Source organism: Hordeum vulgare, chromosome 2H (genome assembly GCF_904849725.1).
Source record: "Hordeum vulgare subsp. vulgare chromosome 2H, MorexV3_pseudomolecules_assembly, whole genome shotgun sequence".
In the NCBI taxonomy this organism is placed as follows: domain Eukaryota; kingdom Viridiplantae; phylum Streptophyta; class Magnoliopsida; order Poales; family Poaceae; genus Hordeum; species Hordeum vulgare.
The window spans coordinates 512,067,711-512,139,799 of record NC_058519.1 but is presented as its reverse complement, the minus strand read 5'-3'; the positions used below and the strand labels follow the sequence as shown (position 1 = coordinate 512,139,799).

Below are 72,089 nucleotides of genomic sequence, written 5' to 3'. Positions count from 1 at the left end.
TTTCCTAGGGATTGGTTGAGAAGGCCTAGATCTACACTTCCACCAAGAGAAAATTGATTCCCCCCACTAATCCCTTGCGGATCTTGTTACTCTTGGGTGTTTGAGCACCCTAGACGGTTGAGGTCACCTCGGAGCCACATTCCATTGTGGTGAAGCTCCGTGGCCTTGTTGGGAGCCTCCAAGCTTTGTGTGGAGTTTTCCCCAACCTTGTTTGTAAAGGTTCGGTCGCCACCTTCAAGAGCACCTATAGTGGAATCACGGCACCTTGCATTGTGTGAGGGCGTGAGGAGAATACGGTGGCCCTAGTGGCTTATTGGGGAGCATTGTGCCTCCACACCGCTCCAACGGAGACGTACTTCCTGTCAAAGGGAAGGAACTTCGGTAACACATCCTCGTCTTCATTGGTTCCACTTGCGGTTATCTCTAATCTTTACATTGTGTATGTTTTTGTTGTAGACTATCTCTTACTTGCCTTAGTGTTTTTAGTTGGTAGCATCATATAGGTTCATCACCTTGTTGTCATTTTAGAGAACCTTTATGTTGCTAATCCTAACTTGTTAAGGTTAATTAAAAAGTGGTCCTTGCCTATTCACCCCCCCCTCTAGTCAACCATATCGATCCTTTCACACATGATATGTGCTATTCTTGGAGTGTATTTTGTTTTATTTGATGTTACTAGATCTAAAAATCTTTATTAAGAGAGAGTCCTCACATACATACTTAATTGTTTGACTACTCATTGATCTTCACTTATATCTTTTCAGAGTAGTTTGATTGAATTGTTCTAGTACTTCACTTATATCTTTCTGAGCACGGTGGTGCTATTATTTTGAAGAAATATGATCTGATGCTTCACTTAGATTATTTTGAGAGTTATTAGAAACTTTGAAGAAATCCTCTCTTGCTTCACTTATATTAATTTGAGAGTTGAAAATTTTAAAGAAACTTGTGCTCTCGTTCTTCACTTATATTTGTTTTGAGCTTGTTATTACTAATGGAAATTTGCACAAGCTATGAAATTGGTCCTAATATGATGAATATACAAGAAGGATATAATACAAACTTTCATATAGATCATTTGATATGATAAGTTTGATTCCTTGCAATAGTTTTGCAATATGGAGATAGTGATATGTGAGTTGTGTTGATGAGTAATTATGCTTTAGTAAGAATATTGGTGTTAAGGTTTGCGATTCACTATGCATGCACATGAAGTCAATAATTATGCTATGAAATTACATCCTACTAGTGTTGCATTATTCGGTGTTAGTTATGTTTAATGTTCCCTTATGATGGTTTTTGTTCCTTGGTTGGGCGCCTCTCAATCTATTTGGTAGCCTTCACTTGTACCAAGCGGGAATGCTGCTTGTGCATCCAAATCCTAAACCCAAAGTTGTACCAAATGAGTCCACCATACCTACCTATATGCACCATTTTAGTTCCGTTCCAAGTAAATTTGTATGTGCCAACTCTAATGTTCAAAATAAACTTCTCTTTTGTGTGCATGTACCGCTCATGAAGCGGCGAGGGGTGGCTGGTATCTTCCATGTTAAATAGGTTATTCTCAAGATGAGTGCTTATTCACTTGTCATTGCGCGAGAGTATGGCGGTAATAGGGATTCCCAATCCCAAAATGCAAAGAAAATTTATTTTATGTTGTCAAATAATAAATTCCTTGGAAAGTGTTGGTATGGACGGTACCCGTGGATGCGGCTAGCCATGGAATGTGAAAGAATGGTGGAAAAAGGAATAAACTTTATTTTCAGTTTGGGAACCGCCTATGATTTGTTTAGCATGGAAGATATTGGAAACTCTTAGTCGTTTTCGTTGAGAGGAAAAGCATGCCACCCAAAATAATTTCATCTCTCAATTTAAGCTTTGATCTCTCGCACCTCTATAAATCTGTGCTTCCCTCTCTGAAGGGCCTATCTATTTACTTTATGCAATTTTTATTTTTATTTGAGTCTCCATTTTCTCTTATAAAGCACCAACTACGGAACACTATTATCATACTTGAGCATCACGTGTAGCTAGTATTTGGGTGTGTTGCATGAAAGGATCAATGATTGAGCATGATGGGCTCATGATAGTGTTCTTTAGCGTTGATATTTAAAAATACTTGGTTGCTTGTTGATATGCTTGAGTATTTAAGTTTTCATGTCAAATTACAAACTATTTCTTTGAATGATCTACAAGTCCATATGTCCATGTTATACATAAAATAATATGATGAACATGTTAGGCAACATTCCACATCAAAAATTCTATTTTTATCATTTACCTACTTGAGGGTAAGCAGGAATTAAGCTTGGGTATGCTCATACATCTCCAACATATCTATATTTTTTATTGTTCCATGATGTTAAATTTTCATTCTTGGATGTTTTACAATCATATTTTATCGCAACTTTATATCATTTTTTGGGACTAACATATTGACATAGTGCCTAGTGCGAGTTGTTGTTTTTTTGCTTTTTTTACTTCATAGAAAATCAATATCAAACGGAGTCCAAATGTCATGAAACTTTTTGGAGATTTTTTTTCTGCCCACAAGACATCCACAGGAGCAAAGAACCACCAGAGAGGAGGCCCACACTGCCAACTATCCACCAGGGCATGCTTGCCCCCCTCGCGCGACCTGGTACCTAGTGGGAACCTCGTGGCCCATCTTGGCGTGATTCCAACGCCAAAAATTCCTATAAATAGAGAAACCTCCAGAAATAAGCCTAGAGAAGTTCCGCCGCTGCAAGCCTCTATAGCCACAAAAAACCAATCGAGAGCCCTTTCCGGCACCCTGTCAGAGGGGAGATCATATCCGGTGGCCATCCTCATCATCCCGGCGGAGGCTATGATGAAGAGGGGGTAGTCCACCCTCGGGGCTGAGGGTTTGTACCAGTAGCTATGTGTTTAATCTATCTCTCTCTCTCATGTTCTTGAGATGTCATGATCTTGATATATCACGTGCCTTGTTAATATAGTTGGATCATATGGTGTTTTCCCCATGCTATATTTGTGATGAATTGTATCTTTCACCATAAGATCTCATTATGTTGGATTGAATATTCAGGTTTTAGAGCACATGATGTATGTCTTGCATGTGGATACCCGTAGTGACATTGGGGTATTCAAGTGATTCACTTGATATATATTTTGGCACACAACTCACGGATTCCTGAGGTGACATTAAGGTAATCTATGCATAGGCGTTGATGCACGTTTTCATACTATGTTCTTCGATAGAAATCTCGGGATGCGAAGTTCTTTGTGTTGGATTGAATATGAGGAATCTGAAATTGTTTGATGCATGTCATATAATTAGCCCACAGATAGTTGAGGTGACATTGGAGTATCTAGGTGACACAACGGTTGATTGATATGTATCAATGGTGTTATTTTAGTAGGAACTCTTGAATAGATTGATTGGAAAGAATAACTTGTTATTATATTACGATCTCTTGGAAAGATTGATCGAAAAGAATAACTTTGAGGTGGTTTCATACCCTACAAACATTTTTTCTTATGTTCTCCACTAGAGTGGAACTTTGAAGTGATTCTTTATCGCACATTGAGGGATTGATATGTCATCCAATTATATTAGCATTGTTGAGAGGTTGCACTAGCAAAAGTACGAACCTTAGGCCTTATTTTCAAGCATGGCAATACTGTTTATGCTCACTTTTCTTACTTGCTACCTTGCTGTTTTTTGTTGTTCCTATTACAAAAGTCAATATCTACTATCATTACTACACTTGTATCACCATCTCTTGGCTGAAATAGTGCACCTATACAATTTACCATCATATTTGGTGTGTTGGGGACACAAGAGACTTTTTATATTATTTGGATGCAAGGTTGTTTGAGAGAGACCATCTTCATCATACACCTCCTACGGATTGATAAACCTTAGGTCATCCACTTGAGGGAAATTTGCTACTATCTTAAAAACTCTGCGCTTGGAGGCCCAACATGAGTCTACAAGAACAAGTTGTGTAGTAGACATCAAATATCATTGCATCTTTTGAAATTTCTATCTTGCATAATTAAGTAACTATGTATGCTTCGAGTCAGTTTGTCTTCTCTGACCAAGATAGATGGGTAGTTCTTAAGAGGAAGTGGTGCATAGTAGTGGGTTCAATCTTGCGATGCTCTAACCCAGTGACAATAAGGGCCAAGAAGGGTATTGTATTCTTGTTACTAAGTATAAAACGGCGGGGTTTGATCTTATTGCTAGATTCTTTCTGCCTATATTATGTCATCTTATTTATTGTGTTACTCTGTTTCTAGCGAACTTAATACCCTGAGATGCATTCTGGATAGCGGTTTTAGTGTGGAGTAATAGTAGTAGATGGTTCGATTAACGGTCTACTTATCACACATATAATACCTATACGATATTATGCCATGAATGATCATAGTCGCAAAGATCACTTTTTTGTCAATTGTTGAATTGTAATTTGTTTACCATGCCATTTGCATGTTTGACACAAAGAGAAGAGAGAGAGAGAGAGAGAGAGTCCTTTATTTTCTTATTTTTATTTGTGGTTTAAGTATACCATTATCTATATATCTATCTATTTGCTTTTAAACTTGTAACTATCAAGACAAGGGGATTGACAACCTCTTGCCATCTTGGGTGCAAATGTTTTATTTTGTTCGTATGCAGGTGCCACTTATCTTGTTAGCTTAAAGCTCTTACTGGTTCGATAAACCTTGGTTCTTAACTGAGGTAAATCTTTGTCGGTATCAGCATCACCCTTATATACGTAAAATTCTAATTGTTGGCATGCCACCGACATGACAGGTCACTGGTGATGAATACTACTAGTGGCGTGGGCCATACACGTGGCACACCATCAATATATATGTTATTGGTGGCATGAGGGGCCACACGCCATTGCTATTTTTATTAGTGTCATATTGGTGGTGTGTGGTCGACACATCACCAAAGATGTTTTTGATATGCCACCCACTAGTGTAGAAAAGCCTAGCTATGGCATGGGAAAAATGTTCTTGCTGGCGTGGACCCCCGACGCCACCAATATGGCGCCACAATTAGCAAATAGTGGTGGTGTTGGATCCTACGCCAGCAGTATGTGACATGTTGTTGGCTCCACCTTTGCCAAACGCTAGCAATTTGTTTTAGTGATAATAAAAAAATACTCTTTAGAAACTAAGAGCTTAAACTTCACAAAAGGTACTCATCAACTAAACATACTTATAAACTTCTGAGTTTATAGTACTGATCACCTAAACATTCTCATAATTAAACTTCAGAGTTTAAAACTTCATAAAAGATACTGAAATAATTAAACTACTTTTCATCAAGGATTATGCTCAGTTGGTGAAGCTTCTTCCGATTGTTTTCTCCTTCTTTTTTGGACTGAGCAACGTCTGTCTTTAGGTTAGCATTCTTTATCCTGAGTTCTTTTTTCTACAGCTTGAGGATGTCCCTCTCTTCCGTCTGTGAGAAGGCTATCCCTTTCTTTCTTCACCACGACATTGTTTTCTTCGTGTTTTTTGATAATCCACTCTAACCCCTCTAATCTGCAACAATTTCACTTCTCCACGTGGCCCACCAATTCGTTGCTTGGTGAATTGTCCATATGTGTTGTTTCGAATTAAAATTTATAATGAAAGCTACAAAAGAAATAGAACTTAGTTAAGCACCATAGAATTATTAGCGAGAACTAAGTTTATACAACAAAAAAGAACTAAGTTTGTAGAAAAAAAACTAAGTTTATACGACAAGAAAGAACTAAGTTTGTACAAAAAAGAACTAAGATTGTACAAAAAAGAACTAAGTGCATACAATAAAAAAGAACTGAGTTTGTACAAAAAAGAACTAAGTTTCTAACAAAAATAACTAAGTTTGTACAACAACAAAAAAAGAACTAAGTTTATACAACAACAAAAAACTAAGTTTATACAGAAAAGAACTAAGTTCCTGTAGAGAAAGTCATGTCATTTGATGCATAGGATAGGAATTTTTACAGTGAGGCCTCCTTTGGTTCAGAGGAATTTCACACTAATTCTATAGAATAGGATTCTTGTAAGTATTTTTCCTTTAAAGCCCTGGATAGGGTGTGCAATCCATTGCCATGTTTTTCCCTATGAAATGTACCTACTATCATCGGGTAACTAAACCTAACCCTAAGCAAAATGAGAGAGGGAGAGGGCGTCGGACTTACCGCGGAGGTGCTCGGGGGCGTCGGGCAGAGGCGACGGCGACGTCTAGCGGGGCGGCGGTGGTGGGTGGAGGCGGCGACGGCGTCGGGCGGAGGCGGCGATAACGTCTGGCGGGGGGGCGTCGGGCGGCGCGGTTGCGGGGATCGAAAGGAGGACGGGGTGGAGTTGGGATCGAAGAGGAGGGCGAAAGAACGATAATATTTTTACTGCGTCGGTCAGGAGCCTAGTGTTGGAAATATGCCCTAGAGGCAATAATAAATTAGTTATTATTATATTTCTTAGTTCATGATAATCGTTTATTATCCATGCTATAATTGTATTGATTGGAAACACAATACTTGTGTGGATACATAGACAAAACACTGTCCCTAGTAAGCCTCTAGTTGACTAGCTCGTTGATCAAAGATGGTCAAGGTTTCCTGGCCATAGGCAAGTGTTGTCACTTGATAACGGGATCACATCATTAGGAGAATCATGTGATGGACTAGACCCAAACTAATAGACGTAGCATGTTGATCGTGTCATTTTGTTGCTACTGTTTTCTGCGTGTCAAGTATTTGTTCCTATGACCATGAGATCATATAACTCACGGACACCGGAGGAATGCTTTGTGTGTATCAAACGTCGCAACGTAACTGGGTGACTATAAAGATGCTCTACAGGTATCTCCGAAGGTGTTCGTTGAGTTAGTATAGATCGAGACTGGGATTTGTCACTCCGTGTGACGGAGAGGTATCTCGGGGCCCACTCGGTAATACAACATCACACACAAGCCTTGCAAGCAATGTAACTTAATGTAAGTTGCGGGATCTTGTATTACGGAACGAGTAAAGAGACTTGCCGGTAAACGAGATTGAAATAGGTATGCGGATACTAACGATCGAATCTCGGGCAAGTAACATACCGAAGGACAAAGGGAATGACATACGGGATTATATGAATCCTTGGCACTGAGGTTCAAACAATAAGATCTTCGTAGAATATGTAGGATCCAATATGGGCATCCAGGTACCGCTATTGGATATTGACCGAGGAGTCTCTCGGGTCATGTCTACATAGTTCTCGAACCCGCAGGGTCTGCACACTTAAGGTTCGACGTTGTTTTATGCGTATTTGAGTTATACGGTTGGTTACTGAATGTTGTTCGGAGTCCTGGATGAGATCACGGACGTCACGAGGGTTTCCGGAATGGTCTGGAAACGAAGATTGATATATAGGATGACCTCATTTGGTTACCGGTAGGTTTTCGTGCATTACCGGAAAAGTTTCGGGCTCATCGGTAGTGTACCGAGAGTGCCGGGAGGGGTGCTGGGGACCATCGGGAGGGGTGTCACGCCCCAAGGGGTCTCATGGGCTATGGGAAGAGATAAACCAGCCCCTAGTGGGCTAGAATAAGTTTCCACTAAGGCCCATAAGGTTTGAGAAGGAAAAAACACAAGGTGGAAAGAGTTTCCAAGTGGGAAGGTGGAATCCTACTCCAAGTAGGATTGGAGTAGGACTCCTCCACCTCCAATTTCGGCCAAACCTTGAGGGTTTGAGGCTGCCTCTTCCCTCCCCCTCCCTCCTATATATACTGAGGTATTAGGGCTGATTTGAGACGACTTTTCCACGGCAGCCCGACCACATACCTCCACGGTTTTTCCTCTAGATCGCGTTTCTGCGGAGCTCGGGCGGAGCCCTGCTGAGACAAGGTCATCACCAACCTCCGGAGCGCCGTCACGCTGCCGGAGAACTCTTCTACCTCTCCGTCTCTCTTACTGGATCAAGAAGGCCGAGATCATCGTCGAGCTGTACGTGTGCTGAACGCGGAGGTGCCGTCCGTTCGGTACTAGATCGTGGGACTGATCGCGGGATTGTTCGCGGGGCGGATCGAGGGACGTGAGGACGTTCCACTACATCAACCGCGTTCTCTAACGCTTCTGCTGTACGATCTACAAGGGTACGTAGATCACTCATCCCCTCTCGTAGATGGACATCACCATGATAGGTCTTCGTGCGCGTAGGAAAATTTTTGTTTCCCATGCGACGTTCCCCAACAGTGGTATCAGAGCTAGGTTCATGCGTAGATGTCTTCTCGAGTAGAACACAAAAGTTTTTGTGGGCAGTGATGTACGTTTTGCTGCCCTCCTTAGTCTTTTCTTGATTCCGCGGTATTGTTGGATTGAAGCGGCTTGGACCGACATTACTCGTACGCTTACGAGAGACTGGTTTCATCGTTATGAGTAACCCCCTTTGCTCAAAGATGACTGGCAAGTGACGGTTTCTCCAACTTTAGTTGAATCGGATTTAACCGAGGAGGTCCTTGGATGAGGTTAAGTAGCAACTCATATATCTCCGTTGTGGTGTTTGCGTAAGTAAGATGCGATCCTACTAGATGCCCTTGGTCACCACGTAAAACATGCAACAACAAAATTAGAGGACGTCTAACTTGTTTTTGCAGGGTATGCTTGTGATGTGATATGGCCAACGATGTGATGTGATATATTGGATGTATGAGATGATCATGTTGTAATAGATAATATCGACTTGCACGTCGATGGTACGACAACCGGCAGGAGCCATAGGGTTGTCTTTATACTAACGTTTGTGCTTGCAGATGCGTTTACTATTTTTGCTAGGATGTAGCTTTAGTAGTAATAGCATGAGTAGCACGACAACCCCGATGGCGACACGTTGATGGAGATCATGGTGTGACGCCGGTGACAAGAAGATCGTGCCGATGCTTTGGTGATGGAGATCAAGAAGCACGTGATGATGGCCATATCATGTCACTTATGAATTGCATGTGATGTTAATCATTTTATGCACCTTATTTTGCTTAGAACGACGGTAGCATTATGAGGTGATCTCTCACTAAAATTTCAAGACGAAATTGTGTTCTCCCCGACTGTGCACCGTTGCTACAGTTCGTCGTTTCGAGACACCACGTGATGATCGGGTGTGATAGACTCAACGTTCACATACAACGGGTGCAAAACAGTTGCGCACGCGGAACACTCGGGTTAAGCTTGACGAGCCTAGCATGTGCAGACATGGCCTCGGAACACATGAGACCGAAAGGTCGAGCATGAATCGTATAGTTGATATGATTAGCATAGAGATGCTTACCACTGAAACTATTCTCGACTCACGTGATGATCGGACTTGAGATAGTGGATTTGGATCATGTACCACTCAAATGACTAGAGAGATGTACTTTTTGAGTGGGAGTTCATAAGTAATATGATTAATTGAACTAATTGTCATGAACATAGTCTAATGGTCTTTGCGAATTACGATGTAGCTTGCGCTATAGCTCTACTGTTTTTTATATGTTCCTAGAGAAAATTTAGTTGAAAGTTGATAGTAGCAAACTTTGCAGACTGAGTCTGTAAAACCGAGGATTGTCCTCGTTGCTGCACAGAAGGCTTATGTCCTTAATGCACCACTCGGTGTGCTGCACCTCGAGCGTCGTCTGTGGATGCTGTGAACATCCGACATACACGTTTCTGATGACTACACGATAGTTCAGTACAAAAATACTTAATGGCTCAGAAGCAAGGCGCCGAAAACGTTGTAAAACGTCACGGAACATAAGTGATGATTCTAAAGAGATGAAATTGTGATTTCATGCTTGTGCCCTTGTTAAGAGGTACGAGACCTCCAAACAAGATTCTTTGTCCACAAAGTAAAGGAGAAAAGCTCAATCGTTGAGCGTGTGCTCAGATTGTCTGAGTACGACAATCACTTGAAACAAGTGGGAGTTAATCTTCCAGATGAGATAGTGATGGTTCTCCAAAGTCACTGCCACCAAGCTGTGAGAGCTTCGTGATGAACTATAACATATCAAGGATAGATACAATGATCCTTGAGCGATTCGCGATGTTTGACACTGCGAAAGTAGAAATCAAGAAGGAGCGTCAATAGTTGATGGTTTGTAAAACCACTAAGTTTCAAGAAAGGCAAGGGCTAGAAGGGATACTTCGTGAGACGGCAAAACAGTTGCTGCACTAATGAAGAGACCCAAGATTAAACCCAAACCCGAGACTAAGTGCTTATGTAATAAGGGGAACAGTCACTGAGGCGGAGCAACTCTAGATACTTGGTAGATAAGAAGACTGGCAAAAGTCGAAAGAAGTGTATTTGATATACATGATGTTGATGTGTACTTTACTAGTACTCCTAGTAGCACGAGGGTATTGGATACCGGTTCGGTTGCTAAGTGATTAGTAACGCGAAATGAAAGCTACGGCATAAACGGAGACTAGCTAAAGGCGAGGTGACGATACGTGTTGGAAGTGTTTCCAAGGTTGATATGATCAAACGTCGCACGCTCCCTCTACCATCGGGATTGGTGTTAAACCTAAATAATTGTTATTTGGTGCTTGCGTTAAGCATGAACATGATTGGATCGTGTTTATTGCAATACGATTATTCATTCAAAGAGAATAATGGTTACTCTATTTGCTTGAATAATCACCTTCAATGGTTTATCGAATCTCGATTGTAGTGTTACACATGTTCGTAATATTGGTGCCAAAAGATACGAGTTAATGATGATAGTACCACTTACTTGTGGCACTGCCGCTTGAGTCATGTTAGTATAAATTGCATGAAGAGGCTCCATGCTGATGGATCTTTGTACTCACCTGATTTCGAATCACTAGTGACATGCAAATCATACCACATGAGCAAGGAATTGTTTTCATTGAGATGAGATAAGATAGTAACTTGTTGGAAGTAATACATTTTGATGTATGCAGTCCAATGGGTGCTGAGGCACGCAGTGGATATCATTATGTTCTTACTTCACTGACGATTTGAGTAGATACAGGAGTATTTACTTAATGAATCACAAGTCTGAAATGTTGAAAAGTTCAATTCCGTTTCAGAGTGAAGTTCGTCGTAACAAGAGGATAAACTGTCTACGATATGATCATGGAAATGAATATCTGAGTTACGAGTTTTGGTACGCAGTTAAGACAATGTGGAAATTGTTTCGCAGTTCATGCCACCTAGAACATCATAGTGTGATGATGTGTCTGAACGTCATAGCCACGCACTATTTTGGCATGGTGCATACGATGATGTCTCTTATCGAATTACCACTATCGTTTATGGGTTATGCATTAGAGACAACCGCACTCACTTTAAATAGGGCACCGCGTATTTCCGTTGAGATGACACAGTATAGACTGAGGTTTAGAGAAATCTAAACTGTCGTTTCTTGAAAGTTTGGGGCTTCGACACTTATGTGAAAAAGTTTCAGTCTGATAAGCTCGAACCCAAAGCGGATAAATGCATCTTCATAGGATATCCAAAACAGTTGGGTACATCTCCTATCTCAGATCCGAGAGCAAAGTGTTTGTTTCTAGAAACGGATCCTTTCTCGAGGAAAGGTTTCTCTCGAAATAATTGAGTGGGAGGGTAGTAGAACTTGATGAGGTTATTGAACCATCACTTCAACCAGTGTGTAACAGGGCGCAGGAAGTTGTTCCTGTGGCGCCTACACCAATTGAAGTGGAAGCTGATGATGGTGATCATTGAGCTTCGAATCAAGTTACTACAAACCTCGTAGGTCGACAAGGTCGCGTACTGCTGTAGAGTAGTACGGTAACCCTGTCTTGGAGGTCATGTTGTTGAGCGACAGTGAACCTACGAGTTATGGAGAAAGCGATGGTGGGCCCAGATTCCGACAAATGGCTGGAAGCCATGAAATCCGAGAGAGGATCCATGTGTGAAAACAAAGTGTAGACTTTGGTAGAACTACTTGATGGTCATAGGACTATTGAGTAAAATGGATCTTTAAAAGAAGACAGACGATGATGGTGATAAGTCACTATTAAGAAAAGCTCGACTTGTCGCAAAGATGTTTTCAACAAGATCAAACAGTTGACTATGATGAGACTTTCTCACTCGTAGCGATGCTAAAGGTCTGTTAGAATTATGTTAGTTATTGATGCATTATTTATGAAATATTGCACGTAGGATGTCAAAACATTGTTTTCTCGACGGTTTCCTTGAGCAAACATTGTATGTGATACAACCAGAAGGTTTTGTCGATCCTAAAGATACTAGCAAGTATGAAAGCTCCAGTGATCCTTCAATGGACTGGTGCAAGCATCTCGGAGTTGGAATATACACTTTGATGAGATGATCAAAGATTTTGGGTTTGTACAAGGTTTATGAGAAACTTGTATTTCCAAAGAAGTGAGTGGGAGCACTATAGAATTTCTGATAAGTATATGTGGTTGACATATTGTGGATCAGAAGTAATGTAGAATTTCTGTAAAGCATACAAGGTTGTTTGAAAGGAGTTTTCAAAGGAATACCTGGATTGCGCTACTTGAACGTTGAGCATCAAAGATCTATGGAGATAGATCAAAAGCGCTTAATGAAAGTTTCAATGAGATGCATGCCTTGACAGGTTTTGAAAGAGTTCAAAATAAGATCAGCAAAGAAGGAGTTCTTGGTTGCGTTGTGAGGTGTGAATTTGAGTAAGACTCAAAACCCGACCACGGCAGAATAAAGAGAATAGACGAAGGTCGTCTTCTATGCCTTAGCCGTAGAATCTAAAGTATGCCATGCTGTGTACCGCACCTGAAGTGTGCCTTGACTCAAAGTATGTTGAGAGGTACAGAGAGTGATCCATCATTGAATCACTAGCAGCGGTCGAAATTTATCCTTAGTAACTAATGGACTAAAGAATTTTTCTCGATTATGGAGGTGGTTAAAGAGTTTGTCGTAAAGGGTTACGTCAATGCAAGCTTTGACACTAATCCGGATAACTATGAGTAGTGAAACGGATTCGTATAGTAGAGTAGATATTTGGAGCATTTCCGAATAGCACGTAGTAGCAGCATCTATAAGATGACATAAAGATTTGTAAAGAACGCACGAATCTGAAAGTTTCAGAACCGTTGACTAAAACCTCTCTCACAAGCAAGACGTGATCAGACCCCATAACTATATGGGCGTTGGATTCGTTGGAATCACATGGTGATGTGAACTAGATTATTGACTCTAGTGCAAGTGGGAGACTGTTGGAAATATGCCCTAGAGGCAATAATAAATTAGTTATTATTATATTTCTTAGTTCATGATAATCGTTTATTATCCATGCTATAATTGTATTGATTGGAAACACAATACTTGTGTGGATACATAGACAAAACACTGTCCCTAGTAAGCCTCTAGTTGACTAGCTCGTTGATCAAAGATGGTCAAGGTTTCCTGGCCATAGGCAAGTGTTGTCACTTGATAACGGGATCACATCATTAGGAGAATCATGTGATGGACTAGACCCAAACTAATAGACGTAGCATGTTGATCGTGTCATTTTGTTGCTACTGTTTTCTGCGTGTCAAGTATTTGTTCCTATGACCATGAGATCATATAACTCACGGACACCGGAGGAATGCTTTGTGTGTATCAAACGTTGCAACGTAACTGGGTGACTATAAAGATGCTCTACAGGTATCTCCGAAGGTGTTCGTTGAGTTAGTATAGATCGAGACTGGGATTTGTCACTCCGTGTGACGGAGAGTTATCTCGGGGCCCACTCGGTAATACAACATCACACACAAGCCTTGCAAGCAATGTAACTTAATGTAAGTTGCGGGATCTTGTATTACGGAACGAGTAAAGAGACTTGCCGGTAAACGAGATTGAAATAGGTATGCGGATACTAACGATCGAATCTCGGGCAAGTAACATACCGAAGGACAAAGGGAATGACATACGGGATTATATGAATCCTTGGCACTGAGGTTCAAACGATAAGATCTTCGTAGAATATGTAGGATCCAATATGGGCATCCAGGTCCCGCTATTGGATATTGACCGAGGAGTCTCTCGGGTCATGTCTACATAGTTCTCGAACCCGCAGGGTCTGCACACTTAAGGTTCGACGTTGTTTTATGCGTATTTGAGTTATATGGTTGGTTACCGAATGTTGTTCGGAGTCCTGGATGAGATCACGGACGTCACGAGGGTTTCCGGAATGGTCCGGAAACGAAGATTGATATGTAGGATGACCTCATTTGGTTACCGGTAGGTTTTCGTGCATTACTGGAAAAGTTTCGGGCTCATCGGTAGTGTACCGGGAGTGCCGGGAAGGGTGCTGGGGACCATCGGGAGGGGTGTCACGCCCCAAGGGGTCTCATGGGCTATGGGAAGAGATAAACCAGCCCCTAGTGGGCTAGAATAAGTTTCCACTAAGGCCCATAAGGTTTGAGAAGGAAAAAACACAAGGTGGAAAGAGTTTCCAAGTGGGAAGGTGGAATCCTACTCCAAGTAGGATTGGAGTAGGACTCCTCCACCTCCAATTTCGGCCAAACCTTGAGGGTTTGAGGCTGCCTCTTCCCTCCCCCTCCCTCCTATATATTCTAAGGTATTAGGGCTGATTTGAGACGACTTTTCCACGGCAGCCCGACCACATACCTCCACGGTTTTTCCTCTAGATCGCGTTTCTGCGGAGCTCGGGCGGAGCCCTCCTGAGACAAGGTCATCACCAACCTCCGGAGCGCCGTCACGCTGCCGGAGAACTCTTCTACCTCTCCGTCTCTCTTGCTGGATCAAGAAGGCCGAGATCATCGTCGAGCTGTACGTGTGCTGAACGCGGAGGTGCCGTCCGTTCGGTACTAGATCGTGGGACTGATCGCGGGATTGTTCGCGGAGCGGATCGAGGGACGTGAGGACGTTCCACTACATCAACCGCGTTCTCTAACGCTTCTACTGTACGATCTACAAGGGTACGTAGATCACTCATCACCATGATAGGTCTTCGTGCGCGTAGGAAAATTTTTGTTTCCCATGCGACGTTCCCCAACACCTAGTGCTGGCGTGGGCCTAACGTGCCACACCGGGCCTAATTTGGCATCACTGACACTAAACAAATAGCTATGGCGTGCGAATTTGGCCGGCGTTGGCACTATTTAAAAATATTAGCCTGGCGTTGATGAAAAATGACTTGCCACAAACAAGAGTTGTGGCTAGCCATTTTTCCACTAGTGACCACTATATTTTTATGCACACGTGAAATTTTCTCCAAAATAAAAAAATCATAACATGAAAAGTTGTGCATGTCACAAGTAAATGCAATGTGATTGAAACCTACTTAGAATGCATTAGAGCAAGTACAATAGAGCTGAGTCAACTGGCTATAAGGAATAAACTAATATATTTTTGTTTAGTTAGAGGAAAGAAAAGAAAAGAGAGAAGGTAAGCGGGCTCTTAGCTAAGAGCCAGCTCTAGCACGTGTTCGTAGGACTTTTGTGAGTATGAAAGATGGATCATATAATGAAAAAGTAGTAGACTTTTGCAATGAACTATTGTATATGTTGGCTATAAGATAGGCTATAGATGACATGACAATGGCTTATAGCCAGCAGCTGGCTATACTATTGTACTTGCTCTTAATGCATGTTACATGATAGATGATTGTTGTATGTAGATTGGACGGATGTTAGTGGATCAATCTAATAAATCTAATGGTTACAACAATTTTAATGTTGAGGCGGTCACGGTCCTATCGCCGCTCTCCTCTCCCACGCCACCCACAGCACACCAGCAGGGGCCATCACGCTAAATCCTGCAAATGCCCTCGGTGGGTAGTGGAAACCATAGGCGGGGCCATTGAAATTTTCATCGCTGAAAGTCGGCACCGTGCACCCCAAAAATGCTAAAAATACAAAGACTTACAAAGGGTTACACGTCGATTAGGATTTATTTTTTCTAACTAACCTTTTCCCACTGATTTTCAAAGAGTGTGGCCCTCACCCCCTTAATCTTCAATTAAAATCCATCTGCTTGTAAAACTTATATAAACCTATACATGTATAGCATTACTGCCGTGCACCCTCCACCCAGAGCAGATAACAGTTGTGGCCCATAGACTCGAAAGACCGGTAGTCCATGATAAGCGACCAATTGTCAAGTGGAAAAAACAGTATTCATTGCTCCACCTATGATTTTTATCTAACGTCCAAGAATCACCGGAGACCGAATCACGCGGTTAGAATCACATCAAGCGCTGAATCGGGCCGCCAGAATCCTCTGGACTATGAGGAACCTCACGTTCTTGCACAGATCTAACTATGGGATGTGAGAGCATGTATGTTAACATAATTAGAAGTGACGAGAATCACTCTTTAGGCATTTAGAGTTTCTACTAGCCTAGGTAAGAGCATCTATAATCGGACGCCTTAAACGATTCCTCATATGTCCACGAACGCATCTGATTACTGATCGAACAGAAAAGAAAAGGAAAAAATGACCCAACCGAGCTCCTCGTATCTTTTCTATACGTCCAGCTGTCCGCGAACCTTCATATCAATCTTAAATATATAGAAGATATGAGGGCTCGCAGATGCATCCGGACGCGTCCGTTCAGTCCGTCACATGAGACGCGATCCCATCCCGGACCCTGTTCAGTATTTTCTTTCTCTCTATTTCTTTCCATCAATCACGTGCAAGTAATCGAAAATATGAGAAAAAAATAAAAAAATGTAATTGTGCGGATGAACAATTAAAGAACAGGCTTACTGACTGGACATGACCATGGATGTTTAGGGAGTCGAATTTGCTATGTCTGGTGTAGATGCTTTAAGGGCCCTGTTTGGATCCTAGGATTAGAGTTAGAGTGGATTAGATTTGAGTCATCTAACCCTCAAAGATCCAAACAGATGGGTTAGAGTTGGTTAGATGCATCTAACCCATCCAAAAAACTCTAACCCATCCAAGAGGTGCTTTTTTAGGTTAAAGTAGGTGGGGTCCAGGAAAAGAGAGAGGTCCAAAATAACCAAATGATTGAGAAAGAGCATTTATTGTTAATCTAACCCTCTCATCCAAACACCTTTAGAGTTAGAGTTAGTTCGGGTTAGTTGAAGGGTTAGAATTTAACTCTAACTCTAATCAGATTAGAGTATCCAAACAGGGCCAAGGTCGAGGACAACAAGTAGTCGTACTCGTAGGAGAAGCACTAGGTTCGCCTTTTGGAGTAAAAGTTTTCGAGTTTTTCCAAGAGACCAGAAGAAAGCACCAGGTGCGTACGAGGCAATGCCGGCCGTAGCATCAGACATGCACGTGAGCACGTCCTGAGCCACCTCTGCTAGCGAGCCCCTGTTCGATACCCGTGGATCGAAAAACTCCTGTTGGACGAAAGAAAAATCATATGTAGATTTCATCTCTCAGCTATATATGTGAACAATAGGTTTCGCATCGGTGCAGGTACTGTGTATCTCTATCTTATCGGGTGCATACATGGTCTTGTGGTATAGGTTGTTGCTTACATAAGAGTCAAATGGAAAATTAAGCCATGCTAATTGATTTACAGGATTTCTCAGTTAGTTTGATTTTTGATTGGACTACTTAATTTTCAGTCAAGTTATACCTTCAAATCGACTAAAAATCAACGAAAACCTTCCTCACAAATGGCATTAAAATATTGACATATCATAAGGTAGCGTTTAAAGTAAGCATCATTTAAAGGCGTGACCACTCAAGGACACCGAGACAGGTTTAATAATTACACTGCCAATCAAATGCATTTCATCGGGTCCACTATAGTGGAACCCTATGCAAAGGAATCATGCTAACCGTTTTTTATTTTGTTATATTTATGTAAGGTGGTATGTCGTTGTCGTACTACCATTGGCTATATGTGTATTAAGGTTGGACTATTTGTTTCACTTATGAAATTATTGAATATTTTACCGGCAACTCTAGTAGCAGGTTGTTGAAACCATCATATTGTGCATACAAACATATAAACAAATACTTGTACGAAATGAGTAGTTTAACTCTCATAAAATAAATATCTTAACTACATTAACTATATGAGTTATAGAAAGGGCGCGACAAGCTATGCTTCTTCACGAAACGGGTCTTACCTCCGCCTACTGCACCTAAACTATGGTGGTAGGCAATCGTGCAGACTTCAAAAAATGGAAATGTGTAGGAGCATTTCATGCCACGCTCATGCTGCCACATAATACTTGCATACGAGCATAGTATGCACCCTTTCCAATGGGGCAAGCAGCAACATGCACATCGTAGCTTGATCATCCACGTACAACTTGGCTTTATGGGGAGCCATTACCTTTTGGGCATGCCAAAGTCTCGTGGATTCCAAGTGTCCATCATCTTATACATGCCACATGGCAAAGAAAGATCTTGTCTAGCAAAGTAACCATCGGTTAAGGTTTGTTATAGACTGCTATGCATATAGGCCCAATGCACAAGAGTGGGTATTTTCCTTTTTATCATGTTTAATTCCCCAAAAAATAAGTCTCTGGTATTGGGAATATTAAATTTGGATAGTGTAAGAGTATTTTGGAATTGAATATATCATCATCATGGCTAGTTAAATGAACTATTGACTGCTTCTCTACTGACTAAAGTAAACCTTGTGAGCAAATGAATTTGTACCAACTGGGCTCAAGAGTTCGAGATAAGCTTTGAACTTTAGCACACCGTTCAACCACGCATAGCTAACAAGATGACGTGAAAGAGAAGTCTCCCAACAGACAAGTGTAGCGCATGTGGCCCTAACATATGCGACAAGGAACGATAACATAAATATCATCGCGAATCTTCTCAATTGCGTGCTGGAGATTCGAGTTGTCGATACTTTTTTTAGATGACACTTAAATATCATCGTGAATCTTCTCAAGTTTTATCAACCTGCATTGGAGTCATTGTCAATTTATGGGATTAAAATGACAAATAATGGACCCCCCCCCCCTTGCGGCATTGTCTTGCCTTCCTTTGTTGTCTTTGCTATTGAAGATACATTATTCGCAAAAAAGATGCATCCGAAAAAAGATGCTTATTTTTCCCTTGTAATGTGAGTGCTTACAAATTTTGGTAGCTCAATATTCTTTTAATCTAGATTATACCCCCTCCACCCTTCCATGCACACACAAATGCATGTGTTCCTTCTTTAACCATCATAAGGGGGTGTTTAGAAAAATGGGTTCGAGTGCTAGGCAGTGCAAGGACTATAGTTTTCTTTTCTCCATACAACGTTTGCATGGTGTGTGAGAAAAACCAGCCACCTTCTAAATAGATCCTTGTAAAAATTATTTATTTCATGTTCCATGGTCAGTAAAAAACACAAGGTTTATAGTTTTTTTTCCTTCATACGTCGTTAGTATGGTTTATGAGGAAAATTAACGGTCTTCTAAATAGATCCATGCAAAACATTTTTAGCTCGTGTTCCATTGGTCACTAAGATGCATGGCAACCCCAAATGTCCTGGGTTCGAGTACCAGGCAGCACAAAATATTTTTCCTTCATACGCCATTAGCATTGTTTGTGACAAAAATCAATCAGTTCGTGAATAGACCCTGTAAAAAATAGTTAGTTCGCGACGGGTCAAAGGAATGATGACGTGAGAGCCACGTCGCCGGGTTTTCCCCCCTCCCGAATTGGTTTTGGCCTTATTTGATCAAATCAACGAGTTCACAACCTAAATCAAACAATTTTTGACTTGTTAAACTAGTGATGTATTTCAGTCCAATATTTTCAGCATATTATAACGGATAAAAGGTCGGAATCCAATCGGTTAGTTAGTTTATTGAGCCTATGGGCCGAGCCCATACACGTTGGGCCTCCAACCCCGCATGTTTGTTTGTGTATTGTCTCAAATCACCAGTGGGATATGTTTCATTCTTTTTTTGCGAGATGGTAGGTTTCATTCATGACAAATTTCAGATTTATTATTGCATATATTGATATTGTGACCCGCAAATATATTTTGAAGTTTAGTCTCGAATATGTCAAGTGTGTGTATCATGAAACACAAAGAAAAAAATATCAAAAGAAGAGACTTCTTTAACTACAGGCTAACTCTATTTTTGTGGAATTGTACCTATATGCTTCAAGAAAAAAACGAAGCATATCCAATGAAACACAATTCAGATTTACTATTGCGTATACTTCTTTAACTATGGATAGGTTTCGTTCGTGACACAATTCAGATTCACTGTTACGCATATTGATGTTTCCACCCGCAACATTCTTTTGAAGTTTTGAGATAATTAAGAAATGGGACTGCTACGCGTCCACCGGCAAACGTGTGCTATATGTCCGTCACCTCGATGGCCGTTGGATCTACGCGCGTCCGTCCGATCAATCTTCTGTTACGCCCCGCTTGTCCCCTTCCCCATTTATTAATTCCTGCAACAACGGCTTTGTTGCGAAAACATTTATAACAAAGATTGTGTTGCAAAAACAAATATGTAACAGGGATTGTGTTGCAGATTTATTTATTTTGCATTAATGGTTGTGTTGCGGATATTTTTTTTGCAACAAAGGTATTGTTACAACTTTTTTTCAAAATAAAGGTATCGACGGATGAAATTTTTGCAACATTCGTGATGTTGCAGAATCTTTCTTGCAACTGGGAGGATGTTGCAAGAAATTGCAAGAAAAAGAAAACACCGCCAGCGAGAAAGTAGCAGCGCCGCCCATCCCCCAACATGTATCGATTGCTCCCCTCCAAGAGGAGCCCACTAGAGTGCCTTCATGTTGCCGGCGGTGAGGACCGGAACTGCGAAGCTCGTCGTCAATCTCGTCGGATCCGGTGAGACTCCTCGCCAACATCTCCCTCCCAGCGGAAAAGGATGCACACATGTTGCTTGTATAGCCGTCATCGACCTTAGATCGCATAGTCGTCGCCAGAGCTGTTGGTTTGCCGCGGTTGCCTAGCCGCCGTCGACCACCCAGTCGCCGCCTCTGTCTGAGGGGCACGGTGCTACGCCTCCCCGCTGCTAGATCTAACCATTACAGAGCCCTGCAACAAGCGCTCTGTTGCAAAAAGCGTTTCTGAAATAATAGCTGAGTTGCAGACCCGTGAACGTGGGTGCGGATGCTATCGACCGTTGGACCAAAAGACGATCTTACGTACACGAAGCGAGCAGACGTGGGCGCGAGATCGGCGGTAGAAGGTAAGTTTTTCCCTTAAGAAATACAAGGGTAAAATCGTTTATTTATGTGAAACCGTACCTAGTATGCCTCAAGAAAGAAAGAAAAATTGTGGTTGTTTTTTTCTTTTTTGAGAGGAAAAAAATGTGGTTGTTGCTTGCTATTCCCTACTCCGTAAAGGGGTCGATCTGTGGAACCAAACGCGTATATTTCCGTACACCAGACCTCTTTTTCCTGTTTACTAAACATAGCAGCCCGTACATAACAAAACAAGTAGGTTTTGGATCCAAGTTGCACGCATGTGAGCACCACAGGACGATGCCAAGCAGCAGCCTCAGTGCCTCACGACGACCCAGGCGTGATGCACGGCCGTCTGACTCAGCCACCACTCACTCCAGAACCAGAAAGCGATGAGCCAAAGACCACCTGATCGATTCCCCCTCGTATTCCCAATAGTCTAATCGCCGCAGCCACAAGTGTCAATCATCGGATGGGCGAAAACGGCAAGATGACGAGATTGGGGTCCTGCAGGACATTTCCAAATGGGGGTACGTACCCTCGTCCTTTTCAGGTGCAACTCTCATTTCTTAAACATATATATGCTGGCAAGAAAAGGCCTCGGCTTCCGGGGACAAATTCATAGGGAAGTTGCTGCGTAATCAAAGTGGCATGTTACTTTGTTGGCAAGTGTTATTCGGGGATGCGCTGGTTTTTAATCCTATCGGTCAGTACTTGCTACAGCTAAACAAAGATGTGTTGGTACCGCCCGTACCTGGGAGGAACACCCCATTCATGTGCTCGCCAGTGGCCGAGATGATAAAAAGTGCGTGCGGTGCTTCCTACGCTGCCCCAGGCCAAGCTGGAGGCAGGTGCGCGTTGGCGGTTTTGTCGGGTGATGATACTCGGCGTTCAAATGCAAAGTCAGGCACGCCGCCAACACGCAGCTAAATGGCATTAACAAGAGCCTAAACTGAAACAACATGAGCGAAAGTTCATTGCGAATGCAGAAGAATTTAGAATCAAACCGAAACAAGTTCGGGAAACTTACAATAATATTACACATATACTCCCTCCGTTCACAAATATAAGATATTCTAACATTTCCTGAATAGAATATATATAGACACGTTTTAGTGTGTTTGTTCATTCATTTAAGTTAATATGTACCCCCTACATCCTCAACAATTATATGATAATCTGGTCACTTGACCTCTTGGCCTACATCCTCAACAATTTGCCAATCTTTTTCTGTCAGAAACAAATGATGTAGGAGCTATACCTCTTCCAACAAATTGGAGTGGGTAAGGTTGCATACTTCATCGTCAAAACGTACACCCATTTCTGCCTGGCAGCCGCCAAGTAGAGCGGATCTTCTATTCTATTCTCACAATAGAGAATACGGCACTTCCACGTAGCACCCACCATCATGGTCTAGTTCAACATGTGCGAGCGAGAGCTTCTACTTTTTAGTTGCTTTTGTCATTTTTTGCTTTTCTTGGCTTTTCCAATTTCCCTTGTAAAATATACTTATTCAAGTTTAAAATGTTCTATTCTGTTCTTTCTTTTGTATTTTCACCTTCTATTCTATCTGCTTTGACATTTTCTATTTTTACCCATTTTCACTTTTCTTTGTTTAAACTTGAAACAACATGAGCGAAAGTTCATTGAGGATGCAGAAGAATTTAGAATCAAACCGAAACAAGTTCGGGAAACTTACAATAATATTACACATATACTCCCTCCGTTCACAAATATAAGATATTCTAACATTTCCTGAATCGAATATATATAGACACGTTTTAGTGTGTTTGTTCATTCATTTAAGTTAATATGTACCCCCTACATCCTCAACAATTATATGATAATCTGGTCACTTGACCTCTTGGCCTACATCCTCAACAATTTGCCAATCTTTTTCTGTCAGAAACAAATGATGTAGGAGCTATACCTCTTCCAACAAATTGGAGTGGGTAAGGTTGCATACTTCATCGTCAAAACGTACACCCATTTCTGCCTGGCAGCCGCCAAGTAGAGCGGATCTTCTATTCTATTCTCACAATAGAGAATACGGCACTTCCACGTAGCACCCACCATCATGGTCTAGTTCAACATGTGCGAGCGAGAGCTTCTACTTTTTAGTTGCTTTTGTCATTTTTTGCTTTTCTTGGCTTTTCCAATTTCCCTTGTAAAATATACTTATTCAAGTTTAAAATGTTCTATTCTGTTCTTTCTTTTGTATTTTCACCTTCTATTCTATCTGCTTTGACATTTTCTATTTTTACCCATTTTCACTTTTCTTTGTTTAAACTTGAAACAACATGAGCGAAAGTTCATTGAGGATGCAGAAGAATTTAGAATCAAACCGAAACAAGTTCGGGAAACTTACAATAATATTACACATATACTCCCTCCGTTCACAAATATAAGATATTCTAACATTTCCTGAATCGAATATATATAGACACGTTTTAGTGTGTTTGTTCATTCATTTAAGTTAATATGTACCCCCTACATCCTCAACAATTATATGATAATCTGGTCACTTGACCTCTTGGCCTACATCCTCAACAATTTGCCAATCTTTTTCTGTCAGAAACAAATGATGTAGGAGCTATACCTCTTCCAACAAATTGGAGTGGGTAAGGTTGTATACTTCATTGTCAAAACGTACACCCATTTCTGCCTGGCAGCCGCCAAGTAGAGCGGATCTTCTATTCTATTCTCACAATAGAGAATACGGCACTTCCACGTAGCACCCACCATCATGGTCTAGTTCAACATGTGCGAGCGAGAGCTTCTACTTTTTAGTTGCTTTTTTCATTTTTTGCTTTTCTTGGCTTTTCCAATTTCCCTTGTAAAATATACTTATTCAAGTTTAAAATGTTCTATTCTATTCTTTCTTTTGTATTTTCACCTTTTATTCTATCTGCTTTGACATTTTCTATTTTTACCCATTTTCACTTTTCTTTGTTTAAACTTGAAACAACATGAGCGAAAGTTCATTGAGGATGCAGAAGAATTTAGAATCAAACCGAAACAAGTTTGGGAAACTTACAATAATATTACACATATACTCCCTCCGTTCACAAATATAAGATATTCTAACATTTCCTGAATCGAATATATATAGACACGTTTTAGTGTGTTTGTTCATTCATTTAAGTTAATATGTACCCCCTACATTTCACAATGTAGTGCACATGCGCTTTCTCGAGAATCAAGTTTGATCATAAATTTAACCAACAAGATTGATTGCGGTTGAATAAAAAAAAATCATTGAATTTGTATTTGAATGAGGTTTTTGATGGTACAACTTTTCCTCCCGTCGCAATCACCCATGTTGGTTAAATTTACGCATTATATTAGGAAATGGAGGGAGTAGTTCGTATTGAATTATGTAAAACATCTTATACTTAAGAACAAAGAGGTATATGATAATCTGGTTACTTGACCTCTTGGCCTACATCCTCAACAATTTTCCAATCTTTTTCTGTCAGAAACAAATGATGTAGGAGCTATACCTCTTCCAACAAATTGGAGTGGGTAAGGTTGCATACTTCATCGTCAAAACGTACACCCATTTCTGCCTGGCAGCCGCCAAGTAGAGCGGATCTTCTATTCTATTCTCACAATAGAGAATACGGCACTTCCACGTAGCACCCACCATCATGGTCTAGTTCAACATGTGCGAGCGAGAGCTTCTACTTTTTAGTTGCTTTTGTCATTTTTTGCTTTTCTTGGCTTTTCCAATTTCCCTTGTAAAATATACTTATTCAAGTTTAAAATGTTCTATTCTGTTCTTTCTTTTGTATTTTCACCTTTTATTCTATCTGCTTTGACATTTTCTATTTTTACCCATTTTCACTTTTCTTTGTTTAAACTTGAAACAACATGAGCGAAAGTTCATTGAGGATGCACAAGAATTTAGAATCAAACCGAAACAAGGTTGGGAAACTTACAATAATATTACACATATACTCCCTCCGTTCACAAATATAAGATATTCTAACATTTCCTGAATCGAATATATATAGACACGTTTTAGTGTTTTTGTTCATTCATTTAAGTTAATATGTACCCCCTACATTTCACAATGTAGTGCACATGCGCTTTCTCGAGAATCAAGTTTGATCATAAATTTAACCAACAAGATTGATTGCGGCTGAATAAAAAAAATCATTGAATTTGTATTTGAATGAGGTTTTTGATGGTACAACTTTTCCTCCCGTCGCAATCACCCATGTTGGTTAAATTTACGCTTTATATTAGGAAATGGAGGGAGTATTGAATTATGTAAAACATCTTATACTTAAGAACAAAGAGGTATATGATAATCTGGTTACTTGACCTCTTGGCCTACATCCTCAACAATTTGCCAATCTTTTTCTGTCAGAAACAAATGATGTAGGAGCTATACCTCTTCCAACAAATTGGAGTGGTTAAGGTTGCATACTTCATCGTCAAAACGTACACCCATTTCTGCCTGGCAGCCGCCAAGTAGAGCGGATCTTCTATTCTATTCTCACAATAGAGAATACGGCACTTCCACGTAGCACCCACCATCATGGTCTAGTTCAACATGTGCGAGCGAGAGCTTCTACTTTTTAGTTGCTTTTGTCATTTTTTGCTTTTCTTGGCTTTTCCAATTTCCCTTGTAAAATATACTTATTCGAGTTTAAAATGTTCTATTCTGTTCTTTCTTTTGTATTTTCACCTTTTATTCTATCTGCTTTGACATTTTCTATTTTTACCCATTTTCACTTTTCTTTGTTTACTTTTTTATTTTAATTTCGCACCCTTCTTTTTTCCATGTGGCGAATATATGAAGTTTTTCTTACATACTCAGTATTTATCGAAAGTCGTAAGGATTTATTTTTAAATGATCTACATGTATGAAAAAATACATGAATATTACTTTGTGGAAACTATGTGTTGAAGTATGAACTTTTTGCGATGTATGAAAATCCTAAAAGTGTATTTATACGAAATCCAAAAATTATAATAATGTAAGAAGTAATTCTAATTATGTCATAAAATAGTCATATAGTTCAAATGGAACTCTTTAAACAACGAGTGTGAAATAAAGATCACAAACTATATGAACAAAACTGGAATAAGTAAATAATTTGAAATTAAGAAGAAAGTAAATACTTACTATACTACATGAAAATAAGTTGTGAGTGCACCTAGTGTCACCTAAGGGTTTTGGATGATTAATGACATGTTAAGAGACTAGCGTGTTTGCAAGTATACATAGGTGGATATCCCAAGGGATTTGGTTTAAGATGAGAGTTATGATCCCTAAAAAATGCAGTGAGAATGAAGTCTTTTGAAATGCATGTTCAAGGAACATTGAGCTGGCACAAAGGAATATGAAGTGTAGTGAAGACTTTTGTTTTCCAGTTTTATTTCTTCCTTTTTGAGTCATAGGAAAGATTGTACTATTGAGGGGATCTAAGTGACACTTGAGATTTATATCTTTGATGTATGCTTAAGAAATCAAGATGCATGATCAATCAAAACTTACATATTCGAGTGAATAGTTGGAAATCTCTTCGTGTGCTGTGATTTTCTATCTAAGTCTAAGATGATGTTCTTCGGGGATCCGGGGAAGATTCAAGTGAAGTTGAGTCAACTTGACATGTACCGAAGAAATTCATAGGCCGTGTTTGAAATCCGACTGTTGCACCACGGGTCGGTTGCACATTAGAAGGATTGTGCCCCTATTACTCATTTCACACCTCGGTGTTGCTCTCGTTATAAACAAAGGTGTGTTCGTACCACTCATACCTAGGAGGAACAACCCATTCATGTGCTTGCGAGTTGACGAGATGATAAAAAGTGTGTGCGGTGCTTCCTATGCTTTCGAGAAACACGCCTTGGCCTACCTGCTACTCCATGCCAAGCTGGAGGCAGCTGTGCGTCGGCGGTTTGTCGGGTGATACTCGGTGTTCAAATGCAAGCCATGCACACCTCTAACACACAACTAAATTACATTACTAAGGAACTAAAGTGGAACAACGTGAGAAAAAATAATTGATAGTGTAAATATTTTAGAATCAAAATGAATGCAGCCCCAATAATTTTTATGCGAACACATACCCATAATACGATGTAGAAAAGTTTTTGCTACATTCTTTTGTGTTGTTATAGCCTATTTGATACAAATGACGCAATTAAAATGCACAAATGAGAAAAACACATGATTAAAATGGCATACTATGGTGAATCTTAAGATGCATGTGTCGGATTGCTAAAACACCGAAGGGAAGAGACTTCCGTGTCTGCTCATTTGTGGCTATGAGCCGATGACTCTATGACCTTGTAAATAAGTATTATCTTAAATTATGTTGCTAAAAATGTAATAGACCCCTTTCCGTATACGACATTCTAAGTTAGAAGCAAACTTACAATAGTACTAGTCGTGTACATGATAATCTGGTTACTTGATATGTTGACCAATATCCGCAACAACTGGCCGGTCCTTTTTCCATATGAAAGAGTTGATGTAGGAGTTATACCTCTCCAAACAAAATGGCAGTGCAAAAAAAAAATGTTTCCCAAGGTGGGTGAGGTTGCATCTGTCATCTTAAAATGTACAACCATTTCTGCATGGAAATCGTCATAATTTTTTTAAGGCAAGCTTGTGACCAACTAGATTGGATCTTCTATTATATTCTCACCGCACAGGATATGGCACCTTCACATAGCACCCTACCAGCATGGCCTGGCTCAACATGTGTTAGTGAATTTTTTTACTGTTTCATTGTTTTGCACAATTCCCCCTAAAAAATGTTTTCTCAATTTTGTTTTCATTAATTATCTAATTTCCCTATAAATTTATTTATTCAAGTTAACATGCTTTCTTATATTCTTTCTTTTGTTTTTATTTAGATTTTTTCTACTTCCCTTTGACATTTTCTATTGTACTACTTTTCCCTTTTCTTTACTTACTTTTTATTTTCATTTTCATCTTTCCTTTTTTTTCCTTTTGGCAAATATATGAAGATTTTTTCTGAGATGCGTGAATATATTTTGAAAGTTGTAACTTTTTCTCAAATTGATCAATAGGTGTTGAAGTAATGAACATTTGTTTCAAGACATATGAACATCCTAAAATTGTATTTATATGAACAGTCTAAAATTGTATTAATCATGGCATAAAATAGTTGTATGCTTCCAATGGAACTCTTAAAACGACAAGGATAGAATTATCTAATATATGAGAGCAAATCTCACAAACTATATGAACAAATTTAAAAAAGGTGGAGCAAAAAAAGTAAGTAATAACTATATTCCATTTAAATAATATTTATGATGTTATCATAATTTTCTAAATAAAAATATATGTGTTAACCAGACCACCACTTATGTTGGGAAATTTTCTGCTTCGCGCCTACTGCATCGAATAACAAAATGCACACCCATCAGCTAACGGGCCAGCCCATGTGATAAGAGTGGATTTCCCGGTGGTGAGGAAATTCTAGAATGTTTAGCCCGATTTTTCGTTTTGTTCTTTCTCTCGTGTTTATCTTTGCCGGTTAGACATGTTCTATTTTTTTTACATGTTGATTGTTCTTTTATGACTTGTGCTTATTTTAGCCTTAATATTAATATTTTAATTTTCAATTCATGAACATTTGTAGACACCATCTTTTTACTTTCCATATTATTAGATATTTTCTAAATTCATGAAAAAAGTTCAGTTTTTTAATATTTATCAATATGTGAATTTTTTGAAAAATCATGGTTATTTTTTAAAATATATGAACATCTATTTAGGTCATGAAACTTCAATAACTAATCTTCCTTTACATTCTTGATTCTTTTTCTTGTTTCTTGAATATTTTCTATTCTATAGAAATCCTAATTCATATTTTAGATGCGATCGAAACACTAATTTTTTAAAAAGGACAATTAAAGTTCATGTTAGATGTGATTAGTATGAGGAGTAAAAATAATAGTCCATTAGACAGATACTGAATGCCTTACGATCAATAAAAAATAAATTTACACTATAAATTATGGTACCATTCTTCTTCCTCCTTCGATTGTACTTCTTCAGATAGGGATTGAAAATTGGATTGAACCAATAGTAAAGAAAAGAGACACTTGCAAATGCCTTCGCCATACAAGACTTTAGAGGCCACAATAGCCGCTCACCCTTGAGACGAGATCTATAAATAGTTCAATCAACATTGATTGAAGCATCACTTCCCATGGTACATGCTTTCAATCCATGCCTACTTAGAGGATTAGAGAGATCAAACCATGCCACAAAACAACATTAAAGAAGATCTCAAAGTAGATGGATCGAGAGAAACATAAACTGGCAAGATCTTATGGGAACCAATAAATCAGGAGACACAAACTCTCACATACCCTTAGTCAGCGTTGGATCAAACATCGTCGACATAGGGAAAGACTAGACATACATTATCGCAACATGCCATCACCACCACCACCTCCTCGATGTCGCAAGGGCAAAAAAACCACGGAAAACATGAAATTGCGGGTCATAGCTACACTTGCTGTCGACGAGGCCGGCGGACGAGAAATAGGAATGGGACCGACTTAGTAGTGTGTAGGGAGATTACGACGGCGGTGGGAAAGAACATATGCAGATTTGAAAATCTTCTTGAATTCAAAAAAATCATGAGTTTGAAATAAAAAAATTCAGATATGAGAAAATAAAAAATAGATGTAAACAGAATTAAAAAGATAAAAGGATCCACCTAATCTTGAATTTCTAGAAGCTAATGGGATGACCGATTTCTAGTAGCAACCTATAAACCAATAAACGGGGCCTTAACCATCGAGTTGACATGAGCCACCGTCCATCAAAGAACTATATCGAAAATAAAACCGAACCGAACTAGTTTTATGGGTTTTATGGTTTTGGTATGGTATGAACTTTCAATGCCGTTTTAAATTTGGCTTTTAAGGTATATACCAAAAAACTAAACAGTTAACCAAATAAACTGAATTAAAAATTTATTTACATTTTTTGAGAAATACATCCATACAAGTGGTCATTTTTCTACATGAGCCAAATTCCCTGTGAAGCACATTGATTTTTCTTCTAAAGTAGTAAGACTTCTCATGAAGAGAATGATAAGCACATCCATAACCATCGAATCCATGCATGCATATAGAGTTATATACTATTTGTATAAAAAAATATGTGTTTTGGGTCATAAATTTGTAAATGTTTATATGTCATTTTTATATTCGCATCAACATGGGTTTGTATGGTATATACGTAAACAATACCAAAATAACTTGGTATATACTGAAATCGAACCGTATCTCGGTTTCATATTGTATTTAGTAAAGTTTTTATACCATACAAATCAAAAACCATATAAACCAAACATGTAGAGCAAATAAATCAAATGCACAGAGTTAATTGGTTCTAACCGGTTTTGTGTGTCAAACATTTTGAGCTGGTTTCTGGGAACCTTCAATTTGTTTTTTCGCTAGCTTTTTGGTTTTATTTATTTTCTTTTGTTCTTTCTATCAGTTTTGTTTTGTCCGGTTTTCTGGTTTCCTGCTGGGTTTTTTCTTTTAATTTTCTCTGTTATTTTAATTTAATTTTTAAAAAATGTTCAACTTGCATTAAAAAACAGTTTGTTTTAGAAAAAATCGCCATACAAATCCCCCATGCAAAATGTTCCCAATATATATCGAAAATGTTTGTACTATAGAAAACTATAAAAAAGAGAAGAAAACCAGAAGAAAAATCATACCTAAAAGAAAAAAGGAACAAACATAAAAAGTTGAGATGTTTATAGAGTTGATGAAATGCAGTGGGAGATATCAGGGTCACACTCTATGGTCAAAAATTGTTCAAAAACCTAGAAGAGAAAACATACATGAAAGAGGAAAGAAAAAAAAATCAGAAAAAGTGAATGTTTATTGCATCGACGAAAATGGAGTGGGAGATATCTGGGCCACACTCTAGGTAAAAATCTGTTTAAGAAACCGCACGACAGATTACCTGCATGGCAACCTCGATCGAGATTGTTCGTAGTGAAGCCATGTCTTTCGCTCGTGGAGGATACATGCACGCGCCCCAAGGTCCATGAGGGGACTAGCTACAAGAGCAACACTAAGGCTTGTTGCTCGCTTAGAGTGATGCATATCATCGCCGACCCCAACCCTGCAACCCTAGGAGTGTGCCACTGTAGTGTAGCCCCTTCATCTCTTAAATATTTTAAATCCATGAATATTAAGGAAAATAAAGAATTTTTTAATTTGTGAGCACTTTTATAATTCATGGCTGTTTTTCAAAATCCTTCAACACTTTTTAGAATCATGAACTTTTTAACAAAAAATCTTCTTTTTAATTCCTGAGTTTTTTTATTTCACTAATTTTTGTTAACTTATAACAAGTGGTAATTCATTTTTTAGTAGCTAGTTTTGGAAGCTAAATGGTCCGACACTTACAATCACTCTTTAGGCGTCATACACATAGAGAGAGAGAGAGTGTGTGTGTTAGAGCATATATCTTCATATGTGGTTTTGGTAATTGATGACAATTCATATGGACTAATGGTTGTCTTAAGTTATATTTATAGGATTTGTCCATAGGCACTTTTTGAAGTCCATCTGTTGGGTTCAAGGAGTTTATATGATGACCAAGGTGGTATTCAAGGTATTATCCAAAGAATGGTCATAGAGACACAAGGTTAATCAAGATCGTCAGACAAAGAGTAAATCAAGATGATCAACACACAAAGCGTACAAGATGTACCGAGAGGGATCAAGTGATCCCATGGTATGGTAAGCATTGTCCATTACGTATTTGTGTACTAACTCATGGTCTTCGTGAGAGTTCTATGTGGGTTTAGGTGTGTTTCCATGGGCTTGCGTCAAGAGAAAGATCCCATACAATCCATGGAGGATGACGTCAAGTGGTGGAGGATGGTGGCAATGGACTTGTGAAGATATGCTGAAGAGCGGCTCACCCATAGTGTGTATGGGGGAGCAATCAACTAGTCTTCATCAAGCCAACGCAATCAAGAAAGGTGGTCCATCTTGAGGAAGCCAAGATCATCGTCATCTAGCTCAAGAGGACGAGGTGCAAGGTATAGGTTTTCCCTTGATAGGTTTTCTGTTTTAGGATAGATTGTCGTACTGTCAAGGGAGGCTCTCAAGTGAGTAGCTTGATCGTATCGTTCGTTGAGAGCTCATACCATTTCCATCCTTGCATCATACTTCTTGGTTCTTGTTTGGTGTTTCTCTTTGTGAGTTTTAGAGCTTATGGTCATCTTCATGACAAGCTCGAGTTCATCGAAAACGGAGCCCATATGCATCTTCTATGATGTTTTCGATGTTGAGAGTTTTTACCGGTCTTATTCAAAGAAGGGTTCTCACCATTTTCTTATGTGACTTTTCTCACTTGCTTATTATTGATATTTCTATCAATATTGTGTTAGCCCATGTCGTTAGCTTTCCAACAAACTTGGTTTCGTTGAATTCGGAGTCCGTATGCGAAAGTTAGAGCAGTTTCAGTATCCAGCGGTAGTACCGCCCCCGGAGCGGTAGTAATTTTTTACTACCGCTCCCTAGCGGCAGTACCGCTCCAGGAGCGGTAGTACCGTTCCGTCGGACTGTTTTTTGCATCCTTTTTGGCCTCAGCATGGTTGGTGAACCTACCGAGCGGTAGTGCCGCTCCATGAGCGGTAGTACCGCTTTGTGCGGGATGTGAAGCATAACGGTTGGATTTTCCCCCACCTATAAAAGGGGGTCTTCTTCCCCATTGAACCTTATCTCTTTAGCTCGTGTTCTTCCCCCATTGTTGACCTTCTTCGAGCTTGCTAACTCTCAATCCCTCCAATGATTCTTGCTAGTTCTTGAGGGAAAAGAGAGAGGAGATCTAGATCCACATTTCCACCAATCACTTTCTCCTCTAAGTGAGGGGAACCCATTGGGTATAGATCTTGGGGTTCTTCGTGTTCTTATTCATTCTTCCTCTCATTTTTCTCCCTAGCATTAGTTGCTTTGGTGGGATTTGGGAGAGAAGGATTTGGGCACTCCGTGTCCCCTTACCATTGCATTTGGTGCATTGGTTTGAGTTCTCCACGGTGATACGTGGAAGTGAGAAGTTGAGAAGCTTATTACCTTTGGGTACTTGGTACCCCTAGAAGCTTGGTGGTGTCTCGAAGCTCAATCATTGTGGTGTAAAGCTCCGGGCAAGCGTCGGGGTCTCCAATTAAGTTGTGGAGATTGCCCCGAGCATTCGTGGTCACCTCGAAGCCATATGCCATTGTGGCGAAGCTTCGTGGTGTTGTTGGGAGCCTCCAATTAAGTTGTGGAGATTGCCCCAACCTTGTTTGTACGGGTTCGGTGACCGCCCTCAAGGGTTCCTTAGTGGAATCACGACATCTTGCATTGTGCGAGGGCGTGAGGAGATTACGGTGGCCTTAGTGGCATCTTGGGGAGCATTGTGCCTCCACACCACTCCAACGGAGATTAGCATCCGCAAGGGTGTGAACTTCGGGATACATCATTGTCTCTGCATGCCTCGGTTATCTCTTAACCGAACCCTTTACTTATGCACTTTACTTTGTGATAGCCATATTGTTTATTGTCATATATCTTGCTATCACTTAGTTGTTTATCTTGCTTAGCATAAGTTGTTGGTGCACATAGGTTAGCCTAGTTGTTGTAGTTTTTGTGCTTGACAAATTAAACGTTAGTTTTATTCCGCATTTGTTCAAGCCTAAACCGTAATTATTTTAAAACGCCTATTCCCCCCCCCCCCTCTAGGCGACATCCACGTCCTTTCACACAGGAAAGGGAGGGAGGGAGAGAGTAGGTGAAATCATTAATGATGAGTTTATTGCTATTATTTGCAAAGGTCACATCTTCTCTGTTGGCGACGGCGACAAGTGACGCACTGCATATATGACACTTGTCATAGCGTGAGTCTTCTTTTATAGATATGTTTTTTCAAAATATTTTATCTCTTAAACCATGTGTTGAAGTTATAAAACCATTTTCGCAGTTATGTTTCTCTCATCGAGATTTTTAATACTAGATCTCATGTTAATATGTTTGAATAGACTTTTTCCTCAAGACAAAACTGCAAAACCTAAAACAAAAAAAACAAAAGCTCATTTTGTGATTTTTAACTCTTCGGGAAGCAACTGCTTTTTCATAGTTGTGTTTCACCGTGAATCACAACTATGTTTTTCATTTTTCGAGAAGCACACATATGCTTCACCGTGAAGCACAACTGTGATTTTCACACAGCATGCTTCATGCAGAAAAATATATATTTTTTCTAAAAAACCTAGGAAAATAGAAGAAAATTGAAAAAAAAACATATGCTCTCGTGGATGCGCCCAGCGCGCAACACATGACGGCAGCCCGGCATACCACTTGATAGCCGCATGTACACAGAAGCCCAGCGGCCCAAGTCATTTGGATGTGTGTGCGCGCGCGTAGTGTAGCTCGCGCTCGAACTCGCACCAAGCCCACCTCCTGCGGGGTACCGCGGAGGCCTTCCCAGGATTTCAGCTCTGGCCGGTCACCGAGGATTTTTTTTCACGATTTTAACCCGTGGGATGAAAGTATTTCACGGAATGAACTCTGATTGAAACTATTTCACGATCTGACCTTTTTTGAAACGCCAGAGCCCGTGGCATTGCAGACGCACATAGAAACGTCAGTCTAATATGGCGTTGCAGACGCACATAGAAACGCCAGTCTAATGTGGCGTTGCAGACCACGAGTAAAACGTCATGGTCCATGGCGTTTCAGCAGTACACATGTTGCTGACAGCATGCCGTGGGCTGGCTGGATGTCGTCGCTGCGTTCCATAGTGGGTCTGCAACGCCAGCACTGTTGGCGTTTCACAATCGGCTTGCAACGTCACATTAGACTGGCGTTGCAAGAAAGAAAAAACGTCACGGTAGACAGGCGTGTCACTGTAGGACAGCAACGCCAGCACTGTTGGCGTTTCACCGTGGGTCTGCAACGCCACTGTAGACTGGCATTGCAGAAAAGAAAAAATGCCACAGTTGACAGGCGTATCTATGTAGGGCAGCAATGCCACGGTAGACAGGCGTTGCATAGTGAGGCAGCAACGCCACGGCTTGTGGCGTTTCTAAGAGAGTCAGATCGTGAAATGGTTTTAAATCTGGTTCATTTTGTGCTTACGTTTAGAAAAAATGTTAAAACAGTGAAAAAATCCGGTCACCGACGCGCATGTGCGGGTCCACCGGGATAATCAACGGTGAAGTTTTTTTTTCTTTGAAGCTACCTCCGTCCAGGTTTACTAGTCTTTTCTTTTCATTTTGGGTCAAACGTTGACCTTTGCTTTATTAAGCACCAAAAAGTAGGCTATAAACCGCAAAAGAAGTAACAACGAAAACCTGTTTCCAATATAAATTCAACAATATAAGTCTCGTGACATATAACTTATACTTCGGTAGTTTAATCTACGACCAAATTTGGGGACAAAATACGAAGACCAATAGACAAGGACGGAGTAGTACCAATGGCGAAGCCGGACGCTGGAAATCCCATTCTTTTTTCTAGCTAAGGTTTGTCAGGGGTGTTGACTCTTGACTGCTGAAATTGCATGGTAGCCGAGGATCAAGCTAGCCGGCAGAATATTGGTCATATGTCCATCCAGTGGTATTCCGATGCAGGTAGTGTCTTAAGCGTAGTATAATTTTATACTAGAGCTAATATAAAGTTAAGACAGTTATTTTAGGACGAAGGGAGTAGAACCATTCACGGTCGATCATCTTAAACACCGTCCTTGCCAATAACCGAACCCAAACACACCACCCTTGCAAGGATTAATCAAAATTCATTCTCCACAAACAGAATCATATGAGAAGAGATTGAATCGATCTACAGGATCATGTACCATGTGGCGTTGTGGCTTTAACATTAATTAACAACAAAGCAAGAAGAAAGACACTAAACAGGTTGTGAGGTTGGGAGAAGATAGAGCCCCTCATGTCGACAAGCTGCCGCCGCCTTGCTGCCAGAGGTTGATGATGTCCGTGGCCTGGTTGAGAAGGATGATCATCTGCTTCTGCGAGATCCACTCTTTCTCCTCGAGTTTCGCTCTCAGTTCCTCCCATGCATCTTTCCGCGGCCAGAAGTAGTAGGGGCTTAAGGGGATGCTACCAACACCCGGAACCATCTGGTCAAGCGCTATGCCAATGTTCTTCTCCATCCATATGAACTTCAGTACCAGCATCGGGTCCTGCTTTTCAGGCACCTCCACCTTGTACTGCCATGCACAAGTTTCAAATTATCTCAAATTTCATTCTGGCATTACAATTTTTGTCTGGCATGTGAATCCAGTTATGCTGTTTTAGCACAGCGCAAAATTAAAATGATTTACAATCAAAACCATTGTCACACTGTCGACTTTCTGATGTCGGACACTACCTCCACAAGCTTGTGCCGTACTGTAACGTGGTTATGATTTTCAGGATTTCAGTTTCAGTGGACTTTGGGACTATTCTCGTATGCTATTCGTTTAAAAAGTACTCCCTCTGTAAAGAAATATATGAGCATTTAGATCACACGAAGCGAAATGAATGAACCTATACTCTAAAATATGTCTATATACATTCGTTAGTCTATAGTGTAATCTTTAAAAGGTCTTATACTCCATCCGTTCCTAAATATAAGTCTTTGTAGAGATTTCACTGGTGGACAACATACGGATGTATATAGACATATTTTAGAGTATAGATTCAATCATTTTGCTCCGTATGTAGACCCTTAGTGAAATCGTTTAAAAGACTTATATTTATGAACGAAGGGAGTATTTAGGAACGGAGGGAGTATGCACTAAAGACGTATAGAAGTTCAAAACCATTCTTCTCCAATTTTATTTTGTGACATCATCGGACTCAATTTGTCTGTGGAAATGGACGGCCTAATAAATTTCAGTGAACAGGAGGACGGTACATTTGCAAACGGAATCTAACTGAACTCCTTCTATGTGCAAAAACAATGTACCAACTTCCACGGGCTGAGCTACATTCCAATGATTTATCGCACGGGCAGAAGATGACCCAAGTTCAGCAGAGCAGTTGAAAAGGCCATTACCTCCTCGCTTTCGACCACGGCTTCCGCGTCTCCTTCTCCGCCAAGTGGCTCGTCGTCCCCCAAACCGAAGTATGGCTCCCCCGCTTCGACGGCGGCGGCGGCGGCGGCGGCGGTGAGGCTGCGGAGCGAGCGAAGGGGTGGCCTCCTGCTCTTGAGGTGGACGAGGCTGGAAGAGGAGGAGGGTGTGGAAGGTCTGGGCAGGGAGACGCGGGGCCGCGACGCGAGGGCCGGCGTAGTAGCGGGGTGGACGGACATCGGGAGCATGGTGTAGTTCCGGATAAGAGAGGAGGAAGACGATGATGCCACACCTCTTCCTGTCTCCGCCTTTTCAGCTCTCGCTCGGCGAGTGATAGAACCCCGGCTGAGATGGTTTATGGGCTGGCCCGTGTAAGGCCCATAACAGTAGGTTGCCTTTTCGAAAGAGTACCAGGCCGCCATGGTATATCGTGATTAGAGGTAATACTATGTTTTTTCTTTTCTTTCTGCATTGCAAACTCCAGCTCTCAGAATCACTAATTAAGGAATACTTTTTTTTAAAAGGTCACTCCCAACTTCTCAGATTATGAAAAGTGGAAAATTGTATGTGTGTCACTTGTCACAACCTGGGAGTATTTACTTTTTTCGTAGATCCGTATTTTTAAAATATTTTATCGCTTTAACTGTGCATTCAAATCTTGAAGCATTTTCACGGTTGGATTTCTTGCGTCGAGATCTTCAAAATTAAATACCGTGTTAACAGATATTGATAAAAAAAATTACACAAAAAAATGGACTAAAAAATCATGCCTACCACAGAAGAAAAAAAACATGTTTTCTTTGTTTCCAAGAGACACGGTCGTGCGTCTCACGGAAGCGAAAAAACGTCCTCTCATAAAAAAAAACAGAAAATGCGTTTTTTCGTTTTCGAGAGGTACGACCGTGCCTTTCGAAAAACAAAATTGTGCCTCTCGCGAAAGAAAAAAATTGAAAACATGTTTTTTCCCGTTTCTGAGTGACACGATCGTGCCTCTCCTGAAAGCAAAACCGTGCCTCTAGCGGAAGCAAAACCGTTCCTCTTGCGAAAGAAAAACAAAGCAAAAAACATGGATTTTTTTCATCTCTGAGAGGCATGGTCGTGCCTCTCGCAAAATCAAATATGTGTCTTTCATGGAAGAAAAAACATGCTTGCTTTTTTCACGAAAAAAGTTGAATTTTTTTTCGTCCAAAAGCTAAGAAATACCGGTGGAAAAACCAGAACATCGAAAACGAAAAAAATCGACTAAAAAGTCAAAAACGCGTGCAAAAAAATAAAAAAAAATCTAAAGAAACGCTCAGGACGTGACACGTGACGGCGGTTGAGAACATGTCAAGTGACATCACGTGAGAGTGATCGTTCAAAGGCTTTGAAAAGAACCCTCGTCAACTAGTTGCTTCTTCCAACTCTTCAAAAAAGGAGACCTCCTTCCTATTAATACATATGTAAAATGTAAAATGGATACCATTTAAGCCCGCATATGGTCTAACAGTTTAATGAAGTTTTTTCCCCGATCAAAATGAACCCACGTTAGGAAAACTAACTAAGCGGGACTTACGAAAGCCGTTTATGTTAAGAACAGTAAAACTGCACCTAATTCCTGCCCTCTCAATAATTAGACGTTTCTGGCCGTGGATTTCGTTAACAAGGCATTTTTCACCGTTGGATCTTCGCTAAGCTGTACGTTAATGCCGAAGTGGGCTCAATGTCGCAAGGCAGCTGCTCCCGTAGGTTTTTCTGAGCCCTCTCGTTAATTGGGTTGCATCGGGCCCATTACCCCGCTCATGCCCAAAGCAACGAAGAACAGTAAAACAGCACCTAATTCCTGTCCTCTCAATAATTAGACGTTTCTGGCCGTGGATTTCGTTAACTGGGCATTTTTCACCGTTGGATCTTCGCTAAGTTGTGCGTTAATGCCGAAGTGGGCTCAATGTCGCAAGGCAGCGGCTCCCGTAGCTTTTTTCTGAGCCATCTGGTTAATTGGGTTGCATCGGGCCCATTATCCCCGCTCATGCCCAAAGCAACGAAGAAACCTTTGCGTCTCGTGAAAAAAATCGCTCCAGAGAGGAGGTGCAACCGATACAGACACGATGCACACGGCACACGAGGCGCCAGTGGATCCAGGCTATGCGCGATGTGCGCGAGGTTATCCAGTACCAGATCCAGTGGCAGCCGCTCAAGGGTATCTAGCCCGGGATGCGCTTGGGGCGGTTCATTCACCCGGTGGACGCGGGACGCGGGCGACAACGGAGATGGTTGTCCGTGGCTAGACGGAGCTGGCCGTGCCTCGCGGCTAAGATCGAGGACGGAGACGGATGGAGGTTGTGGCGGCTGAGAAAATTGGTTATTTGCCATTTTCAATACCTGGCTTCGCAAAATTGCCACTTTCAACGTTGGCTTTGCAAAATTGCCACTCTGCTCTTTGGCTTCTTGATTACCATACCACTTCTCTCTTTTTAGTGATTTCCTTTTTCTTTTTTACATTTATAAGCATAGGAAAAGACCAAACTACCCCTAATTGTACATACATCTGACTGGGAGACCACCGCCCCGCCCATCCCGCTCGACCACCGCCCCGCCCGAGAGACCACCGCCCCGCCCACCCGCCCGACCACCGTCGTTGACGCTCGCCCCGCCCGACCAACCGTCCCGCCCGTCCACCGCCCCGCTCCACCACCGTCGTTGAGCTCGCCCTGCCCGACCACCGCTGTCGCCGCCTGCCAGTGTGCCCGCGCGGCGCTTGCGTCGCTCGTCCCGGTCGCCTGAAGGAGACAGTAGGGGCAGGAAGGAGAGTCCCAGGAGGATGAGGAGGTTGAGGGAGAGGGTTCCAGCTTTTGCTAACTTCAGACAAAGGGGACAACAATAAGGAGGTATTCTGATGATGTATGTTTTTAGTTTAATCATAGGATTAATGATCAAATTTCACATGCCTCGATGCTGCATGATTGCTGAGATAGTTTAATCATAGGATTAATGGTCAAATCATAGGATGTATGCTCCATGTTGTTATGGGCTGATAGTCATTTTGTTCGGATTGTAGTTTTTTGTTCACATGACAAGAATAATAATGAGACATAAATTGTTGCATCTCAAAACTAGCTTAAATTTTGAGTTCCAAGCTCATGGAAATTATGAGATCACATCTCAGAGTGAATAAAACTACTAGTGAGTTCATTTCTCCCATAACAAGCACATTTCAAACAGATAATTCATCCAACCAGTAGCTTCCTCTTTGGAGTCATCTTCTTTGGTGGAGCTGCTGTCGGCATCCTCCTTGGGGTCATCTTCTTTGGTGGAGTTGTAGTTGTCATCCTCTCTGGAGTAGTTCTAGTGGTTTGTGAAGAACTACCCTCCCCCAACAAGATAGCAAGGCGGCTGCACACATGTATGCTATCACATTTAGATAAAATATTTTTCTTCCAGTTGGACATTGTTGAACATAGAGATGTTGGTCGTTGAAGCTTACCTTCTGGTGACCATGGTTGGACTATCATGTAGTATTTGTTCTCTAGTAGGTCTTAGTGGGCTGCTAGGTTCAGCTGGTCTAACTTTTGTACTGTTCTTTCTAGGCTTCCTCTTCCTGTAATTCAATATTTTTTAAAATTTTTGGCATGATGTGATAATTTAAGCTTTGAATAAAATAAAAACACTTGCCTTTTTTTGGTTCCATTGAGTGGACACTTATAACTAGCTTGCCTATGACCCTTTTCGCCACATTTCTTGCAAGTCACTGGCCCTCTAATCATTTTCTTCCCCTTAGAATTGGTGGGACCAATGCTATCATCCTTGGAAGTGTCATTTACACCTTTCTTCTTGTGTCCACCTTCAAGACATCCTATGATCCTCAGTTTTCTCTGTCTTCCTTTATTTCTTTTTGCAAGTGGTGCCCCCACAACAAATGGTAGATCCACGCGTGGCCATTGTGATTTATCTGTCATTGGCTCAATCTCTCTCCCATAAGCAGCCTTGAATCTACCCACAGAGTAGTACTCATGCACAAATTGTTCAAGGTTTACTCTCTTTTGGGATGTCACAAAGGCCAAGACATGTTGACATGGCTTACCAGACATGTTGACATGGCTTACCATACATGTTGACATGTCACAAAGCCAAGGCATACCGTCCTTTTCATCTCTGAAAAGTGCAGAAAGTTAAACCGAACCTGGGACACATTGACAGTCCTTTTCATCTCTGAAAACTGCAGAAAGTGGAAGAATAGCAGCATTATACCGTCCAGAATCCATGAATAAGGCGCCGACGAGATCGGCGACAGACGACGTTGACGAGAGCGTCGACGAGATCGGCGGGAGATGACGTTGACGAGAGCGTCGACGAGATTGGCGGCGCACGACGTTGAAGAGATCGGCGACATACGACGTTGACGAGAGCGTCGACGAGATGGGCGTCACGACGTTGACGTACTCGTCCGCACGACGTTGAGGAGATCGGCGGTGCACGACGTTGAGGAGATCGGCGGCTGCTCGGCGGCCGCTGCGTATAGGCAAGAGGAGATGTGTATAGGCACGAGATCGGCTGTCCACGTATTCTGGGCAGCACGAGATCGGTTGTCCACGTATTCTGGTCAGCACGAGATCGGTTGTCCACGTATTCTGGGCAGCACGAGATCGGCTGTCCACGTATTTTGGGATGTCACATAAGCAGATGCTTGTTGTATGGAGATCTCATCAATCAGTACGTGAATATATAATCAGGAGTAGTTTGGTCTTTTCCTATGCTTATAAATGTAAAAAAGGAAAAGGAAATCACTAAAAAGAGAGAGGTGGTATGGTAATCAAGAAGCCAAAGAGCAGAGTGGCAATTTTGCATAGCCAACGTTGAAAGTGGCAATTTTGCGAAGCCAGGTATTGAAAATGGCAAATAACCAATTTTCTCGTGGCGGCTACCTGCGGACCAGGGTCATAGAGAGGCTTCGATAGCAAAAAGATGCATGGAGCAGAGGTACTGACTGTCAAGGGATTTTGTTGATCGCGTGATAGTATGATACCGGGAAAGTTAATTAGGACTTTATTTCCTCAGTTTTATTATTGTACTGTACATATCCAGCCAATTGTCATCCAAAGCAGATTACGAGTGAAACTGAGTCATCAATTTTCAAATATTGCTTATATGGCAAATTTGCAGCAATTGTTTGTTGAATACGTATACCTTGAGTCTTATAGTCATTTGACTACATAGCCAGGCTTTACCAAGCAATTGATGGTCAGAGGATGAGGACTGGAGGATGGGAAGGCGAGTCCAGGCCTGGGCGCCATAGCATGCCTGGCCTTAGGCTGCTCGTCTCTTTTATACGGCTTCCACAGCCTGGCCCGTACGTGCCTCCACCAATGGAACTGGCAGGGACCTAAGACTTCTACAGGTTCAATCTTTGTTTTTATGTGCAAAATGTACGTTTACATGTTACACTGCAAATATTAGGTAATTTGCTCTCCCGAGGGTTGCAAAGCCACGCGTTGAGGCTGTTGATTGTTATTACCATTAGCATGCATTTGTATATATTATAGTGTTTGTTAGATGACACATATTCTTAATTGTTTTTATTATTAGATGAATGTGTTGCCGGCATTGGTTAATTGGTGGGCAAAAGAATAATATTATGTGGTAAAACTGACATGCTAACGAGGTTTCATATTTTTGTATTTTGTTGATTCCACCACCTTCTATTTTGGGGTCTGATCTCGCTTTCAACTTCTAATTTACCTCGTATATTTTCATTATTGAGGTGCCCTACGTATTGCAAAATTTACAAATCTTCATTTTAGTTTTTGTTATCAATTTCTAATTTTTATCGTTCTATAAGATTGAATCTGAAAAAGTAATAATATGTTTCTCCCTTATTCAGTTTTTATTCTACAATTGTTCATTAACTTAGTCTTGCTCATAATACATCTACTTGAGATTCTTCTGAGTGCCTTATACGAGTACTTTATTAAATTTTCTACTGTTAATACTCAAAGTGAAGGTGAAACCTGTGTCGTTGTTCTGCTTAGAAAACCTTCACCTTGGTCGAAGATGATGGCCATCCGTGTGTATGTGTGTGTGCTAACTTTTAGTTGTGATATTGCAGGAGCATGATGTTGATATACCGAGGTTCTTGTTTGCATTTCAACACAACAAGATATCCTATGGAAGTTTTCATATTCCTGTTTGAATTTTGTGCAAGATTGGTCACCTCTAGGTAGATTTCATGAGACAGAAGACTATCAACTCAATGTGCATATGTATCACTTTACACCGAAAAATGACCAGAACTATCAATTACGAAAAACTGATTCAATCTAATATCTCACTGAAATCCTTGCCTTTTAGGTTGCCCATGACGCAGTGTAATTCCTGTTGGGGAAACTGCTACTTTTGAAAGTAAAATAGATGCCATCATGAGTGTATTGTTAGCCAGAAAATCCTCGAGCTTATAATTTCTATACATTTACGAATTCAATTTGTGTCAATTCTGCTAGATTCAGAACTTAGAGTGGGAGGCACCAATGATACGCCTGGTCATTGTGGAGTTTGACTTCACTATGAATTAGGGGAAAGAGTTAGGTGTTTATACCCATTGATGTTGAACGCTCGAGGTAAATGAATCGTTACCCTGCATTTTCGCTTGGTCATGTGGGTTATAGAGGGACCAGATTTGACTATAAAGTTGTGCACGGTTCACTTATAACATATATGACCAAGCAAATGACATAAATGTTTTTGGGCTGCAAGCATCCTCCTTCTGCTACGGTGATGCATAGTGCATTCTGATTTTATAATATTCCTTTTGCACTGATTTCTGAACTTAAACATGTAAATGAAGACATGAAGTGTATTTATGAGAGTTGTACAACAACAAGCATTTTTAGTTGGTTGAGAAGCTTCTGTGAGAAGTTTCCCTTTGTGGTGTTCAAGTTATAAAGTAAAATCAATATATTTTGTTGGCTCGCGTTTTTCTCACTACTCATATTATATAAACCTAATTATGTCTCTTAGTTTTTGTGGAATAACACTATCCATAACTATCCCTGCTAATCTTACTAGGTCACATAAATACAGTATTCAGTTGGACAGATTATGTAAATGTATCACTTTACATCGAAAAATGACCAGAACTATCAACTACGAAAAAGTGATTCAATCTAATATCTCATTCAAATCCTTGCCCTTAGATTGGCCATGATGCAGTGTAACTCAGGTAGGGGAAACTGCTACTTTTGAAAACAAAATAGATGCCATCATATTAGTGTATTGTTAGCCAGAAAATCCTCAAGCTTATAATTTATATACATGTATGGATAGTGATCTATATGATCTTATATTTCTTTACAGAGGGAGAAGATGATAATAAAAAAGAACCATATTTATCGAATCGAGATTATGCACTGAAGATTTTATCCTAAAAATAGTGAAGGTTAATCTAACATTTGCCAAGACGGGTAAGAATGACCTTCCCAGATATTGTGAAGTAATGTGATGATCCCTTAGATTACATTTTTTTCTCTCTCTTGTGAAGTTACAAGAACTGAAAAAACCAACCTATTTTTGTCAAATTTCAAAAGCATGGAGCTTTTTCTTTCCGTGTACACTTCTCTTACACTTCTCTTATTGTTCTTATGATAAGCACTTATTACTAATATGCATTTCATGATTATATGCTTTTTTGGCTCGTAGTATTATTAATATACCTTTAAAAGAAGGGGGTTTTAGATACTCGGTATAATGGTTTGGAATGGTCTAGTGCTCAATATAATTGTTTGGTATAAAATAAATAAAATTACTTTACTTTCACCAATTTATTGTCCTCTTAAAATATTTACCATCAATTCTGAAATAGGACAGATCAGTTCATGAGTGAGAACCAACGTTTACAAAATGATCAATTGATAAACTACCAATGAGATGTGAAGCATTAAAGTCAAGAACAAGCGTGGCTTATGATGGGCAAGAACAGTAGAAACCATCAATACTAAATAAGAAAATCAAGATCAAACAAGTTGATGTGTGTGCTTCGGATTTCACTGCTAAGGAAGATTGTTTAAGGCTGATTGTACAACGTCTTTAGAATTATCTTTTTACCATACAATGTGATGTTGTAGCTAAAACTCCTAGCATATTGGAAACAAATTTTAGTGGCTGATCTTACAACTACATTACATGCTGCTCTGTTTTGCTAATCCAAAGTATTCAGTTCGGTGTCCTTAAATTCTAAGCAACTTTTTTTTTATTTAACATCCATATTCCATGCCATTATATATTTATGAATTTTTCTATCATTATATTGGAAAAATGGACGAATGCGGCAACGCGCACCATCGATGATCTAGTACCATTTACATCCTACTTCCGAATTTGATCATAGGTCGACAGGGAACACACGTGCACCACCTGTGTGATTTGGACCGGCCCATGTAGAGAGCCATGACGTCCTTTTATTTGTTTTTTATTTTTTTAATGGAATCATAAAATGTTTACGTTTTATGGAAAAAAATCAAATTTAAAAAAACGTAAATTCAAAAATGTGCATTTCTTCAGCATTTCAATTTTTTTATAATTTTTAAAATTTTCACAAATTTCTCAAATGTTCTCTAGTTTCAACAAATTTTCATGATGTTTTCTATGACTGCACTGTTTTTAGATTTGAAAAGACATTCATGAATATGGAGAATCTTCTCGGATTTAAGAAAAAATAATTTTGAAAATGTTCACGGGTTTCAGAATGGATTTCAAACAACGGTCTTGAAATTTAAAAAAATTGATCTGAATTTTGCAAAATATTTAATAATTTCAATACATTTCATGGATTTTTAAAAAGAAATAAAATGAAAATAAAAGAATGAAAATGCATAAATAACAATGGGAAACTGGTTCTAGAACCATCCCAAAGTCGGTGGGAAGTATATAATGGGAAAACGCAAAATGAGCCCGCCATGTAACATCGCAGCGGTGTGGTGTTTCGTGTGTATTCCATGTGTTATGCGTGGAATCGGATCCACCCTCAAGAAGGGCCTTTGTGCATCGATTCGTTACTACGAGTCTTAATTTAGGGTCGCCATAGTGTTGTGACTAAAGATAATACTATGTATTTTGGACAAACTTTATCCCTTCAAAGAAAGGCCTTCGTACACTCCTCCGGACCTTGAAATTTAGATTCGCTCTAAAAAACACAAGCCAAACACAATAGCTTCACGACATGTCAGTCCACAATAAAACTAAAATCTGGGTACAATTCCATATTTTTCATGAAGCTCTTTAATAGGTGCTTCAAAAAATGTAGAAGCTGGAGTTGGATGGAAATTACCCATCATTGCCACTAGTAAAAGTTGATACACCTTCGTTTCTCCCCGCTCATCTAATCAGATATATCATTTCCACCCAAATTCTCATTCTTGAAGCTCGAGCTGGATGAAAGCGAGTCATTCTCTTCGAAAGAGTTACATCTTCTGTATGAAACTGCTCCAAAATGAATTTGGTGGAGCGGAACTGATTTTTATGGAGTAGAGGAGTCCCAAACATGCCCTAAGAGCTATAAAACTCCACAGAAGTTACAACAATCCGAGTTACAATAGAGGCCCCAAAACGAAAAATTACAATTGCTCCTTTAGATACCCGTATTGAGAAACACTGACACACATCATGGCATATAAGGCTGACTATCATGTCGAACCTAAGCGCCAAGGACACGTCTGGAGTATCACCTCATGTCCTCATCGTCGAGGACTCTTGCATATTGGTCATGGACACCACCAGCAAGGCAACGACGATGATAGAACATCAATTCATAACATGGAAGAAGAAGCCACCAAAGCTAATGGTAATGACTATGATCAACCTCTAGAGGATGTAGGGGAACATGCTACGGAATTAAAAATAATGCTGCACAATCACACGTAGAAATTCGATGAAGATGGAGGCAATGATCAAACTCGCCAACAAGCATAGTAGCGGAAACACAGAAGAATCGATGCAGCGTGGTGATTTTCCGCACCTAGGTTACACCTTCCTGCTGCTAGAAAGTTGTCTGAGACGAAAGTCAAAGTTACGACCCCTTAGAGGTATCGGCGCATTTCGTAGTAGTAATTTGGCAAAGCTTAGATATCGAGGTGGAAGAACTTAGGGAAACTAGAGAGAGAAAGCCTAGTGGCGCTTCTCATCTAATTAGGATTATAATTCTACTAGACCAATTAGACCATGATTAGAGCCCGTCTAAATAGGAACCTAAACACTTAGGCCAATTAGACTTGGACAGTGTGGAGCTGTGTGGGAGAGATCCCGTTTGGGTTATTGGGCTGCAATAGGTAGCCCTTGTATCAAGTCCTTGATCACTATACCAGTTATGCTTGTTATCAGTTTGGTCTATTTACTTATGTTCGTGTTCCTATCCCGTAAAAACAAAGAATTGTAAAGTTAGAAAAACTAATATTAGGTTGTTTTATTTTTAAATAGTTTAGATCGCTTATCACATGTGTCACATAAAAAGAAATTTAGGTCGTAACACAAGTCAGGCGGTCCTCTGCATACCAAGTTGGTTAGCGTTATTGTATATGGTTGAAGAAAATGGATATAAGGGCATCTCCGATAACAACCCGTAAATTTTCTCACATATCCAGTCGCAGACAAAGGAAACTAGTCCGCAGACACGAATACGGGAGGGCAACATCCAACGCTAGTTGTATACATTTCAGTCCATATTTTAACAAACTGGACAAAATTCATACAAACCAGACGATATTAATGAGAGTTCGGATAGGAAATAGAACAAATTATTCATACATACCAAGTAAATTAAGTCTAGTACAACAAGATCTTAAATTAAGCAGATGTCCAACAAGTTTTTGATCAAAAGATGATGTCCTCCCACACATACTGCCCGATCACCTTCATTCAATAGTGTACACATAAATGGTCGTCCCTTTTTTCCTGTGGTACGTCACGACAGCGCATGCGGGCTACACATAATGTGTATATCAACATTGAGTGAATGAAGCAATTAACAAGTTGAGCAAGAAGAAGCAAAAAAAACTTACGAGCCCCTCGCCTGCTGCGTGCAACTGCCATCTTTCCTCGAGTTGACGAACCACGTTACAAAACATGGTGATGCTGACCTGGATCATGTGCTAGCGATACGACAACGACTTCACGCCGCGTGGTTGAATGATGTACTTGTCGTAGGGCGCAATGTCCTTTGTGCGTGAAACGTTTCGCGTACGTGCAGCCAAAAGGGTTCCCCTGTGGTCCAGCCTATGAAATTCACAGATGCTGCGAGCCACGCATCGCACAATAGTTCATCCTTCATGGTCGAGTAGCTCCCCATTCTCCAAACTCTAAAAATGACATAGCATTTGAAAATAAGCTCAATGGCATTTGACCGAACACCTACCGGGCGTGATGATCGTCATGGAGGTTGTCGACGGGGGACAGAGTGTACATGAGTACAAACAGCTCCAGGATGGAAAGTTCAGCCGTAGACCACGAGCAGGCGCGCCGGTGCTGGTTGCCGACATCCAGCAACGCTTCTCTGACGGGCGAAGACGTACAAGGAGCAGCGACGGCGGAGGTGAAAGGTGGAAAGCAAGGGATAGAAGGAGCGGAGTTCAAGGGAGTGGGACGGGAGAGGGGATTGGGACAGTTGGGGGTGTCGAATAGCGATGTTTCTCGTGTCCGGAATCCCGTAAACCACTCCCACTATTGTCTCCAATTTGCGAGAGAAGTCGCGTCCGAGCCGCGCCGCGGACCGATATAGGACCGTGTTAGATGACTTTCACGGCCCGAACCACGTAGTTCGGACCGTTGTTGGAGGTCTACGAATCTGCGCTAAAGATGTCTTGAGATTACAATAATCAAGTAGACAAAATCATAGACTGTAGTTCGGACAGTTGCTGGAGGTTTGCGGATCTACGTTGAAGATGTCCTAAAATTACAATAATCAAGTAGATAAATCATCGGGCATTGTTCTTTCCAACATAAGAAGAAGAAGAAATTCCGAGATCATTGTCTTAGTTTTACAGAACATGTAGAGTAAGAAATTTTGCCCAAGGAAGCAGGCAACAAGCTCCAACATCTATAAATCCTTCTTGCTCGCACGTCTAATCAGAGAGCACTGTGTCAGATAAACCCAAGAACGCGATTAACTGTAGTAGTACTAGCATTAGTCCCATCTTATTCCACGGTCACCGCTAATAACTATTTACTGTGTCATTTGCCTGGTGGGGTCTCGGGTGCATGCCGGCAAGGCATGTGCAGAGGTCGCCACCAGTACCACTCAGAACTCTGGCGCCGGCGAGTACGCCTCGTCGGCGGGCACCACCACTGACGCAGACGAGTTGACCAGGTTCAGTATACTGTTCCAGTAGTTCTTCTCCTCCTCCGTCTCGTGCTCTTGGTCGCCCGCCTCGGCTGCGTCGTCCCTCGCCGCCGGCCTTGTGTCCTGGCTCAACGAGCCGTCAAGAAGCAGCCCGGTGAAGCCCGCCTCGGCGAAGCCCGCGCCGGCGGCGTCGGCGTCGGGGTCGCCCCAGTTCTGATCCTTGCACGCCTCCTCGTACGCCTGCATGGGCTGCATGGCGGCGCGCGCGGCGGCCGCGGCGCTGTGCGCCTCCAGCACCGACGCGAGCGCGGCGCTGTCCGAGAAGCTCAGCGTGGAGGTCGGCGAGTCGAGGCCGGGCGCGGCGTGGGCCGCCGGCAGGTACTGCGCCGAGGAGGAGGCGGACGCGGCGAGCGCGCGCAGCTTGGCCTCGCGCGCCAGGCGCGCCTCGGCCTCGAGCCGCGCGCTCTCCCACTGCGCCGTGTGGCTGAGGTGCGCCGCGGCCTTGGCGTGCTGCGCGCCGGCCGCACCCTCGGCGCCGCCGCCGGCCGCGCCGCCGGGCACGTCGGAGCGCGGCTTGTGCGTGACCGGGTCGATGCCCATCTTGGCCAGCCGCTTCTTGAGGTGCGTGTTCCAGTAGTTCTTGATCTCGTTGTCGGTGCGCTTGGGCAGGTGCGTCGCGATCGCTGACCACCTGCATGCACGCACGCCGATCGCAAGAAAAATTATCTCAGGATTCAGACAGTAGCAGTAGTAGTAGAAAATCTGCACCATGGTTAAAACAAGAAGACCATCTCGAAAAGCAAGTGGCCGGAGGTGGGCATGGCATCGGCGTAGACGCGTAGTACAAACTAAAGAGAGACGGCAGAGATGCATGATAGGAGGAGGAGGAGGAGGAAGCGTGGGAGTCAAATGGCAAGAGAGCAGGTGGCTACAGTGGACCAAAGCTGAGGCTTGGTCCACGACGATGGGGGCTCCCCGCCCGGTCCATAAATGACAAGCTTCAATGCTGAATCATGTAAAAAGAGAAAGGAAAATTCGGGGGAGAGCCACACATGGCCCAACTTTTTCACTCCTTTTTCCCAAGCTGATGCGTGCATTCATTGATTGGTTGATTGATTAACCCACTCTTGCCACCAGCTTTACTTTGCTTTTTTCTTTTTCGTTTTGGCAAAACGCTCTCACTATTCATGCATTTTTTCATTGCGATGAACTATTCATGCATAGTTGTTCTACAGTCTGGAGGATGAAAACGAACAGCACTACTAACTATAGTAGCTCGTAGTTCTGTGCCGCACAGAGAGATAGGAACAGTTTAACAGAGGTGATGGTTGGGTACTGTACGTGCTGAGATCGCAATTGGAGCTAACATGTCACGGGTAAATTTCACAGAATGCTGGGAAAACATGTGTACGTTGCTACGACTCGGCCAAGACCAGTACATTCAGCAGCAATTTTACTCGTATCTCACGGCACACCCGGTGTAAGTACCACCCCGCTACCCATAAATGTGTGAAGACTATACTACGGTGCAGCATGATCACTAGCTGGCTAGCGTGTTCTTGACTTCCCCGGGCTCAGGCAGTCCCGTACGTACTCTACTGGCAGTCAAAATTGTTGCAACCACTAATAAGAGACCAAATTCCATCGTAATTAGGCGGTGAATTAAGCGGATTATGGGTGGAAATTAAGCTGCATATATATATATATATATATATATATATATATATATATATATATATATATATATATATATGTACTACAGGACAGACGATCGGTCCATGATTGATGGGCGAGTGATCACCTGTTGCCGAGAAGCGCATGGAGCTGGATGATGGTCTGCTCCTCCTGCAGGCTGAACTTGCCCCTCTTGATGTCCGGCCGGAGGTAGTTGGTCCACCGGAGCCGGCAGCTCTTGCCGCAGCGCTGCAGCCCTGCAAATTAAGACCACGCCGCGTTTTTCACCGTGTCAGAGACGACGACCGAAGCAGCTCATCGGCAAAAGCAGAATGCAGGAGCGGTGGCCGGGGATGCATGAAGGAAGGGTGCAAGAGGAAATTGGATGGGTTTGGGGGTGCGTGCTCACCGGCCTTGGCCGGCAGCGAGCGCCAGCAGCCGTGGCCCTGCTGCTCAATGTAGGAGAGCAGCTTCTGGTCCTCCTCCGGCGTCCATGGCCCCTTCTTCAGCCCCTCCTTCTCGCAGCACGGCGATCGCCCCATCGCCTCACCCGGCCCGATCGACCGCAGCACAAGCTCTCTCACACACACTCTCTTCTCCTTACGCTCCCAGGCAGGATGGAATTTCTCGCCCCTTGTCTTGCTCTTCTCTCGCTTAAGTGAGTAGGCCGGCCTGATCAAGCGAATTGACTACGGGAGATCTTCTTGGCAGGGCACGACTGTGAGTGACTACGAGTACAGTAGCAATGTATGTATGCCAGTGAGCAGAGTAGTAGAGAGAGGGGCACCGATCGAGTGCAGTCTGGCTGGCTTGCTGGCTTGGTGTAGTGTGTGTGTGTGTGTGAGAGGTCGGTCGGTGTAGAGGCATAAATAGAGGAAGGGAAGGGCCGTGGGGCCGGGCGCGATATCTTCTTCGGGCGCAGCGACCCCGCCTGCGCCGCGGGGCCCGGGCGTCAGCGGCCCGAGGGCAGGACTGGGATTTCGCGGCGATGGCGCACAAGCACAAGCCATGGGTTGTCAATCGCGATCCACCCGATCAGAGGGCGTGCATTTAATCGGATCGGAGTCGACCCCAGACCAGACCAGATGGTCCTCTCCTCTCCCCTCTTTGCTTGCGGCCCTCGGCGCTGTGAGGTGGACGGCGTACGGCGTGTCGTCTTCCTGTGCCCATCGCCGACCCCCCGCCACGCCTTCATGCCGCACGGACCCTCCCCTCCCCTCCCCCGCCGCGAGACACTATTTTCCATCGCCAATTTCTCCCACCAGTAACTTGCCACTAGCACACCTCATCGGTCACGCAAATCCGCCATGGCAAACGCAAGATTTTACCCGGGAAAACGCATGCATGCATGCACGCACGCAAGATCTGTCCGGTCTTGGTTGCGCGAAACGGGGACGCGCACGGCGCCGGCGGGCCGGCGGGGAGGGGCCACCGGGCTGCCCGCGCCGCTGGCCGGTCCTGTAGGTCCGTACGCAGGCGCTGCTTGTGCTGCTGGGCGATCGATGGAGACGGAGATGCGTGTTGCGCGTGCGTGCCTTATCGACGCGCATGCAATGCAATGCAAGGAGATGCAAACATGGCCCCGGTGCCGAAACAGGCGGATGGGGGCTTTCCCCGCCCGTTTGGACGATTGACTTGATTGCAACGTCGCGGCGATTCTGGGAAACCATTTTGTTCCGCTCATTCAATTCGGTGCCGCGCCCCATATGTGGTGCGCGTCAGCTCCACTTCCTTCCCCGGGGCTGCCTTTCCCAATCTCGTCCCGGCGTCTCCTTCCTTACTTACAGGGGTTCCGTTTCCGTTCCAGGGGCGCTGCTGCTGCTGCGAGCCTCCTGCCCTCGCAGTCCCGGATTGCGCAGGTGGCCGAGGATTAATAACTTTGCTGCTCTATGCGTCGCGCCTTATTAAGTGGATCCTCGAATTAGCCGGCTCTTCGTTTCGGGCAAGTCGCCCCATTCAATTTCTCGCACCGCCCTGCGCCACATTTCTACGTCCGAGATGCATTTTCAGCAGGTTGCTCCTAGGGGAATCCCGTCCGTTTTCTAAAAATGACGGAAGAATGACTCAGTCTTTTCTTCTTCTTCTTCGTCTTCGTCCCATCCTTATTCGGTCATGTACAATTGGTCCTGTCATCAAGTTGGCGGGACGAAATGCCTACCGGCCTAGTCCACACCCCGATCGATCCATCCATCCATCGCCACCGTCCTTAATGCAAACACGCAGCGGAGACTACGGAGGAAGAAACTTACAGTATGTGTACCGTAGCGGTACGCAGTACTACGTGCGTACGGTCTGGTAGGGAGACTGGCGGAACACTCTGTAAATCCTGCCAACCTGCAATCGCGAGGCCTGGAATGGCTCTTGCAATTTATTCCGATGTTCCCGTGGCCGTGGCCAATCGCCACGGGACCACGGCAGCAGCAGCGGCAGCGAGGGCATCCGTTCGCGGTCACAAGGCACGAGCGCATGTGCGTCTTCTCGACCGTGTTTTTTCTTTTCTTTATCTCATCTTTCTTTCAAGCCTGCAGTAGAACACAGCTTGTTTGCTTGCGTGCATGCGTCAATCACAGACCATCCTCAGTTATTATATAGGAGTACCTGGCCGCGACGAAAAGTCTGATTTCAGTGCGCTGTGGAAGTGAGCGAGCAAGTGCCGCCCCAACGCAATTAGCGCATCGTTCGTCGGAGATGCCATGCTACTCGGCTACATCGTCCTTGTGAATCGGCATAATTCATAAAAGGAAAAATCTAACTTACACACGTCGCATCACGGTCTTCCGACCCCGCGGCTCACACCACGTGCAAAGTAGCAGCAAAAAAACACAAAGTAGCATCAAAAAGAAACCAACCTACCGCTAAACCCCTTTCTCTTTGTTATGTATGCATTCATGCAATGATGTTACCACATTCACTCTAGATGATCAAAATTCAGAAAGTTTTATCTTTAAAATCATTAATTTGATCGATGATCCGTTTTCGTTGTTGACTTTATTTCGACGAAACCTTTAAAACTAGATCCGATGTCGGCATGTTTCGACAACTTTTTTTTTGCTCATACTTACCACATTTGTTGCACTTACTTGCCATATTAGTAAGTACTTGCTTGTCTGATAAAAAATAACTTAATCGTTATATTTTTTGAAAATTATGTATAAATATGACATCTTGACATATTCGAACGTGCAAGCACAAACAACTTTTTTGAAACGATAACGTGCAAAAATATGACAACTCAGCATATTTAAAACCGACGACCACAAGAAATCTTTTTTGTTTTTGGTAATTTTTAGTAAATATGACAAGTCGGCATAGTTAAACTAACAATCACACAAAAAAAAATTCTGGCAAAGTTGTATGTAAATATGACAAGTTGACATATTTAAATTGACAAACCAAACCTATGACATGCGTTTATATCATGTATAAGAAAATTGCTACAAGACGACAATCAGTTGTCAAACATGGTCGTGGGGTTTTAGGAAGCGTAATTGTCAAAAAATCTATACACATGGTTGCTAAGTTGACAACTAAGTTAAATAAATGCGAATATTGCTTTTGGCTCCCGAGCTCAGTGGAGGCCTTTAAATTCAAACTTCAAATTCACTGAAAATTCGTATTTTAATATTTCAAAAAATTCTGAAAAAAATACATAGTTAGATGAAGGAATAATACACAAGTGTGTAAATTTTCAGAACAAAATACATTGAAATGAGGGCTGTGTAAAAAAGACAAATCTGAAACCTTTTAACACATGTTACTATTCATCATTTCAGATCATGAATTTGTTTATTTTATACAAATCGCGTTTCAAAGTATTTTGACCTGAAATTTTACACGCACACGAATCACATCCTTGTTTAGTTGTATATTTCTTTTCAGATTTTTTGGAACTAAATTTTTCGAATTTTGAATTTTTCAAACATTTCGGGCTCCATGGCTCCCAGGAGCCAAAACGCCATTCTCAAATGAATGTGGCTACTAAGTGTCTCATAATCTAGCAACTAAATAATAGTAATCTGGCAACTGTCGAAACATGTCGACATGAGATTTAGTTTTAAAGATCTCGTTGCGAGAAAGCTAACGGTGAAAGCGGATTGTCAATCGAATTTATAGTTTAAGAGATAAAACTTTTTTAAATTCAACATTAAAAAAATCTTTGATGATGTCATGCTGAAGTATTAGTTTGCATGTATGGAGAAAAACCGCTGCATGGGAAGGCGCTAGTGCGGCGTTGCTATGTAGTGGCGTCCTTCATAAAATTGATCTATGGACGAAACTATTTCACAAACTGAACCACGTTCGAAAAAATTCACTCAACGGACCCTTTCGTGTGGCGGCCGACAGTGAGACGCCACACTATACTGTGTGATATTTCTGTCTTAGGCACTACAATTTCACTTCGTTTTTTATCCTTGAATTTCTCTCGAAGTTGCCTTGTTGATTTCCACCGCCGCAGAAATGTCGTTGCTTCGCACGAGGGCACACCGTGTCATGTTTGTGTTGAGCGACGTTCATGGGGCGTCCCCCGTCTCGACGCCAATGGAGGGGTTGCGCCTTCGCCGCCGCGTTCCGTCTATGATAAGGCAGCAATCCATGCATTTAGGTGGACGCAATAGATTCCAAAAGGAAAGAGTTCGACTGTTGCCGTCGGGCGGCCTTCTCCTCGGCGGTAGAACCCAAGACGGACATCATCTCCTCCTCGAAGCAGCATGTGATGAGTTTGAGATCGACTGATGTGAAGATGTAGGACTCAGATTCGCTGCTCACCATGCACGAGAAGGCCGGAGATCGCCGGACCATAAGTTAGGGGGCGAGGAGTGGAGTGACTAGGATTTGATCCCAAAAGGAAATGGGTATATGGGGCCAGGTGGGTTAGCGTGGGCTGGATCTGACGTGGCGGACACGTTTCGGTCACGTTTGGGCCTCATTATATCTGTCTCATATTTTGGCTTTATATGAAGGGAGCCGGTCAATCTGATTGTTTGACGCCGGTTTGTCGCGTATGTTTGAATATAGTTTTTTTGACTGGACAGCCCGTTCGGATGTATGAGTTTGTTAGGCGGCTGTAGATGCTCTTTGTCCATTCCTCGCTTCATCACGGCATACATACATTTTTCGCTTCTTCATCAGACCTATACCAATACTCGCTTCTTCGATGACGCACGTGACAGCTTCTCTTCTTATGCACGGAAAACGTATTCAACATGTAGTAAGTAGTACTCCCTTCGTAAACTAATATAAGAGCGTTTAGATCATCAATACTAGGATGCTGCACCCTACTCATCTCAACCTCCTAGAGCAAGGTACTAATTACTGTTGATTGTTTTACTATCAGCCTCTTTCATTTCGTTGTGTAATCACCATCATTCCTCGACATACCTCATGACTGAACCTCATGTCTTTGGTTGCCAGTATTAGCAGAATAGCCGCGCGTATTCAGCAGTTAGTTATATTATCGCATCGATAATCAGAGGACACATAGGGGCTACGGTATCTTTTTAGGTAGATACGAACAATAGGCCTTTTGACGGAACATAGAGCAACATGTTCCATTTAGTTCGTGAAAGAATGTTTCGTTGGAAAAACCAACACCGACGTCAAGATTAGTCTCCTTTCTCTTTTCGGGCGCAGAGCTGAAAAAGATGGGAAATTTCAATGATTCTTCGTTCAGTTTCAAACAGGACCTTCGTTATCTAAACACTCTTATGTTAGTTTATAGAGGGAGTGCGTCATAGACCGTCCAATCAGCTATACCACGGCAAACGAAAACCCTAGATCGTATTCAAATCCAGCCTTCAAGGTCAAGCCTCCAACAGAGCAGAAGAGAGTAGTTGGGTGATTCTAGCTCGCCGCGGTTCCAACCGGCGTGTTTAATTAGCGCGAATAAAAAAACTTGAATCGCCTGCTTAAGTAGATCGCCGCCATCAGTACGTATGCATGCCCGGTGTCTGGCCTGTAACCGGAAAAGAGAACCCGATGCGTCCATACGCGATCCACTACCCTCGTACCGTTCCGGAACCTCGATGTGGCCTCGCCACCAGATCCGAAGGAGACGTCTCTGCTCGGCCTCGGCCACGCGGATTTCCTCCCGTCCCGAGCCACTTCCGGAATTGCTCCGTCCTAGGAACGGAAAGCAATGTGCGACGCGGGCGGCATTGATGGAACAAGACCCATTTGCCTCCATTCATGTTTGAATCCTCTGATAACGCAGAATCATTTGCCAGTGTCAATATTTGCCTGCAACATATAGCCTTTCTTCTCGTGTCGTCTGGTGATTTGTTGAGGAACACTTTTACTGTGCACTAGGAGTAGGGGTAGTACTTGGGTAGAGAAGAGTCGGGTTTCACGTACGGTACTACGTTGGGCTGGTAAAAGCGTAGGTCCATGATTGACTGGTAAGTGAGCATCTTGTACTATTGGGTCAAGGGAGTAGTGCTAGTATTTAGCCCCAGACCGAACAGTGAACTGACAGTAGAAAGAAAGGTGAGGTGAAGTACGAGTTAATTCAACTCGTGATCTGCTGACACGGTCAATTTGCGTGTTGGCTGGACCAGCAGAAACCAGCAAGCAGATAGTCAGACATCACGATAGGAATCTCGTAATAATAGCTCCCCTCCACACATTGGCAATGTAGAGCGCAAGTTTCTTTCAAAAGTTGATGGCATGGCGGACAATCGCCTGTTGTTACTGAGAAACGAGAATTGCAGATTGTTTCCGTGGCTTCTGGTTTTCCCCTCAAAATTTTCCCGGATGCGTTTACTGTTTGCATATTTCGTGCTTGCTGACCCCCGTTAGGCAACAAGTAACACGTCAGGCTCCAGCCGTTTCGTCGAACCGAAAAAACATGTTATACTGCGAGGTATACATGCGTAGTGACTGCGTACGTTTTTCCATAAAAAGATTTCTTCTTTTGTAGAAACTGAACATGTGGGCACTGAACGTGGACCCACACGTCAGGGAACATGCAAGGCCGCACCACTTAAATGCACCTGCGTGAGCTTTATTATGGCGCAAAACGCATGGTCCTGATAATCCTTTTTCCGGTCCTTTCTTTCCGGCCCTGTAGGTTTTACTGGTTTTCTGTCAGGGAGAGCAGCTGACTCAGCAGTCAGCACCCTGGGTTGAGCAGGCAAATATTGAATGTGGCTACTCCTTTATCTGACTTTCGTCCCCTTTTCCTTTCTCCACTCCTCCAAGAAAATGATCTTGTTGTATACTCCAAAGGCCAAAAAGCATTCACTATTCCGATCTGACCTGATCTGGTCTCATGTGCTGTCAACTATTCCCTCCGTTCTAAAATATAAGGCATTTTAAAGATTACATTAGAAGACTACATACGAAGCAAAATGAATGAATCTATACTCTAAAATATGTCTATATACATCCGTATGTAGTTTATAGTGCAATCTCTAAAAGATCTTACATTTAAAAACGGAGGGAGTAGTAGCCATAGAGTGTGGAGCAGTACTCCTACCGTGTGTTTTGCTCCAAATGGAGGAGGGCGACGGCGACCAAGATTCCTACGGTTTTAGCACCAGCAGTAGGTTGGAATTGGATGGACTAAATGCACGAGCATATGGTGGTTTATCATCACTACGTTAAAAGATTAGTGCTTGCAACAGCTCCCTCCGTTTCAAAATATAAGACTTTTTAAAAAATTTAATATGAATTCTATACTTATTATAAAGAGGCTATTGCTTTCGTCGGAAAACCCACCGCAATATTTTTATAAAAAAGCCTATGTGATTTTTTTATTCAACCCACGCTCCATCATTTATCTGCAACGCAAAAGAAAAAAAATGATTCACTGCAAAAATTATACCCGTACGCATCGCCTCCTCCCGTCGATCCTGGGCCATCCTAGCATGTGCCCAGGCCGCCGCCATACCACTCGCCGCCGCGGCCGACCTCAACCGCCACCGCTGTCGATCTCAACCCACCCGCCTCCGCGGCCGTACCTCTCCCCACTCACTGCCCCTGTTGCGGCGCTCGAGCGCATCGCATCGACCCTGGTCCACCCTGGCGTGTGCCCAGGCCGCTGCCACACCACTCGCCGCCGCAGCCGATCTCAACCCACCCGCCTCCGCGGCCGTACCTCTGCCCGCTTGTTGCCCCCGTTTCGGCGCTCGAGCACAGCTTCTGGATCAAATCAACGTGACAGTTATAGTGACTGGGGATGATGCGTCTGGTCGATGCAGAACGGCGGCGGCGCGGCGGAGCGAAGTACTTGCAGGTGGAGGCGGGCCTCCATGGCTCACACGGGGAACTCCGAGGTTATGGTGCGGCAACGGCGACTCCTTATGGCCAGATAGAGGCGCCTAACCCTTGCTCCCCTCATCATATCCCCTCCTCCGGTAGGAACTCATCATCTGGTGAGATCCCCTCCCCATGCCTCCAACCGTGTGCCAAGCACCGGCAAGAAATTTTATTTTGTGGGGATTTGTTTGCTGATGAATGAATGTATTGAATGTAAGATTGTATTGTTGTAGAGACAGAGAATGGAACATCACCTTCAGTTTGTCATCTGATCCCACATTCTCTACCCCATGAGTGAAATAAGACAACAGTCCATTGATCAATTCACGTAGCCTCTTTGTTTTCCTTTGCTTGTCCCGCTCAATTTCTCATCATGGTGGAATTAACAATGGACGGGTCGATTTCTCAACAAAATAGGATAGGACTGACTACATTAGTTAGTTAGCTTATTATTTTAATAAATCAAAATGATTATAAAAAGATTAAAAGCGTGAGGTATTTTTTTCTCCCGTTGCAACGCACGGACCCTTTTGCTAGTATATACAGATGTATATAGATATATTTTAGAGTGTAGGTTCATTTATTTTGCTCTGTATGTATTCCATAGCGAAATCTCTAAAAGATCTTATATTTAGAAACGAAGAGAGTATATATATTTAGAATTGTTGCGTCAAGGGCTTCAATGGTAGAGTCGAAGTTAATGACTCGCAGAGGGGTGATGACAACGTCGTTTGATGACAATCTCGATGATGCTTTTCATTTGATGACGTGCGTGTCTTCGTAGCAATGTTGGTCGGTGTCGCCTTGTGGGCACTTGTCACGGTTTTCATCCGATTTTTTACTAATTAAACGGATAAGTCTACTTCTTAATTAATGATACAAGACAAATATTGTGTCTCATCTTACCAGAAGAAACCTTGTTACATGGTGTTGGTGTTCTGTACCGACAATTCATCGAGATGACCGATTTGTTCGGAGATGGATGTGAGGTATAGGGATGGTGAGATGAAGAACTGAGGATTTATCCACGTTTGGGCCCTCCGGGAGGAGATAAGACCCACTCGGACAGGTTGTGTTGTGTTGTTTGGGGGCTTGATGGAGATCGAGAAGATTACGGGAGAGCTATATTTATTGGGTTACAAGTCTCTTTGTGTGGTGGTGGAGAGAAGGTAGGGGCGTGTTCTTCTTTGTGGTTCTTTTTTTCTTGTCCCCTGAGGGGGTCCTTGACTAGCCTTATATGCACGACCGAGTGTGATGTTGCATGCCCGGGGACTAACCCAGGGCATGGTCCCATTGGTGAGATCTCGGGGAGATCTCGACCTCAAGGCTTTCACATCATTGGACTACCTTCGCCGACAGGAGTCTCGCTAGTGCCCATAGATTGTTGTTTGGCTTATGCGCCTGTAGTCCACATGTGACTCACCTGTTGGAAAGCCCGAGCCTTCATTGGATTGGATTCCTCGAGGAATGGGAAGCTCGAGCTTCTTTTCTATATTAAGATGGATGTTAGGAGGTGGGAGAAAGGATGCATCGAAAACAGATGTGTTCCATTATCCTTGTTTCCGCCAGTGCGCCTTCCTCCTCCTTCACATCTTGGATTACAGTTCAACTCATGCGATCCGAGTACACACAATGTCTTCCTCACCTTAGGCTGCAAATCTTATCGTGAAGGATTTGATCCCCTTGCCTTCCGTGCATCTTTCCTTGAAGGATAACTTAATGTCCTCACCCTCCGTATCTAGGGATAAGCGGGAGTGGCGACCGCTACAAATTGCATAGGAGAGAGGAAGATGTGAAGACTTGGCGTCCGATGTCCTGCAAGAGCACATGTGAGGGAGTCCTGGACTAAGGGGTCCTAGCAGAGGTGGTTTGGTCCATGGGTCAGTCTGGGGGTCCATTAGGGAAGGACTTTAGAGGCCTTGTGATGAAGTGTGAGCATTCCAGATTCTTCTCAAGACTTGACGTGTACTCCTAGAAGAGAGGTTTCCATCGACATGTAATTCGTAGATCGTAACCGACGTTCGTGTAACCCTAGATACCCCTGGTTGTTAGAGCATATTTATCCATTTTTGGTGTTGATAATTGATGACAATCCCTATGGACTAATGGTTGCCTTGAGTTATATTTGAAGGATTTTTCCATAGGCATTTCTTGAAGTACATTTTATGGTTTCAAGAAGTTTATGAGATAACCAAGGTGATATTCAAGGATTTACCCAAAGATTGGTCATGTGCGAGTTGAGCTTATTGCAAGCATGTCTTGAAGAAGAAGAATGTGTGAACATTCATGGTTAACTTCAAGACATCATCTTTATGAAGAGAGAAGATAATATACAAGGTTGATCAAGACTATGTCAAATAGTGATTCAAGTTGATCAACACACAAAGCATATAAGATGTACCAAGTGGGATCAAGTGATCTCATGGTATGGTAAGTATTGTCCATTACGCTTTGTGTTATAACCCGTGATCTTTGCGAGTGTTCTTTGTGGGGTTAGGTATGTCTCCATGGGCATGCATCAAGAGGAAGATCCCATACAACCAATGGAGGATGACATCGTGGTGATCATCATCCAGGTTCGAGTTGTTGGGAATGTTGCATGGGAAACAAAAAATTTCCTACGCACACGAAGATCCATCATGGTGATGATCATCTACGAGAGGGAGATCAGATCCACATACCCTTGTAGATCTCTAAGTGGGAAGCGTTAAGAAACGCGGTTGATGTAGTGGAACGGCTTCACGATCCAAATCGTCGCCGTCCCACGATCCGTCCCGATCTAGCACCGAACGGATGACACCTCCGCGTTCAACACACGTACATATCGATGACGATCTCTGCCTTCTTGATCCAGCAAGAGAGACGAAAAGGTAGCTGAATTCTCTGGCAGCACGACGGTGTGGCGGTGATGATGGTGGAGCTACTCCGGCAGGGCTTCGTCGTGCCGTACCGATCTAGCTACGAGGTGTCACGAAGTAGTGGAGGGAGAGAGGTTTGCACAAAGGATTGAGGTGCAAAAACCCTCTCAAACCTCCACTATATATAGGAGGAACAAAGGGGAGGGTGCCTTACCTCCTACTCCAAGGAGGAGGCTTCGGCCGAACCAAGTAGGGAGGAGTCCTCCTCCAATTAGGTTTGGTGGAGGACTCCTTCCTATCTTGTCCACCCCCTTCTTTCTTTTTTTTCCTCTTTCTTTTTGCCTTGGCCGAAATAGGTTGATTGGGCTGGCCTCACGAGCCCATTAAGGGCTGGTGCGCCACCCATGGGCCTATTAGGTCCTCTCCCGGGTGGGTGGCCCTCCCGGTAAAACCCCGGAACCCATTCGTCACTCCTCGCACTTTACCAGTAATGCCCGAAATCTTTCCAGAAGCCAAATGCAACAATCCTATATATCAATCTTTGTTTCTGGACCATTCTAGAGACACTCGTGACGTCCGGGATCTCATCCGGGACTCCGAACAACATTCGGTTACCAACATCAATAATTCAACAATACTGAAAACGTCACCGAACCTTAAGTGTGCAGACCGTGCGGGTTCGTGAACTATGTAGACATGACCGAGACACTCTCCGACCAATATCCAATAGCAGGGCCTGGACGTCCATATTGGATCCTACATATTCTACGATGATCTTATCGGTTGAACCTCTATGTCAAGGATTCACACAATCCCGTATATCATTCCCTTTGTCCTTCGGTATGTTACTTGCCTGAGATTCGATCGTCGGTATCGCCATACCTATTTCAATATCGTTACCGGCAAGTCTCTTTACTCGTTCTGTAATACAAGATCCCGTGGTTAACTCTTTAGGCACATTGCTTGCAAGGCTTGTTTGTGGTGTTGCATTACCAAGTCGGCCCCGAGATATATCTCCGTCACATGGAGTGACAAATCCCAGTTTCGATCCATGCTAACTCAACGAACACCTTTGAAGATGCCTATAGAGTACCTTTATAGTCACACAGTAAGATTGCAACGTTTGATACACACAAGGCATTCCTCTGGTGTCAGTGAGTTACATGATCTCATGGTCATAGGAATGTATACTTGAGATGCAGAAAATAATAGCAACAAAATGACACGCTGATATGCTACGTTTATAATTTGGGTCTTGTCTATCACATCATTCTCCTAATGATGTGATCCCGTCATCAAGTGACAACACTTGTCTATGGCTAGGAAACCTTTACCATCCTTTACCAACAGGCTAGTCAACTAGAGGCTCACTAGGGACATTGTTTTGTCTATATATCCACACAAGCATTATGTTTCCATTCAATACAATTATAGCATGGATAATAAACGATTATCTTGAAACAAGAAATATAATAATAACTATTATATTATTGCCTCTAGGGCATATTTCCAACACGAGTGTGCAAGTTCAAGTGAAGCATCATGAAGAGATCACCTGCTTGAAGCTTGCCGTCCATTATGGTGATAATGGACACGTGAAGATATGCCAAAGAGAGGATCACCCATAGTGGTGTATGGGGGAGCAATCTACCAGTCTCCATGAAGATGACACAATCAAGAAAGGTGGTCCATCTTGAGGAGGACAAGATCGTCATCATCTAGCTCAAGTGAACTATGCGCAAGGCAAATGTTTGTCCTTGATGGATTTTTCTATTTTACCGACTCGGGGTGTTAGTTGGGAGACCGAGTTATATAGGATCGATTGCTATACTATCAAGGGGGGGGGGGCTCTAAAGTGAGAGCTTGATCATATCGTTCGTTGAGAGATCAAACCATTGCATTCTTGGCATCATCATCTTTCTTGGTTCTTGGTTGACTTTTCTTTGTGTGGATTCTAGAGCTTATGGTCATCTTCATGGCAAGCTAATGTTTATAAAAAACTGCGTCCATATGCTCTTTTATGATGTTTTCAATGTTGGAGTTTTTGTCAGTTCTTCATTCATAGCGGTTTCACATCATTGTTGGATAGCTCTTATCTTCCTCTATCCAACAAGCGTGGATTTGCTCAATTCAAAGCTCATTTGGAGAAGTTATGGAAGTTCTAGTGTTCCTGCATTCATATGTTTTGCTTGGGGCTTGCTTGAATCTGATAAGCGGTAGTGTCGCGCTGACCAGCGGTAGTACCACTCTAGCGATAATGCCATAGTTTAGTGCTCATGCACTTCCGCTAATTTGTTTGTTGCCTGGGTAATCCAGCGAAAATTTGGATTGAAAGCACAACTACCCCCTAGGTGGTTTTCGTAATTAATAACAACATGTATTTCATTGGACTAATGAATCTATTAAGTATATTTCAAGAAAAGTTCAATGAATGGATTGACTAAGTGAAAGCACAATTGCTCCCTAAGGTTGTTTTGGTAATTAATCCCAACATATGCATCATTGGACTAATGAGTTTATTCAAGTATATTTCAGAAAAGTTCAAAGCTGCCTTGGCTATGGATTGTGAGAAGATGCCCCCTCATGTAAGGAAGGAATAAAATCGGCTCACGCTTCAAACAAGAAGACTCTACATTTTACATTTGTGAGAAATCACTTTGAGTCAATAGGAAAGCCAATACTATTAAAAGGAGTGAGGTATTATGATGAATTGGTTGCTCAAGTGCTCAAAGGTAGCCACAAAGAATACTCACCCATTCTCCCACAAAATATCTTTGTCCAAAGCCAAACCAGCAAAATCGGTGCCACCAACAATTTCCACTCGGCCATACTGATTTTACACTTGACAAATCCTATGCCAAACCGTACCAACTTGGTACCACCAACTTTCACATCGGTGCCACCGAGATTCAGTGACCAATTTTCCGTTGAGAAGGTTTCAAGAATCAGAATTTGCGAGTTTGAAATCGGTCTCACCAAGATTTGAAACTCATCTAGGGCATCGTATCGGTACCACAGAGATTCATATATCGGTCTCACCGAGAATTCAAAAGTTGTCAGATTTAGTGCAACTCGGTACCACCGAGATTCTTTTCGGTGTCACCGAGTTGGGCAATAATGTTGTAACGATTGGATTTTTGGGGATGCCTATATATACCCCTCCACCTACCTCTCGTTCATAGAGGAAGCATTCAGAACACACTTACACTTGCCAGATTCATTATTTCTGAGAGAGAGCCACCTACTCATGTGTTGAAATCAAGAGATTCCAGTCCAATCATGAGAACCTTGATTTCTAGCCGCCCCCCCAATTCCACAAGATCAATCTCTCCTACCCATGCCAAATCTGTGAGAGAGTGATTGAGTGTCGAGGAGACTATCTTTTGAAGCACGAGAGCAAGGAGTTCATCGTTCTACCACATCTATTATCTTTTCGAGGGCGGTGTGCTATCCCACAGACAACAGCGCCATAAATTGACAAGTTGACAGAGGCTGGGCTTGCGTTGGTTTTTCCCTTGAAGATGAAAGGGTGATCCAGCACAGGAGCAGTAAGTATTTCCCTCAGTTTGAGAACCAAGGTATCGATCCAGAAGGAGGGTCTCGTCAAGTCGAGAGTACCTACGCAAACACAAACAAGCTTGCACCCAACGCTTCAAAGGGGTTGTCAATCCCTTCAAGATTGTTTGCAAAGTGAGATCTGAAGGCGGAAAGTGCAACGCAGTAAAAAGTGTAAGGCTGAAAATATGGTGTGGAGTAGACCCTGGGGGCCATAGTGTTCACTAGAGGCTTCTCTCAAAATAGCAAGTATCACGGTGGGTGAACAAATTACTGTAGAGCAATTGATAGAACTGCACAAAGTCATGACGATATCTAAGGCAATGATCATACATATAGGCATCACGTCCGAGACAAGTAGACCGATACTTTCTGCATCTACTACTATTACTACACACATCGACCGCTATCCAGCATGCATCTAGTGTATTGAGTTCATGACGAACAGAGTAACGCTTTAAGCAAGATGACATGGTGTAGAGGGATAATCTCAAACCAATGATGAAAACCCCATCTTTTTACCCTTGATGGCAACAATATGATGCGTGCCTCGCTACCCCTTCTGTCACTGGGTGAGGTCACCGCACAGTATGAACCCAAAACCAAGCTCTTCTCCCATTGCAAGAATCATAGATCTAGTTGGCCAGACAAAACCCACAACTCGAAGAGAATTACACGGATATGAAATCATGCATAAGAGAGATAAGAAGAAACTCAAATAAGATTCATAGATAATCTGATCATAAATCCACAACTCATCGGATCTCGACAAACACACCGCAAAAGAAGATTACATCGAATAGATCTCCGTGAAGATCATGGAGAACTTTGTATTGAAGATCCAAGAGAGAGAAGAAGCCATCTAGTTACTAGCTATGGACCCGTAGGTCTATGGTGAACTACTCACGCATCATCGGAGAGGTCATGGTGTTGATGAAGAAGCCCTCCGTGTCCGAATCCCCCCTCCGGCAGGGCACCAGAACGTACCCCAGATGGGATCTTGCGGAGACAGAAGCTTGCGGCGGCGGAAAAGTACTTTCGATGATCTCTTGATTTTTTTGGGATTTTTAGGGAATTTATAGGCGCAACCCCTAGGTCAGGGGATGCTCAGGGGCCCCACAAGCCTGAATGGCGCAGCCTCCCCTAGCCGCGGGGTGGGGGCTTGTGGGGCCCGTGGGGCTCCCCTGCCTTGGCTCCCAAGCTCCCCGATCTTCTTCCGTTCCAGAAAAAATCTTTTCGGGGATTTTCTTCCATTTGGACTTCGTTTCAAAATCTCCTCTCAAAGGGGTCAAAAACATGGAAAAAACACGAATTGGCACTTGGCACTGAGTTAATAAGTTAGTCCCCAAAAATATATAAAAGGCATGCAAAACATCCAAAGTTTGACAAGATAATAGCATGAAACCATCAAAAATTATAGATACGTTGGAGACGTATCAAGCATCCCCAAGCTTAACTCCTGCTCGTCCTCGAGTAGGGAAGTGATAAAGAATGAATTTTTGATGTGGAATGCTACCTAGCATAGTTGTCCTTTGTAACTTGTTTCACGTGACATGAATGTTCAGATCCGTACGATTCAAAAGAATAGTTTGCTATTGACATGAAAACATTAGTACTTCAAGCAAATTAGCAAAGTAATCATGAACTTTCAAAATAACAAGGCCAAAGAAAGTTATCTCTACAAAATCATATAGTCTAGCTATGCTCCATCATCCTCACACAACTAATGTAAATCATGCACAACCCCGGAATTGGCCAAGTAATTGTTTTTGCACTCTTACTTTCTCAAACTTTTTAAAACTATCACGCAATACATGAGCGCGAGCCATGGATATAGCACTATAGGTGGAATAGAGTGTGGTGGTGGTTGTGAGACAAAAAGGAGGAGATGGTCACACTGACTCGGCATATCAATAGGCTACGGAGATGCCCATTAATAGATATCAATGTGAATGAGTAGGGATTGCCATACAAATGATGCACTAGAGCTATAAGTATGTGAAAGCTCAAAAGGAAAACTAGTGGGTGTGCATCCAACTTGCTTGCTCACGAAGACCTAGGGCAATTTTGAGGAAGCCCATCATTAGAATATACAAGCCAAGTTATAAAATGAAGATTCCCACTAGCATATGGTAGTGACAAAGCAAGAAGCTCTCAATCATGAAGAACATGGTGCTCACATGAAGCACAAGTGTGGAAAAAGATAGTAGCATTGTCCCTTCTCTCTTTTTCTCTTTTTTCATTTGGGCTCTTAGGCCTCTTTTTTTCTTTTCATTTCTCTTTTTTTTGTTTTTGGGCTCTTTGGCCTCTTTTTTTATTTCCTCACATGGGACAATGCTCTAATAATGATGATCATCACACTTTTATTTACTCATAGCTCAAAGATCACAATGATGATGACTCCATAGGAAATGCCTCCGACAGTGTACCGGGATGTGCAACGATCTAGCATGGCGTATGACGTTGAAACATCTCGCTAGCTATCTTACGATCATGCAATGGCAATATGAGAGTGACGACACAAGTCATGAGACGGAACAGTGGGAGTTGCATGGCAATATATCTCGGAATGGCTATGAAAATGCCATAGTAGGTAGATATGGTGGCTGTTTTGAGGAAGGAATTTGGTGGGTTTGTGCACCGGCGAGAATTGCGCGGCACTAGAGAGGCTAGCAATGGTGAAAGGTGAAAGTGCATCTATACCATGGGCTCACATTAGTCATGAAGAACTCACATACTTGTTGCGAAAGTTTTTATTAGTAATCGAAACAAAGTGCTAAACGCATACTTCGAGGGGAAGGGTTGGTAGGTGTAAACCATCACGCGATCCCGACCTCAACACAAAGGATGACAATCAATAGATCAATTGTGCTCCCACTTCATAACATAGCGGTTCACCATACGTGCATGCTACGGGAATCACTAACTCCAACACAAGTATCTCTAGATTCACAACACCCTACTAACATAACTCTCAATATTACCGAATCCACGTCTCAAAACTAATTGAGAGGAATCGAAACTTCTCTTTCTACTCAATGCACATGAAGATGGAGGTTTTTGCATCCTCTTTGGGTACCTAGAACATTTGGGACTACTTTCATAGCATAAGCCAACTACCAAATCACGCACCGCCGTGCTCTAAAGATATAAGTGGAGCACAAGAGCAAAAGTATCTAGCTCAAAAGATATAAGTGAAGCACTATGAGCATTCTAGCAAAATCACGATGAGTGCATGTCTCTGTGGGGACCCCGACTAGCAAGTCGAGTTCGCCGTGCCCAGTGACCCCAAGGATCAATGTTCACTGAACACAGATGCTGAATAATAGAGTCTTACATCCAAGTACCGAAATTATTACATCAAACTACCAGAAGGTTGGGTTCAAGAGCGAGGCCTAAAGCCAAATTAAATAGATACATCGAGTAGCGGAAACTCGTAAGGGCTAAGCGGTGCCCATGCCATGAAGCCTACACCGACAGGCATTCTGACTTGGAAGCGTCCTAGATCACAGGTTCGTCTCCGACGGCGTACTCGTCGCCAAACTCTGGTCCTTCCATGTCTGGTCAATAATATAACCAGTGGCAAGCCAATGAGTACTTTGAATGTACTCGCAAACAGCCCATGATATGAACATTGATAGTGAAGAATAATAGTAACATGTATCTATGGTGGAATGCAATTTGGTGGAATGATCAGGTATATGCAACAAGTTAAAGAATTACTCTTGAAGAACAGGTTACAGATACCAATATATCTGCTAAGGGTTGAACACACCGGGTTCACCCTATATGCCAAGTCATCGGGCTTGTCATAACCTCAATGTATTAATGAGGGCTAAACCATCCGGTTTTACCCTATATGCCAAGTCACCGAAGTTGGTCATATTATTATCTTTATAACAACACCTTTTAACACCACACACACTCACTCACACTTGGTTTATGCGCAAACGCTGGACGTAGTTTAAGCAACACCACCCAACTGTCCTTGACCGTGGACACGGCTATTCGAATAGTTTGACACTCTGTAGAGGTAGTACGCTGGACCCACGAGAAACGGGAAACTTCCGTGTCATCCACGACTCGCGGTATATCACTTATACCCGAGGTAAGTACCCGATCATCATCTTTCCCCTGACGATACTAGACAAAGAGGTCCACTTGATTGGTACCCAGTCCACATGTTGTACGTCTTACGAGCACCGACTCTGGACAGTATCAACCATGCGGGGACCAACGGTGTGCCTGGAACTCATAATAATGGCATAGTCGTCCTACCTGGCACGACCCCATCACGAGAGTGACACCGATCACTCCCGCCACTAGTAATGTGGCTCTTTGCTAGTACCGACCAGAGTAATCAACAAAGCCCCATCCCATAAAGGGGTATCGTGGTCGTACTGGTAAGGTTGGGACGGTCGACACATCAGAAATCTAATCCCATTTCTGAAACCATACTCACACAAAAACACCGGTGCATCACTTCACCAAAAGTGATCACCAACTCATCATCACCCTCGGGCATTAGTGGCACCCGACGGGGTTTTCATAAACTCTTGATTTAACTCATCATCATGCTCATGATAATATGCTCTATCTTTACTTGTCAACATGGTATTAACATGACCCTCAAGGGGTAGGGTCAAGCTCAATGCAATGATCTTACTCTACTAGTCAACATGACAGTAGCATGATCCTTATAAGTGGTAGGGTCAAGCTCATCATGTTTGTGCTCCGAGGAGCCACATGAATAACATCATCAACATGCAAGGGCTTTGAAGAAGCCTCCGGTGCCATCACCACAATGATGAACCGGCATCGTGATCACATGCAACGGGAGAATACCAACTATACTAGCATGCAACAATGTTTGTGCTCAAGTCATGGTCAAAGGGCTGCTTGCCTTGGTCAGCTAGGTATCCGGGGTCTTCGAGGTCTTCCGCTCCGGATCCTCCGTCACTCGGTAACTCTACCGTCGAGAAAGGAATAAATAAATAATAGCTCACACCAAAACAGATCACAAGGTGCTTTTAAAAATGTTGCAAAGCTTGAATAAATTCAGTTTATTATTTTGAAAAATGTTTCCTATGGTTTTTATTAGCTAAGCATATTTATTTAAAAGCAAACAGGAGCAAACAAATGCTTTTAATACCATTTCGTTATACCAAAACAGATTCTGTTTTTGATAAATGTCAAACTCTACAGAATCAATTACTACACATTTTTAGAAAATTGTTGGTGGAAGAATCATATTTTTCTACTGGCTAAATATTTTTATAAAAATCATTTAAGTTGCAGGTTAAAAAAAAAAGAAAAAGGCCAGGGGGGGAGACCCAGTCGGCCCAGCCAGCAGACCAGCCACCAGGCGCGCGGGCCAGGTTCAAACCTGACCTGCGGGCCCCTGGGGTCAGTGTCAGCGGCTGCGCGCGCTGGCTGCCCCAGGACACCGACAGGTGGGCTCCACCTGTCGGGTCCTTCTCCTACCTCCAGCCAGAGAGGTGGAGACGGACGCCGGCGAGGCTACCGTTGCCCTCAGGCCAATCTAGGAGCGGGAATGGGTCCCTCGTTCCTCCGCCTACCTGCTCGTGGTCGGGACGTCACCGGAGGTGGTCTGGGTCGCCGGCGACGAGGTGATCGTGGCGGAAAGGTTTCGGGTTGGCGTCGAGCTAGTGGCTAGGGGCACGGATTCGCTCGGGGGAGTTGGGGGAAATGATCATGGTGTCAAGGGGAGTGCAATGGGAGGTCGGGCAGCGCAGGAGCCAATGTGTAGCCGGAGATCGACCGGAGCTCCGAGGCGGAGGGGCCTCGGTCGATCTCGAGCACCGGGGCTCTGCGAGCTCGATTGGGCGGGTAGGGGGAGTCTAGTGGTTGTGCTGAAGCTGCCTGGGTGGTGCTGGGGTGCCGGGGGGACCTATTTATAGGCCAGCGGCGGTGAGCCGACTCGGGCGCACCGGTGACTCACCGTGACGCGCGTGCGAGCACAGTGAGGTGCTGGCCGCGAAACCACGGGTTCGGGACGTGGTTTAGGACCTCCTGGTGCATCGGCCATAGAGGGAAAGCGAGTGGGGTCGAGCCGCAGCGACCGTGCATGCTCGGCCGCCTCGGGCGCGCGCGGGCACGCATCGCCTGAGCTCTTGCGCGAGGAGAGGGGCCCCTTGATGGTAGCTTTGCACAGAGTGGGTGTCGGGGGAGTGTTTGGACACTACTGGGGGGGGGGGGGGTTGGAACCGGCCGGGGTGACATCCCCTTG

The 72,089-nt window shown here is 42.7% G+C and overlaps 2 protein-coding genes across 2 annotated transcripts; both read right to left on the bottom strand.

The window, feature by feature from the left end:
- Positions 1-35,900: 35,900 nt before the first annotated feature.
- Positions 35,901-37,508, bottom strand: LOC123426921 (30S ribosomal protein 3, chloroplastic). The gene is made up of 2 exons (XM_045110831.1): positions 37,183-37,508; positions 35,901-36,352 (listed from the first exon to the last, which is right to left on the bottom strand). The coding sequence occupies exons 1-2, from the start codon at positions 37,444-37,446 to the stop codon at positions 36,071-36,073; spliced, it is 546 nt and encodes a 181-aa protein (XP_044966766.1). The 5' UTR covers positions 37,447-37,508; the 3' UTR covers positions 35,901-36,070.
- An 11,648-nt stretch (positions 37,509-49,156) lies between these two features.
- Positions 49,157-51,997, bottom strand: LOC123430377 (transcription factor MYB16-like). The gene is made up of 3 exons (XM_045114246.1): positions 51,580-51,997; positions 51,298-51,427; positions 49,157-50,187 (listed from the first exon to the last, which is right to left on the bottom strand). Exons 1-3 carry the CDS (start codon positions 51,710-51,712, stop codon positions 49,455-49,457), a joined length of 996 nt encoding a protein of 331 aa, XP_044970181.1. The 5' UTR covers positions 51,713-51,997; the 3' UTR covers positions 49,157-49,454.
- Between the last annotated feature and the right edge of the window lie 20,092 nt (positions 51,998-72,089).

Coding starts and splice junctions, on each gene's coding strand:
- LOC123426921 (XM_045110831.1), bottom strand. CDS start 37,446: ATGCTCCCGATGTCCGTCCACCCCGCTACTACGCCGGCCCTCGCGTCG. Junction 36,353..37,182: donor CCGTGGTCGAAAGCGAGGAG/GTAATGGCCTTT, acceptor TGTGCATGGCAG/TACAAGGTGGAGGTGCCTGA.
- LOC123430377 (XM_045114246.1), bottom strand. CDS start 51,712: ATGGGGCGATCGCCGTGCTGCGAGAAGGAGGGGCTGAAGAAGGGGCCA. Junction 51,428..51,579: donor CTCGCTGCCGGCCAAGGCCG/GTGAGCACGCAC, acceptor CTTAATTTGCAG/GGCTGCAGCGCTGCGGCAAG. Junction 50,188..51,297: donor CATGCGCTTCTCGGCAACAG/GTGATCACTCGC, acceptor GCGTGCATGCAG/GTGGTCAGCGATCGCGACGC.